Source organism: Dendrobates tinctorius, unplaced genomic scaffold (genome assembly GCF_039654945.1).
Source record: "Dendrobates tinctorius isolate UK_male_01 unplaced genomic scaffold, ASM3965494v1 ptg000196l, whole genome shotgun sequence".
Classification (NCBI taxonomy): domain Eukaryota; kingdom Metazoa; phylum Chordata; class Amphibia; order Anura; family Dendrobatidae; genus Dendrobates; species Dendrobates tinctorius.
The window spans coordinates 16,982,038-17,054,126 of NW_027361863.1; the positions used below are offsets into that span (position 1 = coordinate 16,982,038).

Genomic DNA, 72,089 nt, shown 5'->3' on the forward strand with positions numbered 1-72,089 from the left:
TGGGCACTGTATAGCGCTATTATGTAGACATCATATGACAGTATTATGTGGGCACTGTATAGCGCTATTATGTAGACATCATATGACAGTATTATGTGTGTACAGTATAGCGCTATTATGTAGACATCATATGACAGTATTATGTGGGCACTGTATAGCGCTATTATGTAGACATCATATGACAGTATTATGTGGGTACAGTATAGCGCTATTATATAGACATCATATGACAGTATTATGTGGGCTCTGTATAGCGCCATTATGTAGACATCATATGACAGTATTATGTGGGCTCTGCATAGCGCTATTATATAGACATCATATGACAGTATTATGTGGGAACTGTATAGCGCCTTTATGTAGACATCATATGACAGTATTATGTGGGTACAGTATGGCGCTATTATATAGACATCATATGACAGTATTATGTGGGCTCTGTATAATGCCATTATGTAGACATCATATGACAGTATTATGTGGGTGCAGTATAGCGCTATTATGTAGACATAATATGACAGTATTATGTGGGCTCTGTATAGCGCTATTATATAGACATCATATGACAGTATTATGTGGGCTCTGTATAGTGCTAATATGTAGAAATCATATGACAGTATTATGTGGGAACTGTATAGTGCTATTATGTAGACTTCATATGATAGTATAATGTGGGCACTGTATAGTGCTATTATATAGACATCATATGACAGTATTATGTGGGCTCTATATAGCGCTATTATGTAGACATCATATGACAGTATTATGTGGGCTCTGTATAGCGCCATTATGTAGACATCATATGACAGTATTACGTGGGTACAGTATAGCGCTATTATGTAGACATCATATGACAGTATTATGTGGGTACAGTATAGCGCTATTATGTAGGCATCATATGACAATATTTTTTGGGTACAGAATAGCGCTATTATGTAGACATAATATGACAGTATTATGTGGGGACTGAATAGTGCTATTATGTAGACTTCATATGAAAGTATAATGTGGGCACTGTATAGTGCTATTATGTGGACATCATATGACAGTATTATGTGGGGACTGAATAGTGCTATTATGTAGACTTCATATGAAAGTATAATGTGGGCACTGTATAGTGCTATTTTGTGGACATCATATGACAGTATTATGTGGGGACTGAATAGTGCTATTATGTAGACTTCATATGAAAGTATAATGTGGGCACTGTATAGTGCTATTATGTGGACATCATATGACAGTATTATGTGGGGACTGAATAGTGCTATTATGTAGACTTCATATGAAAGTATAATGTGGGCACTGTATAGTGCTATTATGTGGACATCATATGACAGTATTATGTGGGGACTGAATAGTGCTATTATGTAGACTTCATATGAAAGTATAATGTGGGCACTGTATAGTGCTATTTTGTGGACATCATATTACAGTATGTGGGCACCGTATAACACTATTAGGTGGACATCATATGACAGTAAAACAGTATGTGGGCACCGTATAGCACTATTATGTGGACATCATATGACAGCTTTTTGTGGGCATTGTATAGCATTACTATGTAAGCAGCATGCAGTGGCATGTCAACCATTGGTCAAAATTACTGCTATTGTAAACAGTTAAAAATTACAAAAAGGAAAATGAGCCGATGCAAAAGTTTGGGCACCCTTGGAGATTTCTATGATCAGATAGCTTTGATCAAGGTTTCAGACCTTAATTAGCCTGTTAGGGTTATAGCTTGTGCACTATCATCGTTAGGAAAGGCCAGGTGATGCAAATTTCCCAGCTTTATAAAAACCCAGCCTCCTCTAACCTTGTGCCAAAAAACAGCAGCCATGGGTTCTTCTAAGTAGCTGCCTAACACTCTGAAAATGAGAATGGTGGAGGCCCACAAAGCAGGAGCAGGCTACAAGAAGATAGCGAAGCGTTTTCAAGTTGCCCTTTCCTCTGTTCGAAACGTAATTAATAAATGGCAGTTATCAGGAATAGTGGAGGTCGAGATAAGGTCTGGAAGACCAAGCTAAATTTCAGTGAGAGCTGCTCATAGGATTGCTATAGAGGCAAATCAGAACCCCCTGTTGACTGCAAAAGACCTTCAGAAAAATTTAGCAGACTCTGGAATTGTGGTAAAGTGTTCTACTGTTCGGAACACCTGCACAAATATGGCCTTCATGGATGAATCATGAGAAGTAAGCCTCTCCTGTGTCCTCACTATAAAATTCAGCATCAGAAGCACTGTATGCAAAAGAACATCTAAATAAGCCTGATGGAGTTTGGAAACAAGTCATGTGGACCGATGAGGTAAAATAGACTCTGTAGCCACCACGATCAAAGGAATGTGTGGAGAAAAAAGGGCATGGAATTCCAGGAGAAGAACGTATCATCAACCATTAATCATGGGGTTGGATGAATCATGCTTTGGGGTTGTGTTGCAGTCAATGGCACAAGGAACATTTCACGGGTAGAGGGAAGAGTGGATTCCGTAAAATGTCAACACATCCTTGATGCAAACATAACACCATCTGTAAATGGATAATGATCCTAAACATACGTCACAATCCACAACAGACGACCTCAAAAGGAGCAAGCTGAAGGTTTTACAATGGCCATCACAGTCCCCTGATCTGAACATCATTGAAAATCTGTGGCTAGACCTGAAAATTGCAGAGGAAGCAAGACGACCCAGGAATCTCACAGAACTGGAGGAATTCTCCAAGGAGAAATGGCTGAAAATCCCTCAAACAAGAATCGAAAGAATCTTGTCTGGCTACAAAAAGCATTTACAAAACCACAGCAACAATGGCCGCCACACAGCACCAACACCAAATGAAAGGTGCCGTGTGGCGGCCAATGTTGATGCGATTTTGTGCTGGTGGGTTAGCGTGGTCTGAGGTCATGGGGACTCAGTCTTGCAGCATGGGCACTGTGAGGCACCAGGCTGCCCGCTCTGCTGGTGCATTGTCGATGCTGCGGTGGTTGGCGCACGACATCGCTCCTTTAAGGACCCACTGAGAAGTTCGCCGTGACGTGGCAGTGGGCTTCATGCAGTCTGATCAGAATGTTAAACTAAGAACCTCATATTCAGCTATATATATTTTTGCTTAGCGACATTAGATCAATGTATGATTTTTTGGAGGTTCGGGGCATGCTCTTTTTTCAGTGTTTTTATGTCTCTGTATAGCGTTTAATTTTAATTTTATTCACATGTAGACAGACAGCTCACGCTGACACTGATTCACCCTGAGTCTGCAGGACAGCTAGAATTTATTTGTAACTTGATTGGGGCTTATCCACCATCCGGACTATCCTGCGTTGCAACCTTTCATCAATTTTTCTCTGCCGTCCACATATAGGGAGATTATCTACAGTGCCATGGGTTGTAAACTTCTTGATTATGTTGTCCACTATGGAGAAAGGTACATCAAGATCTCTGGAGATGGACTTGTAACCTTGAGATTGTTGATATTTTTCAATTTTGTCTCTCAAGTCCTCAGACAGTTCTCTTCTGCTCTTTCTGTTCTCCGTGTTCAGTGTGGCACACACAGACAAACAAAGATTGAGGCAACTTCTCCTCTTTTTATTTTGTGGTGTGATTTTCATATTGCTCTCACCTGTTACTTGCCACAGGTGAGTTTGAAGTAGCATCATGTCCTTGAAACAAAGTTGTTTACCCAAAATTTTGGAAAGCTGACAACAATTTTGTCCGGCCCATTTTGGGGTTTTGTCGGAAATGATGTCCAATGTGCCTTTTTTCTGCTTTTTTTTTTTTTTGTATTGTTTCAATACAAACAAATGAAATAAACATGAGTAATTGTAATCTTTTTCTGGGGCATATCTAGCACTATTATGTAAGCCTCATATGACAGTATTAAGGGGGGCACTGTATAGCAGTAGTATGTAGAAATCATATGCCAGTATTATGTGGGCACATTATAGCACTATTACATATGCATCATATGACAGTATTGTGGGGGCACTGTATAGCAGTAGTATGTAGAAATAATATGCCAGTATTAGGTGGGCACATTATAGCACTATTACATATGCATCATATGACAGTATTATGGGGGCACTGTATAACAGTAGTATGTAGAAATCATATGCCAGTATTATGTGGGCACATTATAGCACTATCACATATGCATCATATGACAGTATTGTGGGGGCACTGTATAGCAGTAGTATGTAGAAATCATATGCCAGTATTATGTGGGCACATTATAGCACTATCACATATGCATCATATGACAGTATTATGGGGGCACTGTATAGCAGTAGTATGTAGAAATCATATGTCAGTATTATGTGGGCACATTATAGCACTATCACATATGCATCATATGACAGTATTATGGGGGCACTGTATAGCAGTAGTATGTAGAAATCATATGTCAGTATTATGTGGGCACATTATAGCACTATCACATATGCATCATATGACAGTATTATGGGGGCACTGTATAGCAGTAGTATGTAGAAATCATATGCCAGTATTACAGTATGTGGGCACATTGTAGCACTATCACATATGATCATATGACAGTATTATGTGGGCACTGTATGGTGTAATTCAGCACTCAAATGTACGGTAGTATTATTTATGCACAGAAGATAATCTGATTAGTATATAGCAGTATTTACAGTCCAATTTCGTCTATCCCAAAAATGTGAGCGCTATCCGCTCCCCACTCATGTATGTTTTACACAAAGACATTTACAGGGCTCGGTCCAGCCCTTATGATAGTATGAAGAGATAATATCAAGTATCTTATGTATTAATCTTCTATCTACAGAGCACTGGAACGAATTGCAGCCACATTGCAGATCAACAGAAAGCGTTTACAAAGTCATTTCATCTTTTTGCCATGAAGGAAAAGTTATATGGATTCTGCTTTACCGTCCTGTATCTCCAAACATGTCAGTAAGAAGTCGTCACGTTGTATATAACTCCCTGCCATTATATAGTTACATGGCCTCCTTTATACCCCATTCCAATCTTTCCGTGGACCCCTCAAGCTCCGTGGACTCAGTGGTGCCGGCTCAAAGATACCAAAAATATTAGAAAAATAAAATATTAACTGATTGCTGTTTTGTTTCAGGTCTCTCGTCAGCGCTCCGTGAAAAAATCCTAGCGGAAGTTGGAAATAAAGTTTCTCTCCCTTGTAGTAAACCAACCGGTGGGGATATCGAATGGTTCAAGGAGCAAAAAATCCTTGGATGTAGAAACAACAAAAGATTCTTCGGTCAGGGAGCAAAAGGTAAAACTAATATGGCAACCACAGTTCAGAAATAGTTATGCATGTCCAGGTTACAAACAATATTTACTTCTCCTTTCTTTTGCTTTTTTATCCTATATTCCAAGAGCCTTTTTTTTTTTGGGGGGGGGGGGGTGATATAGCCGTAAAAAGAAAAAAAACATTTGTTGCGGGATTTCATTTTTACAGTGAGAAATTAAATGTTTATTCCATTACACAGATAATTGCAGGTATTGCGATATTACATTTATTTAGTTCTTTTATGTGTTTTGTTTTTTTTTTAAAAGCAAACACTAAATAATTTATTTTAAAAGTTCAGACATCAAATGGAGGCGTCAATCCCAAATATTTGTATTTATTTATTTCATTTTATTCATAGAATGAAAAAAAAGGAAGAAATAGAATGGTTTTTTTTATTAAGCTGTTTAAAATTCTGTTAAACAATTTTTTCTCCACTAGGAACTTGAACCTGCGACCACTTGAATGCGCGTACAATACGCTGCAATACTATTGTATTGACATTTTAGTGATCTTTTATTAAGCCATCAGCCAATAAACAACCCGATGATTTCTTCATGGAGGGGATGATGGGGAGACAGAGAGATCATCCTTCTCTATGACCACTTAGATGCTGCAGTCGCTATTGACTCTTGTATGTAAGAGTTAAACTGTCTGAAACGTCACATGTCAGGGAAGGGCTTAATAGGATATATATTCATAGGTAAGATATAAGAGGTTTGTTTTGTTTTAAAATTCTTTTATCTATTCAATTTTTATTTTTCAAAACTTCCCACGGGTGGCCACATTACAGACTCTTCAGTCCTGGATTGTCTGTATAGACAGGGTAGCAGGGTGGGCACTTTGTGGCAGTTGCAATCATTGGGAGTGAAGGAACAGAAAATATCACAGTCTAATCAGTCTCTAGGAACTTATGAAGTAAATCTGTTTATATAGTGTTACTGTCCTGCTGCATCAGGTCCTCTAGCTGCACAGTTGTCATCATCTTGACTATGAAGCGACTCTGCACATTCTGTCCCAATCTATACAGCAAAGCTGACAAGTGAGCTGTTGAAAACAGGAAGCGTCCACCTATTCTATGTGAAAATGGGAATACTTAAATATTTTATTCTATGTGGGTAATGAAAAAAAAAAGTAAATATTTTATGGTGAATGATGTCAAGCCACCGTAGTTCCTGGACATCATTTACAAACTGTTGAATAGAACTTTTTCCAAACTTTTTCCAAACTTGCCCAACAGGACATGGACAATATTCACAGTGAAGTTATCTTGTCCATTTCAGATAAACAACGTTACAACATCCCATGCCATGAAGCCAATCACCTAGAGGTGACGGAGCTCAGGACCACGGATTCGGGAACTTACACTTGTAAATATCTAAACAACGTGATCAAAACCGTGGAACTCTTCATCTTTCAAGGTGCGTCATGAGTAGGTTTGGGTTTGGTTTAGGGTCTGAAATTTATTTATTTTAGGTCTAGGGTCTGATTTAATTTTCAAGCCTAAATTAACATGGACCAGAGCCAACAGAGCTCACTGATTGGCTGCCGTGCTGTCTAAGTGACGTCAGCGCCGCCACTAATAACACTTGTACTTAGGGCTTTGGGTCTAGGTTTATTTTTAGGGCCTGGGTTGGGTTAATTTTGTTTTTGGTCTGACGTCTGAATTAATTTTTGGACCTGGTTTAGGGTCTAAATTTACTGTGAGTCTGAATTATTTTTGGGGTGTGATCTGGGGTCTAAATCAATTTTTTGGGGGGGTCCGGTCTCTAATCTGAATTGAAGGTTGATTTATTTTACTGTCTGATATTTTAGGTGGGAATTAATTTTTGAGCCTCTGGTTTGAATTCATTATCGGGCCTGGGGTCAGAATTCTTTTTGAGGTCGGATCTAGGGTCTGGCATTATTTTGTTGGGGGGTACCAATGCCTCTTTACCCATATGGCAGATACTGTGTGTTGTCCCATTCCTGGCCCGGATCATCTGTCAGGTCACTTTGGGAGCGAGACCTTCACAAAGGTGTCTTTTTAAAGTGCTGACTTTGCTTGCTCTATGTTCCTTCTCATCCTATCTTATTTTTTGTTTTCGGCAGTCTCCGTATTCCCTTCTACCAATCTTCTCCTATCAGAAAACCTGGAGTTGGATCTGACACCATCATCAGTTCCAGGACTCAAAGTGTCGTGGGAGAAGAATGGAATAGTGATGTCTAATGATCCTAAACTGGAGGAGAACAACGTGCAATCGAACGCTGTTTACGTGTGCCGAATTACGATGGATGGTGGAAACGAACTCAGCATCACCACACGTATCACAGTTTTTGGTATTGGGACCACACTCTTCCATCTCTATCCATTCCATAGGCTGCGGCCGGGTGACCACAGTGTGCAGAGCCGGAGCAGCACAGCTCCATACACTGCATAGTGGCCGGGGGTGGTACTGCAGCTCAGCTCCTATTGAATAGAATGAGAGATGAGCTGCAGTACCGGGAACTACTACACAATATAAGGAGCTGTACAATTACAGCTCTATAGAATGTGTACATCCGACCTGCTAACAGCTGATTGGTGGGTGTGCTGGGTGTAGGACCCTCACCGATCCATTATTGATATCGGATTGGTTGAATGTTCATGTCTACTCTGGGCAAAAGGTGGATTTCAGAATCTACATTCCCAATCAACCCCCAAAGCTCACATACCCTCCTAACCCCAGTGTAGGCTATGCAGGTAAATGATAAAATTCTCTCTGACCGTATCCACCACTAGAGGGAGCTCTAAGCAGCTCTCATTAAACTCAGTATTAAATCAGTATAAACTCCAATAACCTCAACTGCCCAGTGAGGGTTTTGGGCACTAGAAACTCCCTTTCCCCAATTTTACCTATAATTTGGAGATTATTTTCAGAGTCTGTGTCACAAGACCCTTCTTAGATCTCCTTTGGATGATTTTTTGCAGGATTCCAGGACTTTCCATCCATAGTCTACGCCTCAGATAAAAGCCCGGTCACCCTTCCGTGGATCTTCACCTTTAACATTCGGAAAAATCCCATGTCCTCCGATGCCCACGTAGAAGAAGGCTCCATCAGTTACTTGTCCCAGATCCTCAGTCGGCTCAGTGTCACGGATGGTGCTGCAAGCTGGCCTAGAAAGAGTGATGAGAAGGAGGCGTCTGAGAAACCCAACGACCTGAGTGTTCATCTCGCAAAACCTAACAGTGGCAAATATCAGATGGAGATCCTTCTAAAGATCGGGGAAAGAAGGAAGAAGCTGAGCAGGGAGGTGTGTGTGGCCGGCCTCACGGGTAAGAAACTTCCAGATATTTCTCCAGGAGTGGACTTTTAGTATTTCAGATTTTGTGTTGGGGTCGTAATGTTCCTGAAAACAGAAAAATTCTGTTCAAGCTCTATTTTATTATCTCAGATCCTAGATTTAGTACTTTAAAGCTGGCTCTGACTTATTATCTCAGAGCCCTGGTACAGAAACATAGAGCCCTGACACTATCTTAGAGCCCTGATTTATATTCTCCAATCCCTGATTTGTAATCTAAGAGCCCTGGCTTATTATCTCGAAAGGGCTAGTTTAGTATCTAAGAGCCCTGGCTTATTATCACAGGACACTGACTTATTGCCTCAATGCCCTTGCTTATCTCAGAGCCCTGATTTAGTATCTTAAAGCCCTGACTTATAATCTAGGAGCCTGGATGCAGCATCACAGAGCTCTGACACTATTTCAAAGCTCTGATTTACTATCTCAAAGCCTTGACTTATTATCTTGAAGAGCTGGGTTAGTATCTCAGATTTTTGACCCATTATCATAGTGCACTGAGTTATTATCTCAGTGCACTCGCTTATTATCTCAGAACCCTGACTTATCTCAGGTCCCAGACTTATTAGCTCAGTGCCGTCGCTTATTATCCCAAAGTCCCGAGTTATTATCTAAGAGCCTTTATTTAGTATCTCGGAGCTCTGTTATATTACTTAAGAGCTTAGATTTATTATCCCAGACATTGATTTATTATCAAAGCTCTGATTTATTATATCAGGCTTCAGATTTGTCCCTAGACCTGGTTTAATAGAGAGTAGCCTATTATGTTAGATCTAAGTTGTTATCTAAAAGAAAGATCAGCTATAAGTACTAGGTGACTTACAGGATCATTATGGAGCCTCACATATCAATTAAATCCCTAATTTCTTAGGTCAAGCTCTGAATTTTCATAATACTCAGACTACAGACATTCCCTTTGAGATAGCATAATCAAGAGTGGTCTATTATGTCAGAGCTGGCTTATTATCTCAGGGAAAGACAAGCTAAGACAGACCTGACTCATTACATTTAAGCCAGACTTATCATACCACAATCTTACTTATTATCTCAGAGATCTGAACTGGGAGCTGACTAGAATTAGAGCTGGCTAACTTTTATCACAAAACATCTGCTATATTTCTTGTTTCCTGACTTACCATGGTAAAGCATCAATTATTATCACAGATCCCTCAATTAATCAGAGCCTCACTTATTGACTCAGACTTCACTTATTATCTCAGAGTCCTGACTTATTATTTCAGAGCCCTAACCTATTCTCTCAGAGCCCTGAGTTATTATCTCAGGAGACTTCATTTATTATCATAGATCCCTCATTTATTTTCTCACTGCCTTCACTTATTATGTCAGAGTCTGACTTATTACCTCAGAGTCTTTACTTAATATATCAGTCTTGACTTAATATCTCTGAGTCCTGACTTATTATCTCAGTCTTCACTTATCATTTCAAAGCTCTGTCTTGTTGTCTCATAGCTCTGACTTATTATCTCAGTCTTCCCTTAATACCTCAAAGTCCTGACATATTATCTCAGTCTTCACTTAATATCTGAGTCCTGACTTATTATCTCAGTCGTCACTTATTATTTCAAAGTTCCATCTTATTATCTCAAAGCCATGACTTATCTCAGAGTATTCACTTATTATCTCAGAGACCAACTTACATATCTAACAGCTACAGCATACTTGTGATCCCAGAGCCCTGATTTATTGTCTAAGAATACAGTAAATCCCTTGGAGCTGGTTTAATGGAGAGAAGCCTATGATCTCAGATGATCTGACTTATCATCTCACAGCCTTTCCTATTATCTTAAGAGACAGGTTCCATATATAAAAATGGAATTTGCATCAGAACGTGAGCTAACATTTAAGAAAAAGCCCTTCTGCCGTTCTCCTGTTGTGACTGCTATCGGACATCTGAATTCCTCTTCCTGCAAGGGCTGTCACTTGACAGCTGCAGCCAATCAGCAGCTGCTGGTGGGCTGCAACCTTGACATTTGGAATGCGCTAGAAGAAACAGTGTGATTGGCAGCAGCGGTCCCACTGGCATTACAATATTCATCATTATAAGATAGGAACTGCCCCTTTAAATTATAAATCCTGACTTACTATAATAAAGTCTATCTCATAATAAAAATATATATAAAAAAAAACAAATTATCTCAGAGCTTTTCGCCTTGTATCTTAAAAATGACTCATCTTCACGCCTTTTTTTATTGTGATTTTTTTTTTAATAGTCTAGGAAAAAAACATTTAAAAAGGGAATTTTCTTATTTTTTTATCTTTTTAAATGGCACGGCTGATTTTTTTTTTTTTTATGACTTTATCAAAAATGAAAACTATAATTCAAAATGTCATAATAACTTCAATTGGAAGTTCGTGAGAAACACAATTCTTACCAGCACAGCAAAAATAAATGTAAGAAGTACAGAAGAAGTTTCCATTAAATGATGGCCGCTCTTCTATCATTTCCATGGTTACGGCCGCTACGAGAAAGAAATAATTAATAACAGCAGATCTGATCTCTCACATGGCAAGATGAGGTTACCAAGGCTGCGGCCGACACAAATCCTAATTCTAGAATCAATTTTCTTACATGTAAAATAACTGGTGAGCATTGAGGAAAACGGAGAAGATGATGGTAAGAAAAATGTTCTCGTTATTGAAAACAAGAACCTCAGACACTTTGGGGTATGTTCACACCATGGACATTTTCAAATGGATTTTTTTGTAAATATTCTGCAGGAAAAAAAATTCTTGATGCCGCCACTAGATGGTGCTAAAGAGCTTGTATGCAGTGAGCTCCCCCTAGTGGTGGCTGCAGGTAGTCAGACTCCCCTCATTTAACTCCATGTCTTTGTAAAGGTGTTAGAGCTCTGTATCAGAAGAAGAGGAGCAGCGGCGACTTCCATGAAGATACATTAGGACATTAAATAGAATGGAATTTTATATGTATTTAGGTTAAAAAAAGAAAAAAATTGTGCAAGGGCAGAAAACCCCATTAAGTCAAACACAGTCTAGAATTTTTGCTTTCTTCTTTTCATCTTTCGCTCATCTTCTTGGCCCTTGTGTAAGATCTAATGTCTAAGTCACCATTCATTTTCATAGTATCCAAATCAGAAAGTGACGTCAGCATGGACGCCAAGGTCCTTCTCTGCTGCACTATAAACTGCATAGACCGCAACAAGAAGCTATGCTGGCATCAAGTGAAGACCGAACGTGAGACTTGTGGACAAGACGGGCAGAGTTCCCTGACCGAAGAGCTGACAGCTGGAGATGACACTAAGACCACCTGGACCTGCAGCGTCACTGACGGGAAAAACTGGCTAATCAGTGCCAACGTGACAGGCGGCTCGGACCTAAGTATGTCTTACTCTGCACTTTAAACATATAGTGGGGAGTATTATAGTAGTTATATTCTTGTACATAGGAGCAGTATTATAGTAGTTATATTCTTGTACATAGGAGCAGTATTATAGTAGTTATATTCTTGTACATAGGAGCAGTATTATAGTAGTTATATTCTTGTACATAGGGGCAGTATTATAGTAGTTATATTCTTGTACATAGGGAGCAGTATTCTAGTAGTTATATTCTTGTACATAGGAGCAGTATTATAGTAGTTATATTCTTGTACATAGGGAGCAGTATTATAGTAGTTATATTCTTGTACATAGGAGCAGTATTATAGTAGTTATATTCTTGTACATAGGGAGCAGTATTATAGTAGTTATATTCTTGTACATAGGAGCAGTATTATAGTAGTTATATTCTTGTACATAGGAGCAGTATTATAGTAGTTATATTCTTGTACATAGGGAGCAGTATTATAGTAGCTATATTCTTGTACATAGGGGGCAGTATTATAGTAGTTATATTCTTGTACATAGGGAGCAGTATTATAGTATTTATATTCTTGTACATAGGGAGCAGTATTATAGTAGTTATATTCCTGTACATAGGGGGGCAGTATTAAAGTAGTTATATTCTTGTACATAGGGGGCAGTATTATAGTAGTTATATTCTTGTACATAGGAGCAGTATTATAGTAGTTATATTCTTGTACATAGGGAGCAGTATTATAGTAGTTATATTCTTGTACACAGGGGTAGCATTATAGTAGTTATATTCCTGTACATAGGGAGCAGTATTATAGTAGTTATATTCTTGTACATAGTGGCAGTATTATAGTAGTTATATTCTTGTACATAGGAGCAGTATTATAGTAGTTATATTCTTGTACATAGGGGGCAGTATTATAGTAGTTATATTCTTGTACATAGGAGGCAGTATTATAGTAGTTATATTCTTGCACATAGGGGCAGTATTATATTAGTTATATTCTTGTACATATAGGGCAGTATTATAGTAATTATATTCTTGTACATAGGGGGCAGTATTATAGTAGTTATATTCTTGGACATAGGGAGCAGTATTATAGTAGTTATATTCTTGGACATAGGGGGCAGTATTATAGTAGTTATATTCTTGGACATAGGGGGCAGTATTATAGTAGTTATATTCTTGTACATAGGAGCAGTATTATAGTAGTTATATTCTTGTACATAGGGGGCAGTATTATAGTAGTTATATTCTTGTACATAGTGACAGTATTATAGTAGTTATATCCTTGTACATAGGGGCAGTATTATAGTAGTTATATTCTTGTACATAGTGGCAGTATTATAGTAGTTATATTCTTGTACATAGTGGCAGTATTATAGTAGTTATATTCTTGTACATAGGAGCAGTATTATAGTAGTTATATTCTTGTACATAGGGGCAGTATTATAGTAGTTATATTCTTGTACATAGGAGCAGTATTATAGTAGTTATATTCCTGTACATAGGGGCAGTATTATAGTAGTTATATTCTTGTACATAGGGAGCAGTATTATAGTAGTTATATTCTTGTACATAGGAGCAGTATTATAGTAGTTATATTCTTGTACATAGGGAGCAGTATTATAGTAGTAATATTCTTGTACATAGGAGCAGTATTATAGTAGTTATATTCTTGTACATAGGGAGCAGTATTATAGTAGTTATATTCTTGTACATAGGAGCAGTATTATAGTAGTTATATTCTTGTACATAGGAGCAGTATTATAGTAGTTATATTCTTGTACATAGCGAGCAGTATTATAGTAGCTATATTCTTGTACATAGGGGGCAGTATTATAGTAGTTATATTCTTGTACATAGGGAGCAGTATTATAGTATTTATATTCTTGTACATAGGGAGCAGTATTATAGTAGTTATATTCCTGTACATAGGGGGGCAGTATTATAGTAGTTATATTCTTGTACATAGGGGGCAGTATTATAGTAGTTATATTCTTGTACATAGGAGCAGTATTATAGTAGTTATATTCTTGTACATAGGGAGCAGTATTATAGTAGTTATATTCTTGTACACAGGGGTAGCATTATAGTAGCTATATTCCTGTACATAGGGAGCAGTATTATAGTAGTTATATTCTTGTACATAGTGGCAGTATTATAGTAGTTATATTCTTGTACATAGGAGCAGTATTATAGTAGTTATATTCTTGTACATAGGGGGCAGTATTATAGTAGTTATATTCTTGTACATAGTGGCAGTATTATAGTAGTTATATTCTTGTACATAGTGGCAGTATTATAGTAGTTATATTCTTGTACATAGGAGCAGTATTATAGTAGTTATATTCTTGTACATAGGGGCAGTATTATAGTAGTTATATTCTTGTACATAGGAGCAGTATTATAGTAGTTATATTCCTGTACATAGGGGCAGTATTATAGTAGTTATATTCTTGTACATAGGGAGCAGTATTATAGTAGTTATATTCTTGTACATAGGAGCAGTATTATAGTAGTTATATTCTTGTACAAAGGGAGCAGTATTATAGTAGTTATATTCTTGTACATAGGAGCAGTATTATAGTAGTTATATTCTTGTACATAGGGAGCAGTATTATAGTAGTTATATTCTTGTACATAGGAGCAGTATTATAGTAGTTATATTCTTGTACATAGGAGCAGTATTATAGTAGTTATATTCTTGTACATAGGGAGCAGTATTATAGTAGCTATATTCTTGTACATAGGGAGCAGTATTACAGTAGTTATATTCTTGTACATAGGGAGCAGTATTATAGTATTTATATTCTTGTACATAGGGAGCAGTATTATAGTAGTTATATTCCTGTACATAGGGGGGAAGTATTATAGTAGTTATATTCTTGTACATAGGGGGCAGTATTATAGTAGTTATATTCTTGTACATAGGAGCAGTATTATAGTAGTTATATTCTTGTACATAGGGAGCAGTATTATAGTAGTTATATTCTTGTACACAGGGGTAGCATTATAGTAGTTATATTCCTGTACATAGGGAGCAGTATTATAGTAGTTATATTCTTGTACATAGTGGCAGTATTATAGTAGTTATATTCTTGTACATAGGAGCAGTATTATAGTAGTTATATTCTTGTACATAGGGGGCAGTATTATAGTAGTTATATTCTTGTACATAGGAGGCAGTATTATAGTAGTTATATTCTTGCACATAGGGGGCAGTATTATATTAGTTATATTCTTGTACATATAGGGCAGTATTATAGTAATTATATTCTTGTACATAGGGGGCAGTATTATAGTAGTTATATTCTTGGACATAGGGAGCAGTATTATAGTAGTTATATTCTTGGACATAGGGGGCAGTATTATAGTAGTTATATTCTTGGACATAGGGGGCAGTATTATAGTAGTTATATTCTTGTACATAGGAGCAGTATTATAGTAGTTATATTCTTGTACATAGGGGGCAGTATTATAGTAGTTATATTCTTGTACATAGTGACAGTATTATAGTAGTTATATCCTTGTACATAGGGGCAGTATTATAGTAGTTATATTCTTGTACATAGTGGCAGTATTATAGTAGTTATATTCTTGTACATAGTGGCAGTATTATAGTAGTTATATTCTTGTACATAGGAGCAGTATTATAGTAGTTATATTCTTGTACATAGGGGCAGTATTATAGTAGTTATATTCTTGTACATAGGAGCAGTATTATAGTAGTTATATTCCTGTACATAGGGGCAGTATTATAGTAGTTATATTCTTGTACATAGGAGCAGTATTATAGTAGTTATATTCTTGTACATAGTGGCAGTATTATAGTAGTTATATTCTTGTACATAGGGGCAGTATTATAGTAGTTATATTCCTGTACATAGGGGCAGTATTATAGTAGATATATTCTTGTACATAGGAGCAGTATTATAGTAGTTATATTCCTGTACATAGGGGCAGTATTATAGTAGTTATATTCTTGTACATAGGAGCAGTATTATAGTAGTTATATTCTTGTACATAGGGGCAGTATTATAGTAGTTATATTCTTGGACATAGGGGGCAGTATTATAGTAGTTATATTCTTGGACATAGGGGGCAGTATTATAGTAGTTATATTCTTGTACATAGTGGCAGTATTATAGTAGTTATATTCTTGTACATAGGGGCAGTATTATAGTAGTTATATTCTTGTACATAGTGGCAGTATTATAGTAGTTATATTCTTGTACATAGGGGCAGTATTATAGTAGTAATATATTTTGGACATAGTGGCAGTATTATAGTAGTTATATTCTTGTACATAGGGGCAGTATTATAGTAGTTATATTGCTGTACATAGGGGTAGTATTATAGTAGTTATATTCTTGTACATAGGAGCAGTATTATAGTAGTTATATTCTTGTACATAGGGGCAGTATTATAGTAGTTATATTCTTGTACATAGGAGCAGTATTATAGTAGTTATATCCTTGTACATAGGGGCAGTATTATAGTAGTTATATTCCTGTACATAGGGGCAGTATTATAGTAGATATATTCTTGTACATAGGAGCAGTATTATAGTAGTTATATTCCTGTACATAGGGGAAGTATTATAGTAGATATATTCTTGTACATAGGGAGCAGTATTATAGTAGTTATATTCTTCTACATAGGAGCAGTATTATAGTAGTTATATTCTTGTACATAGGAGCAGTATTATAGTAGTTATATTCTTGTACATAGGGGGCAGTATTATAGTATTTATATTCTTGTACATAGGGAGCAGTATTATAGTAGTTATATTCCTGTACATAGGGGGGCAGTATTATAGTAGTTATATTCTTGTACATAGGGGGCAGTATTATAGTAGTTATATTCTTGTACATAGGAGCAGTATTATAGTAGTTATATTCTTGTACATAGGGAGCAGTATTATAGTAGTTATATTCTTGTACACAGGGGTAGCATTATAGTAGTTATATTCCTGTACATAGGGAGCAGTATTATAGTAGTTATATTCTTGTACATAGTGGCAGTATTATAGTAGTTATATTCTTGTACATAGGAACAGTATTATAGTAGTTATATTCTTGTACATAGGGGGCAGTATTATAGTAGTTATATTCTTGTACATAGGAGGCAGTATTATAGTAGTTATATTCTTGCACATAGGGGGCAGTATTATAGTAGTTATATTCTTGTACATAGGGGGCAGTATTATAGTAATTATATTCTTGTACATAGGGGGCAGTATTATAGTAGTTATATTCTTGGACATAGGGAGCAGTATTATAGTAGTTATATTCTTGGACATAGGGGGCAGTATTATAGTAGTTATATTCTTGGACATGGGGGGCAGTATTATAGTAGTTATATTCTTGTACATAGGAGCAGTATTATAGTAGTTATATTCTTGCACATAGGGGGCAGTATTATAGTAGTTATATTCTTGTACATAGTGACAGTATTATAGTAGTTATATCCTTGTACATAGGGGCAGTATTATAGTAGTTATATTCTTGTACATAGTGGCAGTATTATAGTAGTTATATTCTTGTACATAGTGGCAGTATTATAGTAGTTATATTCTTGTACATAGGAGCAGTATTATAGTAGTTATATTCTTGTACATAGGGGCAGTAATATAGTAGTTATATTCTTGTACATAGGAGCAGTATTATAGTAGTTATATTCCTGTACATAGGGGCAGTATTATAGTAGTTATATTCTTGTACATAGGAGCAGTATTATAGTAGTTATATTCTTGTACATAGGGGCAGTATTATAGTAGTTATATTCTTGTACATAGGGGCAGTATTATAGTAGTTATATTCCTGTACATAGGGGCAGTATTATAGTAGATATATTCTTGTACATAGGAGCAGTATTATAGTAGTTATATTCCTGTACATAGGGGCAGTATTATAGTAGTTATATTCTTGTACATAGGAGCAGTATTATAGTAGTTATATTCTTGTACATAGGGGCAGTATTATAGTAGTTATATTCTTGGACATAGGGGGCAGTATTATAGTAGTTATATTCTTGGACATAGGGGGCAGTATTATAGTAGTTATATTCTTGTACATAGGAGCAGTATTATAGTAGTTATATTCTTGTACATAGGGGGCAGTATTATAGTAGTTATATTCTTGTACATAGTGGCAGTATTATAGTAGTTATATTCTTGTACATAGGGGCAGTATTATAGTAGTAATATATTTTGGACATAGTGGCAGTATTATAGTAGTTATATTCTTGTACATAGGGGCAGTATTATAGTAGTTATATTGCTGTACATAGGGGTAGTATTATAGTAGTTATATTCTTGTACATAGGAGCAGTATTATAGTAGTTATATTCTTGTACATAGGGGCAGTATTATAGTAGTTATATTCTTGTACATAGGAGCAGTATTATAGTAGTTATATTCTTGTACATAGGGGCAGTATTATAGTAGTTATATTCTTGTACATAGGGGCAGTATTATAGTAGTTATATTCCTGTACATAGGGGCAGTATTATAGTAGATATATTCTTGTACATAGGAGCAGTATTATAGTAGTTATATTCCTGTACATAGGGGAAGTATTATAGTAGATATATTCTTGTACATAGGGAGCAGTATTATAGTAGTTATATTCTTCTACATAGGAGCAGTATTATAGTAGTTATATTCTTGTACATAGGAGCAGTATTATAGTAGTTATATTCTTGTACATAGGGGGCAGTATTATAGTAGTTATATTCCTGTACATAGGAGCAGTATTATAGTAGTTATATTCTTGTACATAGGGGCAGTATTATAGTAGATATATTCTTGTACATAGGGGCAGTATTATAGTAGTTATATTCCTGTACATAGGAGCAGTATTATAGTAGTTATATTCTTGTACATAGGGGCAGTATTTTAGTAGTTATATTCTTGTATATAGGAGCAGTATTATAGTAGTAATATTCCTGTACATAGGGGCAGTATTATAGTAGTTATATTCTTGTATATAGGAGCAGTATTATAGTAGTTATATTCCTGTACATAGGAGCAGTATTATAGTAGTTATATTCTTGTACATAGGGGCAGTATTATAGTAGTTATATTCTTGTACATAGGAGCAGTATTATAGTAGTTATATTCTTGTACATAGGGGCAGTATTATAGTAGTTATATTCTTGTACATAGGGGCAGTATTATAGTAGTTATATTCTTGTATATAGGAGCAGTATTATAGTAGTTATATTCTTGTACATAGGGGGCAGTATTATAGTAGTTATATTTTTATTATCACTAATATTATATTTAATAGCTGTTACAATTATTTTTCACCTGAAAAGATAAATAGATTTATATTTCTTTGTAGCGGTGCAGTCAGCTTTCTTGGATCTGTCTAACCCTCTGTTTTGGGTGACGGTTGGAGCGGGAGTCTTCATACTTATATGTATTGTGGTCATCATAACTCTTGTAATTGCTCGGAATCGCAGGATGGTAAGAAACAGTAAGAATAATTTCTGTTATGCATGAAAAAATAGAAGAATTGATTTTAACTGCCTCTTAACACATTTAGGCTATGTGCCCACATTGCAGAGATGCTGCAGAAATTTCCGCAGCATTTCCGTAACTCCCGCTGCGGGAAAAACGCATGGAATTCGCATGTGTTTTTCCCGCAAAAACAAGCGTTTTTCATGCGATTTTCGTGTGCAGAATTAAGCGCATTCCAGGTGATCTGAAGCATCGCTTGGAATGTGACTGACAGGTTGGTCACACTCGACAAACATAGTGTTTGACTAGAGTTGAGCGACTTTTGGTTTTTTAGGGTCGCGTTTCGTTTCGTGAAACCCGACTTTTCCAAAAGTCGGGTCGAGCAAGATCGTCCGATTATAGGGAAAAGTCGGGGTCGTCCCGAAACACGAAACCCAATGTAAGTCAATGGGGAATAAAAGTCGGCAGTGAGAGGAGGACAGGAAACACACCTACAGTGCCCATTTGAATGCCAAAAGCATCAATTCTTCTTACTTAAGCTTGTCAACCTTAATTAACTTCATAATATAAGTTACGCACTGAAAATGGGTGTTATTTGGCTAAAGTTGTGGGGGGGGAAGGGCTGGCTGCAGGTTTTCAGGTGCCCTGGGCGAAAGAGCGCCCCTTTAACACATACCACAACTCATCATGCTCCGATACGGCAGATAAATAGCGGTATAGTACAATGAAAAATACCTCACTTTTTACATCTCATGACGAGGCCCATCTATTTCTCCATACAGAATCATTGGTCCCATATAATGTTTGAAACAGTATATGATGAGCTCCACATAATGCTACAGTATATGTTGGTCCCCATGGATGAAGCTCCACTGTCTTATGGGCCCAAATAATGCTCCAAACATAATGGGCCCCATTTCTAATGCTCTAGTGTATAATGGGCCCTGTAAATGCTGCTCCAGTGTCTGATGTCCACCTTTGGAATGTTCCAGTGTATGGTGGGCCCCATCTATCATTCTCCAGAGTATAGTGCTCCCCAAAAATTGCTGTCCCAACATTGAAAACAATCAAATAAGTCTCCTCACTAGGGAATCCCTGTACTTGTCTGGACAGGTGCTGTAGCTTGCTTAACAGCTCGCCAGCCGTTCTCACGCCCAGTATGGATTGCACGTCATTGCACAAAGGTTAGAAAGGGTACCGTATCCCCGGATAACATGTATGGATAGCGTACACATTCAAAATATATGTCTATACAGCATGAGGCAGGCTCAGACGGTGTTAGGCCCAGTATGGATTGCACGTCATTGCACAAAGGTTAGAAAGGGTACCGTATCCCCGGATAACATGTATGGATAGCGTACACATTCAAAATATATGTCTATACAGCATGAGGCAGGCTCAGACGGTGTTAGGCCCAGTATGGATTGCACGTCATTGCACAAAGGTTAGAAAGGGTACCGTATCCCCGGATAACATGTATGGATAGCGTACACATTCAAAATATATGTCTATACAGCATGAGGCAGGCTCAGACGGTGTTAGGCCCAGTATGGATTGCACGTCATTGCACAAAGGTTAGAAAGGGTACCGTATCCCCGGATAACATGTATGGATAGCGTACACATTCAAAATATATGTCTATACAGCATGAGGCAGGCTCAGACGGTGTCAGGCCCAGTATGGATTGCACGTCATTGCACAAAGGTTAGAAAGGGTACCGTATCCCCGGATAACATGTATGGATAGCGTACACATTCAAAATATATGTCTCAGGAGGCAGGCTCAGACGGTGTTAGGCCCAGTATGGATTGCACGTGATTGCACAAAGGTTAGAAAGGGTACCGTATCCCCGGATAACATGTATGGATAGCGTACACATTCAAAATATATGTCTCAGGAGGCAGGCTCAGACGGTGTCAGGCACAGTATGGATTTGACGGCCCAGATTACACAGCGGAGGAGCAGGGAGAGGTAAAGATTGCAAATGCTGGGGCCCTGCCCAAGCAAGGGGGGCCCACTCGTGGGCGTCGGTACTGGCACTGGGCCCCTCATAGTACAGCGGTGTGTCTGACGGCGGGTGTGCACCACCGCCGTCAGAGACACTTGATTGCACTATGAGGGACCCTGTGCCAGTGCCCGCGCCCAAGAGTCGGCCTACCCACCTGTCCAGGGCAACGGCACTCGCACGGTGTCGTGCGGTAGGTGGTGACCCCGGCCATGGGGGGGGAGGCAGCACAGTTAGGGAGTTTTAGAAAGTGGCATATGTTGATGTTGGACATTCAGCTGATGCAAAAGGCGAAATAGGTGAAGTACCAGGAAGAGGTGGACCAAAGCAAGCCATTTTTCTGTCACCCTATGTGTCATCAGGGGAAGGTGGGACAAAATCCTTGGAAACCCATGCGTGGTTCATTTTAATGAAGGTTAGATCATCCACATTTTGGGTTGACAGACGGGTCCTTTTTTCTGTAAGGATTGATCCGGCTGCACTGAAGACTCTTTCCGATAGCACACTTGCAGCTGGGCAAGCGAGCTCCTGTAAGGCATATTGGGCCAATTCAGGCCAGGTGTCCAGTTTAGCGGCCCAATAGTCAAAGGGGAATGACCTGTGTGGGAGAACATCGATATGGGAGGAAAAGTAGTTTGTAACCATAGTTGACAACTGCTGTCTCCTGTCACTTTCCATCGATGCAGTATTACCAGTTGTGTGAGCGGTATTTGAAAAATCAGTCCACAACATTGTCATGAAACCCCTGTCTCCAACGCCACTTCTGCTGTGTGCACCACGAACACCTCTGCCAAGCTGCCCCCGGCCCGTACGGCTCGTGTGAGAACCATCACCGCTGCTGTGTGCTGGGAATGCCTCAAGCAACCGATTTACCAGAGTTGCTTGTTTATTAGCCAATATTAGGTCAAGGTTCTCCTGTGGCATGATGTTTTGTAATTTGCCTTTATAGCGTGGATCCAGGATGCTGGCCAACCAGTAGTCGTCATCGTTCATCATTTTGGCAATGCGGGGGTCCCTTTTTAGGATCCGCAAGGCATAATCTGACATGTGGGCCAATGTTCCCGGTGTCAATGATGCACTGCGAGTGCTGGGTGGAGGAGCACTTTCTGGCAAATCCACATCCCTCCAGTCACGCACAAACCCTGTACCAGACCTTGCCACGCCAACATTTTCACTTGCCCCACGAGATGCATCCTCCTCCCCTAAGTAATCATCCCCATCATCCTCCTCCTCCTCTTCTTCCTCCACTTCGTCCAGGAGAGGTCCCTGAGCAGACAATGGCTGAATGTCATCAAGGATTCCCTCCTCCTCTTCCTCCTCATCAACATTGGCTGCAGACGCCTGCTCCTTAAGGTGCGTCAAAGTTTGCATGAGCAGACGCATAAGTGGGATGCTCATGCTTAGGATGGCGTCGTCTGCGCTTACCAGCCGTGTGCATTCCTCAAAACACTGAAGGACTTTACAAAGGTCTTTCAGCTTCGACCACTGCACGCCTGTCAACTCCATGTCTGCTCTCAAAGTGCCTGGCCGTGTATCCTCCCACAAATGCATTATGGCCTGCCTCTGCTCGCACAGCCGCTCCACCATGTGCAGGGTGGAGTTCCACCTTGTTGCAATGTCGATAATGAGGCGGTGGTTGGGAAGGTGGAGCAATCGCTGCAGCTTCTGCATACGAACGGAGTGTACAGGCGACCGGCGGATGTGCGCGCACAGTCTTCGCACCTTCTGGAGCAGGGCTGTTAACTCCGGATAATTTTTGAGGAAGCACTGCACCACCAGGTTCAATGTGTGAGCCAAGCAAGGTATGTGGCTGAGTTTTGAAAGGGCTATGGCTCCCACAAAATTACGGCCGTTATCACTAACTACCTTGCCTGCCTCAAGATGTACACTGCCCAGCCATGACTCAGTTTGTCGCTTCAAGTACTCGGCCAGCACCTCGGCGGTGTGTCTGTCGCCCAAACACATCATCTGCAACACAGCCTGCTGACGCTTTCCACTAGCTGCTCGATAGGGGGACACATCGTGTGCAACAGTGGCAGCTGCAGATGGAGTGCTCGTACGACTGCGCTCTGTGGACGAGCTTTCGCTTCTGGAGGAGGAGGAGGAGGAGGAGGAGGGTCGAACGCCTACAGCCAACTGTTTCCTATACCGTGGGCTAGGCAGCACTGTCCCACCACCGCTGTCCCCTGTGGACCCTGCATCCACCACATTAACCCAGTGCGCAGTGATGGACACGTAACGGCCCTGGCCATGCCGACTGGACCATGCATCAGTTGTGAGGTGCACCTTTCCGCTCACTGACTGCTTGAGTGCATGGACAATGCGGTCTTTCACATGATGGTGGAGGGCTGGGATGGCTTTGCGAGAGAAGAAGTGGCGACTGGGTAGGTCATAGCGTGGTACTGCATAGGCCATGAGTTCGCGGAAAGCTGTGCTTTCCACCAACCGAAAGGGCATCATCTCAAACGAGATTAGTTTGGCAATGTGGGCGTTCAAACCCAGTGTACGCGGATGAGAGACTGAGTACTTTCTTGACCTACTCATAGTGTCTGGGAGGGTGAGCTGGACTTGAGAGCTGCATATGGTGGACAGGGCGGACTGAGAGAGGGTTGATGATGGTGATGGAGTTGGTGTTCTTTCTGATGGCCTAGAATCAGTCTTTCGTTGATATAACAGTGGGATTCCCTGACTGCTGTGGCCTTGCAACGACACCTCAACATTTGCTGCTGTGCTAACCGGTGGGCTTACAGTGGGGGAAACAATGTAGCGTTGCTGACTACCTTCGTTGTGATCAGTTGCACATGTGGCACTTGAGGTTTGGTGTTGTGTCCACGCTTGCAAGTGCATGCTGGTTAAATGTCTAAGCATGCAACTGGTATTCAAATTTTTCAGATTTTTCCCTCGGCTAAAGGTCTTTGCGCACTTCTTACAGATAACCTTGGCCTGATCATGAGGATTTTGTTCAAAAAAGTGCCACACTGCACTCTTCCTACTTTGGCAGACATTTTGCGGCCTAGCACGCTGTGATCTTTTGACCCTCTGGACAAGCTGTCCAGCAACTCTTTTGATGTTTGGAACCTGTCTTTGGAGTGCTCCGGGCCTGCCAGATAACAGCTGTTGCGATGTCGATGTCTGCTGTGGATGCTCCTCATCTGAGCTATTGGAAGCAGCACCCTCTTCCCCCAATGGATGCCAATCTGGGTCAACAACTGGGTCATCCATCACCTCCTCTTCTATGTCATGTGCACCTTTCTCTGTGTCACCGTGTATGGTGGTATAGTGTGCGGGAAGGGGCACCTGAGTCTCATCAGGGTCAAAATCTGGCTCTGTACACTGCGAGGACAATGTAGTGCTCTGAGTGAATTTACCAGCAGAATCATCCATCAGCGGCTGTGCATCAGTGCACTCCATGTCAGATTCATCTTGGCCTGGGTAATTCACCATTTGACTTGATAATCCAGGCATGGTATGTGAAAACAGCTCCATGGAGTAATCAGTAGTATGGCCTGCGTCATCCTTCAATCTTGGTTGGGGTGAAGGACACAAGGAAAGGTGTGGTTCATGAACATGAGCCTCCAATGACGACTCAGTGATTTTACTTTTTACAACTGAAGAAGAGGAGGCGATAGAGCTGGAGGCTGAGTCAGCAATGTAAGACAAAACTTTTTCCTGATGCTCTGCCTGTAAAAGCGGTTTGCCAACTCCTAGAAAACTAAGCGTTCGAGGCCTTATGTAGCCAGACGATGACGCAGGGTCAGCACCTCCTGCATTCGGTCCTATTTTGCTCTTGCCACTACCATCAGATCCACCACCAACACCATCATTACCAGCTGCCAACCCCCGCCCAATTCCACGGCCTCTTCCACCAGCCTTCCTCATTTTTGGTAGAAATGTAGACAAAATCCAACAAACTATATAGTAATGTAAAACAAGGTACAAGGTGTCTATAGGACAGGGGAGATTTAGAATTTCTGCACACACTTGTGGACAGTGGACACTTTTGGATTGTGTGAGGCCCACTGATATCTGAGCGCTATGTGACACGCTCGATGGCACAGCTGCCTGTGACCAAAGTGACGAGAGGATAATGGAGATTTTGAATCTCTGCACACACTTTTGGACACTGGACACTTGTGGATTGTGTGAGGCCCACTGATATCTGAGCGCTATGTGACACGCTCGATGGCACAGCTGCCTGTGACCAAAGTGACGAGAGGATAATGGAGATTTTTAATCTCTGCGTACACTTTTGGACACTGGACACTTGTAGATTGTGTGAGGCCCACTGATATCTGAGCGCTATGTGACACGCTCGATGGCACAGCTGCCTGTGACCAAAGTGACGAGAGGATAATGGAGATTTAGAATTTCTGCACACACTTTTGGACACTGGACACTTGTGGATTGTGTGAGGCCCACTGATATCTGAGCGCTATGTGACACGCTCGATGGCACAGCTGCCTGTGACCAAAGTGACGAGAGGATAATGGAGATTTTGAATCTCTGCGTACACTTTTGGACACTGGACACTTGTAGATTGTGTGAGGCCCACTGATATCTGAGCGCTATGTGACACGCTCGATGGCACAGCTGCCTGTGACCAAAGTGACGAGAGGATAATGGAGATTTTGAATCTCTGCGTACACTTTTGGACACTGGACACTTGTAGATTGTGTGAGGCCCACTGATATCTGAGCGCTATGTGACACGCTCGATGGCACAGCTGCCTGTGACCAAAGTGACGAGAGGATAATGGAGATTTTGAATCTCTGCGTACACTTTTGGACACTGGACACTTGTGGATTGTGTGAGGCCCACTGATATCTGAGCGCTATGTGACACGCTCGATGGCACAGCTGCCTGTGACCAAAGTGACGAGAGGATAATGGAGATTTTGAATCTCTGCGTACACTTTTGGACACTGGACACTTGTAGATTGTGTGAGGCCCACTGATATCTGAGCGCTATGTGACACGCTCGATGGCACAGCTGCCTGTGACCAAAGTGACGAGAGGATAATGGAGATTTTGAATCTCTGCGTACACTTTTGGACACTGGACACTTGTAGATTGTGTGAGGCCCACTGATATCTGAGCGCTATGTGACACGCTCGATGGCACAGCTGCCTGTGACCAAAGTGACGAGAGGATAATGGAGATTTTGAATCTCTGCGTACACTTTTGGACACTGGACACTTGTAGATTGTGTGAGGCCCACTGATATCTGAGCGCTATGTGACACGCTCGATGGCACAGCTGCCTGTGACCAAAGTGACGAGAGGATAATGGAGATTTTGAATCTCTGCGTACACTTTTGGACACTGGACACTTGTAGATTGTGTGAGGCCCACTGATATCTGAGCGCTATGTGACACGCTCGATGGCACAGCTGCCTGTGACCAAAGTGACGAGAGGATAATGGAGATTTTGAATCTCTGCGTACACTTTTGGACACTTGACACTTGTGGATTGTGTGAGGCCCACTGATATCTGAGCGCTATGTGACACGCTCGATGGCACAGCTGCCTGTGACCAAAGTGACGAGAGGATAATGGAGATTTTGAATCTCTGCGTACACTTTTGGACACTGGACACTTGTAGATTGTGTGAGGCCCACTGATATCTGAGCGCTATGTGACACGCTCGATGGCACAGCTGCCTGTGACCAAAGTGACGAGAGGATAATGGAGATTTTGAATCTCTGCGTACACTTTTGGACACTGGACACTTGTAGATTGTGTGAGGCCCACTGATATCTGAGCGCTATGTGACATGCTCGATGGCACAGCTGCCTGTGACCAAAGTGACGAGAGGATAATGGAGATTTTGAATCTCTGCATACACTTTTGGACACTGGACACTTGTAGATTGTGTGAATCATAGAATCATAGAATCATAGAATCGTAGGGTTGGAAGGGACCTCCTGGGCCATCTGGTCCAACCCCCTGCTCAAAGCAGGATTCGCTAAATCATCCCAGTCAGATGTCTGTCCAGCCTCTGTTTGAAGACTTCCATTGAAGGAGAACTCACCACTTCTCGTGGCAGCCTGTTCCACTCATTGATCACTCTAACTGTCAAAAAGTTTTTTCTAATATCTAATCTGTGTCTCCTCCCATTCAGTTTCATCCCATTGCTTCTAGTCTTTCCTTGTGCAAATGAGAATAAAGTTGAGCCTTCTACAATGTGACAGCCCTTTAGATATTTGTAGACAGCAATTAAGTCTCCTCTCAGTCTTCTCTTTTGCAAACTAAACATTCCCAAATCCTGCAACCTTTCCTCATAAGACAGGGTTTGCAGACCGGTCACCATTCTGGTTGCTCTTTTCTGAACTTGCTCCAGTTTGTTGATGTCTTTTTTAAAATGTGGCGCCCAAAACTGGACACAATATTCCAGATGAGGTCTGACCAAAGAGGAGTAGAGGGAAATAATGACTTCACGTGATCTAGACTGTATGCTTCTGTTAATACATCCTAGAACTGCATTTGCCTTTTTTGCTGCTGCATCACACTGTTGACTCATATTCAGTCTGTGATCTATTAGTATACCCAAGTCTTTTTCACATGTGCTGTCATTTAGCCCTATTCCTCCCATTCTATATATGCTTTTTTCATTTTTATTGCCCAGATGTAGTACTTTGCATTTCTCCCTGTTAAAAACCATTCTGTTAGTTACTGCCCACTTCTCCAGTTTATTTAAATCTTTTTGAATCCTATCTCTCTCTTCTCTAGTATTAGCTATCCCTCCTAGCTTTGTGTCATCAGCAAATTTAATCAGTTTACCCTCAATTCCTTCATCTAAATCGTTGATAAAGATGTTGAACAATACAGGGCCCAGGACAGAGCCCTGTGGTACCCCACTTGAGACATTCTTCCAACTGGATGTGCAGCCATTTACGACCACTCTTTGGGTCCGATCACTAAGCCAGCTATGAATCCACCTAACAGTTGCCTTGTCCATTCCATACTTAGTCATTTTTTCAATAAGGATTGTATGAGAGACTTTGTCAAATGCTTTGCTGAAGTCAAGATATACTATATCTACAGCATTTCCTTGATCCACCCAATCAGTGATACTGTCATAGAAGGAAATTAAGTTAGTCTGACATGACTTATTAGTTACAAACCCATGCTGACTCTGTTTGATCACTTCATTCTTATCCAGGTATTGACTTACATGTTGTTTAATAATTTGTTCAAAGATCTTTCCTGGTGTAGAAGTCAGACTCACCGGCCTATAGTTGCCTGGGTCCACCTTCTTCCCCTTTTTGAAGATAGGAACAACATTTGCTCTTCTCCAGTCTTCTGGCACTTCTCCTGTTCTCCAAGAATTTTCAAAGATTATGGAGAGTGGTTCAGAAATTTCTTCTGCTATCTCCTTCAGTACTCTGGGGTGTAATTCATCTGGACCTGGAGACTTGAATTCATTTAGGTTAGCTAAGTGTTTCCTCACTATCTTTCTGTTTATAGATATCCTGGATTCTTCTATTCCCTTAATAGGACAGTGAATAACAGTTGGTGTTACATTTCCTTTCTGAGAGAAAACAGATGCAAAATAGGAATTTAAAAGTTCAGCCTTCTCAACATCCTGTCTTACCATTTCATCATTTTCATCCTGTAAAAATCCTATAGCATCTTTGACTTTTCTTTTACTTTTGACATATCCCCAAAATCCTTTATTATTGCTTTTGACATCTCTTGCAAGCCTCAATTCATTTTCAGCTTTAGCTAATCTGATTTGTGCCCTGCAGATTCTGCAGACAGCATTATATTCTTCTTTAGATATGCCTCCCTCTTTCCATTTTATAAACATTTTTTTCTTCCTTTTTAGCATGTGCTTAAGTTCTGTGTTCACCCATCCTGGTTTCCTTAAATGCTTCCTATTCTTCCCTCTTTTCGGAATTGTTAACAACTGTGCTTTGAGAATTTCATTTTTCAAGATTTCCCATCCTTCCTGGACATTTTTGTCTTTAAGGATATCCAGCCATTGGATTCCTCCAATTATCTTTCTGAATCCCTTAAAATCTGCCTTTCTGAAATCTAACCTTGACGTCTGAGTCTTCACAGGTCTTCCGCCTCTAGTTATCCAAAATTCTAAAATAGCATGGTCGCTACCTCCTAGGGTTCCAGCCACTTTTACCTCCTCAACCATTTCCTCCCTGTTTATAAGGATTAGATCCAAGGTAGCAGTTCCCCTTGTTTTCTCCCCTACCTTTTGGAAGATAAAGTTGTCAGCAAGAGAGGATAAGAATTTCCTTGACCTGTTAGTTTTGCCTGAGAGAGATTCCCAACAAATGTCTGGATAGTTGAAATCTCCCATGACAACTATGTCATATTTTTTGGAGAACTTGGCCATTTGATGCATAAAGAGTTCATCCATATCTTCAGCTTGCACAGGCGGCCTGTAGTAAATGCCTACAATGGTGTCCTTTCCATTGTTCTGTCCTTGTATTCTTACCCAAACAGTTTCCACAGAACTCCCAGTCTCTGAAGCTTCAATCTCTGTGCAGATATATGCGTTTCTAACATACAATGCAACACCCCCTCCTCGTTTATCAAGTCTGTTTCTTGCAAATAAGTTGTATCCTTCTAGTCTTGTATTCCAATCATGTGTATCGTCCCACCAAGTTTCAGTGATTCCAATGACATCATATTTCTTTTCCTGTGTTAGTAGTTCCAATTCTCCTTGTTTGTTGCCCATGCTTTGTGCATTAGTATAGAAACATTTTAGTTTGTGATTGGTTTCTCTTTCTCCAATATTTTTATTAATTAGATTCTTTCGTCATTGTTCTTCCTTTCCACTTCTATTAGCAGAGTTCTCAATAGCATTTGTCAGGTGTATGGCTTTTTCTGGTCATTTGCTTCCCTTCCCATGTTGTTCTAGTTTAAAGCTCTCCTGATGAGTGTAGCAAGGCGACTTCCAAATACATGCTTTCCAGTCTTCGTAAGGTGCACCCCATCTCTAGCAAGTAGTCCATCGTATAAGTAGTTCACTCCGTGATCCAGAAATCCAAATCGTTGCTGACGGCACCATCGACGTAGCCAGTTGTTCACCTGCAGAATCTTATTCCACCTCCTTGTTCCATGGCCATCCACTGGGAGGATGGAAGAGAAGACCACCTGCGCTCCCAGTTCTTTCACTTTCTTGCCTAAGTCTTCAAAGTCTCTGCAGATGGTTTCCAGGTCGTTTCTTGCGGTGTCATTTGTCCCCACATGTAGTAGCAGGAATGGGTAGTCATCTGTAGGTCTGAAGAGTCCTGATATCCTGTCAGACACATCTTTAATTTTTGCACCTGGAAGACAGCACATTTCTCTTGAAGTTATATCCGGTCTGCAGATAGCGGCCTCTGTTCCTCTCAACAGGGAATCCCCCATGACCACCACTCTCCGTTTCTTCTTCACAACATTTTTCTTTCTCCATCCAGGAGGACTCTGAAGGCGTACAAGGTTGCTGTTTGTTGGCAAAGTCTTATCCTGATGTATTTCTTCATCATTTTCCTGCGTGAGAGCCTGGTACTGGTTCCTGAGCAGTATGGGTGCTGACTGCCTCCTGATCCTCCTGCTTCTCTGGGTCACATGTCTCCATTCCTCTGTTTCTTCAGGTGCACTTCGAATTTCTTCTCTTTCTGTAACATGAAGAGATAATTCTGCTCTGTCCAAGAACTCTTCACCTTCCTTAATGATCTTCAACGTAGCTAACCTCTCTTCGAGATTTTGCAACTTTTCCTCCAACAGGGACACAAGCTTGCATTTGTGGCATGTGAAGTTTGGCTTTTCCACTGGTAAGTCTGTGAACATGTAGCAAGAAATGCAGCTCACCAAATGGCTCCTGGCCTCTTCCATCTTGAGATTTCTTAAAAACGATGAAATATGAGCCAAAATTCCGATTTCCGATTTCCTCTTTTCAGCTGCAACGGCCAAAACCCAGTGATCGTTGAGCTCGCGGAGACTCTTCACTTATCCCAGAAGGCACTGGGAATATGCAAATTATCTCCTCAAGACTCTTCCCCTGGTTTTCCGATTTCCTCTTTTCAGCTGCAACGGCCAAAACCCAGTGATCGTTGAGCTCGCGGAGACTCTTCACTTATCCCAGAAGGCACTGGGAATATGCAAATGATCTCCTCAAGACTCTTCCCCTGGTTTTCCGATTTCCTCTTTTCAGCTGCAACGGCCAAAACCCAGTGATCGTTGAGCTCGCGGAGACTCTTCACTTATCCCAGAAGGCACTGGGAATATGCAAATGATCTCCTCAAGACTCTTCCCCTGGTTTTCCGATTTCCTCTTTTCAGCTGCAACGGCCAAAACCCAGTGATCGTTGAGCTCGCGGAGACTCTTCACTTATCCCAGAAGGCACTGGGAATATGCAAATGATCTCCTCAAGACTCTTCCCCTGGTTTCCCGATTTCCTCTTTTCAGCTGCAACGGCCAAAACCCAGTGATCGTTGAGCTCGCGGAGACTCTTCACTTATCCCAGAAGGCACTGGGAATATGCAAATGATCTCCTCAAGACTCTTCCCCTGGTTTTCCGATTTCCTCTTTTCAGCTGCAACGGCCAAAACCCAGTGATCGTTGAGCTCGCGGAGACTCTTCACTTATCCCAGAAGGCACTGGGAATATGCAAATGATCTCCTCAAGACTCTTCCCCTGGTTTTCTGATTTCCGCTTTTCAGCTGCAACGGCAAAAACCCAGTGATCGTTGAGCTCGCGGAGACTCTTCACTTATCCCAGAAGGCACTGGGAATATGCAAATGATCTCCTCAAGACTCTTCCCCTGGTTTTCCGATTTCCTCTTTTCAGCTGCAACGGCCAAAACCCAGTGATCGTTGAGCTCGCGGAGACTCTTCACTTATCCCAGAAGGCACTGGGAATATGCAAATGATCTCCTCAAGACTCTTCCCCTGGTTTGAGGCCCACTGATATCTGAGCGCTATGTGACACGCTATGTGGCACTGGGAATATGCAAATGATCTCCTCAAGACTCTTCCCCTGGTTTGAGGCCCACTGATATCTGAGCGCTATGTGACACGCTCGATGGCACAGCTGCCTGTGACCAAAGTGACGAGAGGATAATGGAGATTTTGAATCTCTGCGTACACTTTTGGACACTGGACACTTGTGGATTGTGTGAGGCCCACTGATATCTGAGCGCTATGTGACACGCTCGATGGCACAGCTGCCTGTGACCAAAGTGACGAGAGGATAATGGAGATTTTGAATCTCTGCGTACACTTTTGGACACTGGACACTTGTAGATTGTGTGAGGCCCACTGATATCTGAGCGCTATGTGACACGCTCGATGGCACAGCTGCCTGTGACCAAAGTGACGAGAGGATAATGGAGATTTTGAATCTCTGCGTACACTTTTGGACACTGGACAATTGTAGATTGTGTGAGGCCCACTGATATCTGAGCGCTATGTGACACGCTCGATGGCACAGCTGCCTGTGACCAAAGTGACGAGAGGATAATGGAGATTTTGAATCTCTGCGTACACTTTTGGACACTGGACACTTGTGGATTGTGTGAGGCCCACTGATATCTGAGCGCTATGTGACACGCTCGATGGCACAGCTGTGACAAAAGTGACTAGAGGATAAGGGAGATTGGATTGCTTTTAAAAAAGCAGTTTGCGGAGCAGTGGGTAAACAGCAATGCCAGCGTGTCAGGAAGCCTTAGAAGGCAGCCCAACAACCAACACCACTGATACACCACAATATAGCCTCCCCTTGCACTGCACACACAGTGACTTGTGTGTTGTGCAGGCCAAATCGCTAGCAGCAGAAGCAGTTCTTTTGTCTTCTTCCCTGCCTAACGCTCTCCCTACAGAATCAGCAGCAACCTCTCCCTATACTAAGATCGGCAGAAGTAAGATGGCGGTCGGCGTGCACGCCCTTTTATACCCCCTGTGACGCCCACCAAAGCAAGCCAATCACTTGCATGCCCTTCTGAAAGATGGTGGTGACCCGTGCCTAGGTCATCACGTTGCCCACAGTGTCCGTGGATCCTGATTGGCTGAAAAAGAGCGCAAAACAAACTTTTGAAACGCGACTTTGGCGCGTAAGTCGCCGACCTCGTGGCCGACCTCATCCTAGGGTCGGGTTTCGTTTCATGAAACCCGACTTTGCCAAAAGTCGGCGACTTTTGAATTTTTTCGACCCGTTTCGCTCAACTCTATGTTTGACAAGTGTGACCAACTTTTTACTAGCGAGACCGCTACGTCATCACAGGTCCTTGCCGCAAGGCATTAGTGGGAACGGGAGTTGGGGGGAGCATCGGTAAGGCTGCGCGGGACGCAGTGAGCATAACCCGATTTTTTCATTTTTATTCTTTTTTTTTCAGGGATATGGTACCCAGGGCCTGGAGGACAGTCTCCTCTCCTCCACACCCTGGGCATAGCCACATGCGGAAAGTAAGCGGAACAATGTATTCCTATGTGTGCGGAATCGCGGCGATTCTGCAAAAATAATGAGCATGCTGCGATTTTTTCCGCTATATGACGATTCCGTCGCGGAAAAAAACGCAGCATTAGCACAGCATTGCGGAATCCCATTGGAATGCATGGGGTGCGTTTTGTATGCATTTTCACAGGGTTTTCGCCGCGTTTTCGCACACAATCTGGGAACACAGCTTACAATCTTTGCACCATTCTCACAGTGGCATCACAATTATATTCCCTCTTTTCGCGCCCATCTTGGCTCTGATACATGAGCAGTGCTGTCACTTTGCGAAACCCTTTGCCCTGCTCCAGATTGCCCCCTTTAAATGCTCCAAAATGAAATTGTCCGTACTCCATTCTCTGTTTGGGGGAATTGCTAAAGAACATACCGTAAATTGATTTTTTTAATACTTTTGTGGTGATTGTAGGTAGTCATTGACCTTGTGGAAGAATACCCTACTAATCTAGAAGTGCTGCAGATCTCTCCTATGCATCGAGCTCTTGGTACATTCCAGTAGAAAAGGCAATCAGAATTTTCTAAAAATCATTGGAAAACCACTGCAAACTATAAGGATTGCTTTCTTGGACCTCTTGCTACATTTCCTCATGGTGCAGGGTTATCAGTGCTGTCCCATCCCCCATCTCACCCATCACCTGTGCTTGGGATAGCCCCCATGTGGGAATGAACGCCTGCTATGGGGCAGGGTAGACATAAAGCCCACCTATTATTCTCAGGGATAGAACTGATCTAGGTGGGACAAATTTGAGACAATCCATGCGAACTCAGGACTGTTGGCAGTTATGATGAGGGATGACAGTCAGATATTTCTGGGTCCAGCGTTTTACATAACAGTCCTGCCTAAATTGGGCCTGACACTTGCTGCTTGTCTTTACAGAGGCGGGCACGGCACCGGGCATGGCTGCTGGAGAACCTACACCAGAAAAGAAGATGTGAGTGTAAAGGGTAAGTGGTGTGTTAGACTGGGCAGCACTGTGGCTTTGCAGCGCTTGGGTCCTGGATTCAAAACCCACCGAAAACAACATCTCCGAGGAGTTTATTTGCATTTGTTTCAGTTTCCTCCCACATTCCAAAGACATACTGCTATGAAATGTAGATTGTGAGCCCCGATGGGGACAGCGATGCCAATAGTAATAATTCTATTTCTATAGCTCCAAATATTCTGCAGCACTTTACAATTAAGAGAGGACATAAAGACATTAATAAGTAGCACACAGTTCACCAGTTACGGGAGGGGTCCTAATTACAGGAGTGAGGGTCCTAATTACAGGAGTGAGGGTCCTGCTTACAAGCTACAATCTATAAGGAAAGAGGGCAGACACGAGAGGTAAAAACTGCCTTTAGGCTGTGTGCCCACGATGCGATTTTTAAGCGTTTTTGTTGCGATTTTCGGCGCAAAAACGCTTAAAAATCGTGTACAGAACGCCCCCATGCATTCCTATGGCATTCCGCACATGCTGTGCTAATGCTGCGCTTTTTTCCGTGGCGGAATCGCATCGCGGAAAAAATCGCAGCATGCTCATTCTTTTGTGCGGAATCGCAAAGAATTGCCGCGATTCCGCACCCATAGGAATGCATGAGAATCGCTTACTTCCCGCATGTGGCTATGCCCACCATGCGGGAAGTTAAGCGTCTCATGTGCGGTTGGTACCCACGGTGTGGAGGAGAGGAGACTGTCCTCCAGGCCCTGGGTACCATACCCCTGTAAAAAAAAGAATAAAAAATAAAAAAATCGGGGTACATTTACCTTCCGACGTCCCGCGCTACATTCCCGGCCTCAGCGTTCCCAGTAATGCCTTGCGGCAAGGTCCTGTGATGACGTAGTCTCGTGAGATCGCTATAGTAATGCGAGACCAACGTCATCACAGGTCTCGCAAGGCATCGCTGGGAACGCTGAGGCCGGGAATGCAGTGCGGGACATCAGAAGGTAAATATACCCCATTTTTTAAATTTTTTTATCATTTTTAACATTCTGTCTTTTACTATTGATGCTGCATAGGCGGCCTCAATAGTAAAAAGCTGCTCACACTTGTCAAACACTATGTTTGACGAGTGTGACCAACCTGTCAATCACTTTCCAAGCGATGCTTCAAATCGCTTGGAAAGTGCTTGAGAAAATTGCCGCAAAATCGCAAACAGAATCGCGGTGAAATCGCTCGGAAAAAAAACCGCGCGATTTCTGGGAAGGAGTCCGGTTTTCACTGTGCGTTTTAAAACGCTACGTGGGCACATAGCCTTAATGTTCGTCCGGCCATCAGTATAATAAATAACAATAACTAAAATAAAGCTGCATGATCCGGTCACCAGCCAGTATGTCTATACAGTGATTGAAATAAGTATTTGATCCCTTGCTGATTTTGTAAGTTTGCCCACTGTCAAAGACATGAACAGTCTATAATTTAAAGGTAATTTTAACATTGAGAGATAGAATATCAAAAATAAAATCCAGAAAATCACATTGTATAAATTATATAAATTTATTTGCATTTTGCAGTGAGAAATAAGTATTTGATCCCCTACCAACCATTAAGCGTTCGGGTTCCTCGATCATGAGGAAGGTGACAGATCAGCCTAAAGCTACATGGGGAAACTTGTTAATGATCTCAAGGCAGCTGGGACCACAGACACCAAGAAAACCATTGGTAAGACATTACGCCGTAAAGGTTTAAAATCCTGCAGTGCCGCAAGGTCCCCCTGCTCAAGAAGGCACATGTGCAGGTCCGTCTGAAGTTTGCCAATGAACACCTGGATGATTCTGTGAGTGATTGGGAGAAGGTGCTGTGGTCAGATGAGACAAAAATTGAGGTCTTTGGCGTTAACTCAACTCGCTGTGTTTGGAGGAAGATAAATGCTGCCTATGACCCAAAGAACACCATCCCCACTGTCATGCATGGAGGTGGAAGCATAATGTTTTGGGGGTGTTTCTCTGCTAAGGGCACAGGACTACTTTATGGGAGAATGGATGGAGCCATGTACTGTAAAATCCTGAGTGACCACCTCCTTCCCTCCGCCAGGACATTAAAACATTAAAAATGGGTCGTGGCTGTTTCGTCCAGCAAGACAATGACCTAAAACATGCAGCCAAGGCAACAAAGGAGTGGCTCAAAATGAAGCACATTAAGGTCATGGAGGGTTGTAGCCAGGCTCCAGACCTTAATCCCATAGAAAACTTATGGAAGGAGTTGAAGTTGAAGCTCTGAGTTGCCAAGTGACAGCCTCAAAATATTAATGATTTAAAGGGGATCTGTCACCTCATTTCTCCCCTATGAGATGCGGCCACCACCATCAGGGGCTTATCTACAGCATTCTGTAATGCTGTACATAAGCTGTTAGAATCTGTTTAGTTTGTGACTATCCGCCATTTTCTTGTAGTGTTCTGGCTGCCGGTCTTTTTCGTCTGGTGCTGGGTTTGTCTTGGGTCAGGTGATTGTATCACTCTTTATTAACCTGCACCTGCCTCTCAGTCCTTTCTGGACAACAGTGTTAATCCGCTTGAGTTCTGGCTTGGTGCTTTGCTTTGCCTTCTTTGTGCTTTAACTTGTACAGTGCTGGGACCTCTGGTTCTGCTAGTCTTTGTTTCTGTATCCTGTTGGTTTCTGCAGCCTTCTCTGTGTTTTCTATTAGGAGGTGACCTCTTTTTGTACCCAGTCCTTAGATCTTTCAGGGACCCCCCTCCCACTATCTATAGGTCTTCGTTTGAAATTAACCCAGGATCATCGGTGGGTCTATTCGCAAGGAATGGGTCACCAACTCCATCGTAGGGTATCAGCCTAGTCATAGTGCAGGGTCAGTTTTCCCCCTTCTACCCTAGTCATGTGTTGCAGAACCATAACATAAGCCCCCGATTTAACCTGAAAGATAAGAAAAACGAGTTAATTATACTCACCCGGGGTCCGGCCCGATAAGTGTCGCGGTCTGGTCCGGCGCCTCCCATCTTCTAGCGATGACGTCCTCCTTACTTCTGCCACGGCTCCTGCGCAGGCGTACTGTATATGCTCTGTTGAGGGCAGAGCAGAGTACTGCAGTGCGCAGGCACCAGGAAAGGTCAGAGAGGTCTGGTGCCTGCGCACGCACTGTAGTACTTTACTTTGCCCTCAACAGGGCAGATAAAGTACGCCTGCGCAGGAGCCATGGCAGAAGTAAGGTGGAGGATGTCATCTCTAGAAGATGGGTGTTGCGGTCCGGTCCGGCGCCTCCCATCGGACCGGACCGGACCCCTGAGTGAGTATAATCTAACTCGTCTTTCTTATCTTTCAGGTTACTTCGAGGGCTTATCTACACCGTTACAGAATGCTGTAGATAAGCCCCTGATGGCGGTGGCCGCATCTCATAGGGCAAAAATGAGGTGATAGATTCCCTTTAAAGATGATCTGCAAAGAGGAGTGGACCAAAATTCCACTTGACATGTCTGCAAGCCTCATCATCAACTACAAGGGTTTTGCCTCCAAGTATTAAGTCTTGTTTGCCAGAGGGATCAAATACTTATTTCTCACTGCAAAATGCAAATTTATAGAATTTATACCATGTGATTTTCTGGATGTTATTTTGGATATTCTATCTCTCAATGTTAAAATCAACCTACCCTTAAAATTATAGACTGTTCATGTCTTTGTCAGTGGGCAAACTTACAAAATCAGCAAGGGATCAAATAATAGTTACCAAGGGCTGATGAGTGCACGGAGGATGTGGGAACAGATGACTAGGAGGCATCCGATTCTGAGGAAAATTTAGAAAGTGGGAACAGGGAAAAGTTAGAGCAGTGAGGCAAAACTAAAGAGAAGTGTTTTTAGAGCATGCTTAAAACCGTGGGGGCTAGATATCAGTTGAATCATCCGAGGTAGGGCATTCCAGAAAACTGGTGCAGCATGAGATAAGTCTTGGAGATGAAAGTGGGGCATTCGGATTATGGAGGGTGTTAGCCTTAGATCAGTTGCAGAATGGAGAGGACGTGAAGGGCGATAGACAGAGACAAGGGAGGAGATGTAGGGTGGTGCAGAACTGTGAAGCGCTTTATGGGTGAGAGATTATATTGTATTCTGTAGAGGATGGGTAACTAGTGCAATGACAGGCACAGGGTGGTGGCATCATTGTAATGGCCGGACAGAAATATGGTCCTGTCTGCAGCATTCAGTACAGATTTGAGAGAGAGTTTAGTAAGAGGGAGACCGATTAGTAGAGAGTTGAAATAGTCCAGACGAGAATGAAAAAGAGGAACAGTAAGAGATTTTGTGTCATGATCCAGTGTGGGATCTGGCGGTATTAATTGCACTGGGTGAACTTTTTTTACTTTGGAAAGTTCCCAGGTGTCTTGACTGTCCCCGGTGGTGGTTAGCAGTATTGCACTTTAGGTTTTTGTGCACTTAATTAGGGATCAGGTGTGACACCCTATAAAGGTGTGCTAGGGGGTGCAATCACGGCCTGTGATATTGTGAGAGTGTGTTCACTCTGTTTTTGGAGAGCCTGGATGAAGGATGGAGCTGGTGAGGAGTCCTGCGCAGCTTAGCCAGGGGGGATGTGTTTCAGCTATGGTGTCTGGACGAAGGGCTGGCATGGCGTGGTGGAGTCGCAGTGATGGTGTCAGCGGGAAGTGTCTGCATGGGCTGGTGGAGTGGCGACTATGGAGAGTGGCACTCACCATGTGGGACTTGGCCGCTGAGCTGGACTCAAGCATGCTCGACTTCGTGTCAGCAGCTGAACTCATCCTTGGGACTCTGGTTCTAAGCAGCTGCAACTGGTGTTGGACTCTGCTCCGAGGCTGCACTAAGGTGAAGGATCCTGTTATGGTGATGGATCCGGGTGGAGGAGAAGATGCACTCAGGTGGAGGGCTCTGTTGCTGGGAGCGCACGCAACAGAGCAAAGCTAAGTGGTGTTTCCCCTGTATTGTCTCTTTCCTCATGTGTGTTTAGTGCAGTGGTGGGATTAGTCTCCGCACCGACCCATTCCCTAGTGAGGGTTTAGGGTCAGGGTGAGCAAGGGCGTTAAGGTACGCGTACGGCGACAGGTGCGGAGCCTGTTTAGGGAATGTGAGGAGTGCAGGGACACTTGCTCAGGGGAGTTTAGGAGGTCTCCACGTCCCCCATTCCCTATCGCAGGGCCCACCATTGTTAAAGTTTCCCAGGTTTCCCCTTTATTTAAATTCGCCGTACTGGAGGCGGGGTTTCCAGATTTTATGTATATAACGTGTAATACCCAAATTCGCAAGGGTGGAGGCGGTGTATCCACCTGCACGTTTTATTATTTAAATGCGCCCCACTGGAGGCGGTGTATCCAGGGTCACGTGTGTCACATGGGTTCGCCTTGCGGAAACATCTGCGTCCTGACACACGTGATCATGACATTATCACAGGCCCTACAGGTTTTTTTTTTCTGGTGAGCCTTGGCCATGTGGAGACCTGTTAGTAATTGCTGCCGAGCCTCACTGAGGTGAGTGGGGAGCGGCATGGTTTTAGATCCGCTGCAGCAGCAGTTATCACGGTCTGGGGCCTCTGCTCAGGTAACCAGGAAATAAAAATGGCGGCTGTGATCTGGCAAAAGCCCCTGGAGTCGCTGCTGGGGAGCGGGACTTGCTCATGCACGTGGGCGTACCCAGGCAGGTGGGAGGAATGGTGCCCCACGGAGCTGCTTGGTGTTCCCCGAGGTGAAGGGGTGCGTTCCAGTGATGAGCAGACTGGTGTAAAGTCCACGGGGTTTACGCCAAATCTTCTATACCATCGAAGAAGCCGCCCCTCCTGGTCGTATGGAGGCGACCAGCGAGAGTATATTTCCTCCATATTCCTGTCCCCTTCTCCTCCTGGTGTGTGCAGCAGGTGTGGTGCGGGGGAGTAGGGACAAATCTCTACCCTCGCCATTAACCAACCCTGGGAGGCGCAGTCCTCATGGGGAAAGGGTTGGAGGGTGGTATCCCTTGGTGAATAGTGGGGGTGTGAGTGTGGTGACACAGGGGGACGCCTCTGTTGTAAAGTCCTGAATGAGTTCACCAATTTTTTGACAAACTAATGTGTGTAATAAACGTTCAGGTCCGGACCTGTGTGTGAATGAGCATGTATGGGTGCCACTAAATAACATCTTGTGGAAGTGTGTTGTGAAGCCTGATCAGCTCATAACAAACAAACATACACATACATAAACTCGTTCCCCAGGTCGGCGCTCTGGAGATGAGTGGTGCCTCCAAAATGAACTTTATTGCCAATACCAGCGGTGCGTTTGTCATAAACCTGAAGTGTCAGGGAATGGTGGGGTGAACTCAGGGTCTGGGCATCCCCGCTGTAGGTGTTTTCCTAATGAGGGGTGGTCTTGAGGGTCCAGAGGCCCCTCATTAAGGAGGGGGTACTGTCATGATCCAGTGTGGGATCTGGCGGTATTAATTGCACTGGGTGAACTTTTTTTTACTTTGGAAAGTTCCCAGGTGTCTTGACTGTCCCCGGTGGTGGTTAGCAGTATTGCACTTTAGGTTTTTGTGCACTTAATTAGGGATCAGGTGTGACACCCTATAAAGGTGTGCTAGGGGGTGCAATCACGGCCTGTGATATTGTGAGAGTGTGTTCACTCTGTTTTTGGAGAGCCTGGATGAAGGATGGAGCTGGTGAGGAGTCCTGCGCAGCTTAGCCAGGGGGGATGTGTTTCAGCTATGGTGTCTGGACGAAGGGCTGGCATGGCGTGGTGGAGTCGCAGTGATGGCGTCAGCGGGAAGTGTCTGCATGGGCTGGTGGAGTGGCGACTATGGAGAGTGGCACTCACCATGTGGGACTTGGCCGCTGAGCTGGACTCAAGCATGCTCGACTTCGTGTCAGCAGCTGAACTCATCCTTGGGACTCTAAGCAGCTGCAACTGGTGGTGGACTCTGCTCCGAGGCTGCACTAAGGTGAAGGATCCTGTTATGGTGATGGATCCGGGTGGAGGAGAAGATGCACTCAGGTGGAGGGCTCTGTTGCTGGGAGCGCACGCAACAGAGCAAAGCTAAGTGGTGTTTCCCCTGTATTGTCTCTTTCCTCATGTGTGTTTAGTGCAGTGGTGGGATTAGTCTCCGCACCGACCCATTCCCTAGTGAGGGTTTAGGGTCAGGGTGAGCAAGGGCGTTAAGGTACGCGTGCGGCGACAGGTGCGGAGCCTGTTTAGGGAATGTGAGGAGTGCAGGGACACTTGCTCAGGGGAGTTTAGGAGGTCTCCACGTCCCCCATTCCCTATCGCAGGGCCCACCATTGTTAAAGTTTCCCAGGTTTCCCCTTTATTATTTAAATTCGCCGTACTGGAGGCGGGGTTTCCAGATTTTATGTATATAACGTGTAATACCCAAATTCGCCAGGTGGAGGCGGCGTATCCACCTGCACGTTTTATTATTTAAATGCGCCCCACTGGAGGCGGTGTATCCAGGGTCACGTGTGTCACATGGGTTCGCCTTGCGGAAACATCTGCGTCCTGACACACGTGACCATGACATTTTGCAGTTTCATTGTAAGAAGTGTCGGATTCTGGAGATGGTTTTTAAGATGCAGGTAACATGAGTGAGTGATCGGGTATATAGGAAGTGATGGAAAGATCTGTGTGAAATCTCACCCCAAGACCACGAGCCTGCTGCGAGCGAGTTATGGTTGAACCACCCAAGGTAATTGCAATATGGGGTATAGGTAGGTAAGTAGAGGGAGGGAACACGAGGAGGTTAGTTTTGGAGAGGTTCAGTTTCAGAGGGAGGACATGATGGTAGAGACAGCGGACAGACAATCCCTGGTATGTCACTCTCCACAAGGAGAAACCTTACCTTTTAGACCCCAGACAATCCCTGGTACTTTTATTAAGGTGGGAGGGATGTCAGGAGACTGCAAAGTGGTGCAGAATATGTATATGCTATATAAGTAAGTCTAATAATAATAATACATAGTTGCCATTTCTTTTCCTATCTCTCAGATTCTGATTTCCAATTTTTCTTCCTGCAGATTTGCACCCCAGCGGCTCCGAGACAACATCTGATTACATCTAAGGACATTTAGACCAAATTGTACAGATCTCGACTGTCATTCACTTGCAGAGCATTTTGCCTTTCCTCAGCGGAGTCCTGCAGAGGATTCGCTCACGAGCAATGTCTCCAGGATGTGCTGCCGTACTCACCCTAATAATCAGGGGCATTAGGTGTGAGCCACGTGGCTGCAATGTGACGTCAAACTGCTCGGTGCAACTCCAGGCAAAAGTTAGCAATGGAAAACAATACAGACGCAAACTGGTGATATTGCCGTTTTTTTCTCCTGCGCTAGTAAAGTTCCAATCATGCAGATTATCATCGGATTTCATCTTGATTTCGGTGCGGAATCCACACCGAAGATTGAATCCGATCCATTGTGTGTACAGACACTTGCGGCTTCTTATTATCACATCAAGCTTCTTGCACTATATAAACCTCATGTAAAATATTTCACATTCTTCCTTTTGTGATTATAACATCTGACATGGATTTTTAGTGATTAAATGCGTTTATCGTCTTGTCTGTTTTTTTATGATCTCTATTAATATAGTAAAATAATGGATGAAATTGTCAGAAACAAAAAATATTTCTACAACAAAACCGCTTGATAAGTAGCAAAAAAAAAAATTGCAAAAGTGTAGCAAATTTTGATGTTTATGCCCCAACTTTTTTAAAAGAGGGCAAAGATCGGCCAGGAGCGGTGGCACAATTAGAGTCCGATGGGCACCACTGTAAAATTTGGACCTGGGCCCCAACGCCCTGCCACCCGGCCCCCCTGCCACTCTGCCAACCCGTCCCTGATAAATGGTTCTTTGCAGTGTTCTAAATCTTATAAAATTGCTCTCAGTAGGAAAAACAAGATAATAATCTTGTAGTTAAGTTTTCCCACCTACAAAGAATGGAGAGGTCTGTAATTTTTATCGTACGTACACTTCACCTGTGAGAGACAGAATCTAAAAATAAAAACACAGAAAATCACATTGTAGGATTTTTACATAATTAAATAGAATTTTATTGCATGAAATAAGTATTTGATCTCCGACCAACCAACAAGAATTCTGTCTCTCTCAGACCTGTTAGTTTTTCTGTAAGAAGCCTCCATCTCTGCACTCATTACCTGTATTAATTGCTCCTGTTTGAACTTGTTACCTGTATAAAAGATACCTGTCCATCACACTGCAACCTATTCACCATGGCCAAGACCAAAGAGCTGTCTAAAGACACCAGAGACAAAATTGTAAATCATCACAAGGCTGGGATGGGCTACAGGACAATAGGCAAGCAGCTTGGTGAGAAGACAACAACTGTTGGCACAATTATTAGAAATTGGAAGAAACACAAGATGACTGTCAATCTTCCTCGGTCTTGGGCTCCATGCAAGATCTCACGTTGTGGGGTAAGGATGATTGGGAAAAAGGTCAGGAATCTGCCCAGAACTACACCTGGTCAATGACCTGAAGAGAGCTGGGACCACAGTCTCACATATTACCTTTATTACCACACTACACCATCATGAATTAAAATCTGATTGATTTCTGTAATTGCAAACAAAGGTTTCTGTACCAAATATTAAGTTCTGTTTTCTATTGTATAAAGTACTTATTTCATGCAATAAAATGCAAATTAATTATGTAAAAATCATACAATGTGATCTTCTGGAATTTTTTTAGATTCTGTCTCTCACAGGTGAAGTGTACCTATGATAAAAATTACAGCCCTCTCCATTCTTTGTAGGTGGGAAAACTTGCAAAATCGGCAGTGTATCAAATACTTATTTTCCCCACTGTATGTCCCTCATCCTGGTCCCATCAAGATACAGTTGTGGCCAAAAGTATTGACACCCCTGCAATTCTGTGAGATAATACTCAGCTTCTTCCTGAAAATGATGGCAAACACAAATTCTTCTGTATTATTATCTTCATTTAATTTGTCTTAAATGAAAAAACACAAAAGAGAATGAAGCAAAACATTGATCATTTCACACAAAACTCCAAAAATGGGCCAGACAAAAGTATTAGCGCCCTCAGCCTAATACTTGGTTGCACAACCTTTAGCCAAAATAACTGCGACCAACCGCTTCCGGTAACCATCAATGAGTTTCTTACAATGCTCTGCTGGAATTTAAGACCATTCTTCTTTGGCAAACTGCTCCAGGTCCCTGATATTTGAAGGGTGCCTTCTCCAAACTGCCATTTTTAGATCTCTCCACAGGTGTTCTATGGGATTCAGGTCTGGACTCATTGCTGGCCACCTTAGAAGTCTTCAGTGCTTTCTCTCAAACCATTTTCTAGTGCTTTTTGAAGTGTGTTTTGGGTCATTGTCCTGCTGGAAGACCCATGACCTCTGAAGGAGACCCAGCTTTCTCACACTGGGCCCTACATTATGCTGCAAAATTTGTTGGTAGTCTTCAGACTTCATAATGCCATGCACACGGTCAAGCAGTCCAGTGCCAGAGGCAGCAAAGCAACCCTAAAACATCAGGGAACTTCCGCCATGTTTGACTGTAGGGACCATGTTCTTTTCTTTGAATGCCTCTTTTTTCTCCTGTAAATTCTATGTTGATGCCTTTGCCCAAAAAGCTCTACTTTTGTCTCATCTGACCAGAGAACATTCTTCCAAAACGTTTTAGGCTTTTTCAGGTAAGTTTTGGCAAACGCCAGCCTGGCTTTTTTATGACTCGGGGTAAGAAGTGGGGTCTTCCTGGGTCTCCTACCATACAGTCCCATTTCATTCAGATGCCGACGGATAGTATGGGTTGACACTGTTGTACCCTCGGACTGTAGGACAGCTTGAACTTGTTTGGATGTTAGTCGAGGTTCTTTATCCAACATCCGCACAATCTTGCGTTGAAATCTCTTGTCAATTTTTCTTTTCCGTCCACATCTAGGGAGGTTAGCCACAGTGCCATGGGCTTTAAACTTCTTGATGACACTGCGCACGGTAGACACAGGAACATTCAGGTCTTTGGAGATTGACTTGTAGCCTTCAGATTGCTCATGCTTCCTCACAATTTGGTTTCTCAAGTCCTCAGACAGTTCTTTGGTCTTCTTTCTTTTCTCCATGCTCAATGTGGTACACACAAGGACACAGTACAGAGGTTGAGTCAACTTTAATCCATGTCAACTGGCTGCAAGTGTGATTTAGTTATTGCCAACACCTGTTAGGTGCCACAGGTAAGTTACAGGTGCTGTTAATTACACAAATTAGAGAAGCATCACATGATTTTTCGAACAGTGCCAATACTTTTGTCCACCCTCTTTTTTATGTTTGGTGTGGAATTATATCCATTTTGGCTTTAGGACAATTCTTTTTGTGTTTTTTCATTTAAGACAAATTAAATGAAGATAATAATACCAAAGAACTTGTGTTTGCCATCATTTTCAGGAAGAAACTGAGTATTATCTGACAGAATTGCAGGGGTGTCAATACTTTTTGCCACAACTGTATATATGTTCACAATCCTGGTATATATGATCCCCATCCTGGTGTATATGTCCTACATTCTCGGCACATCCTGGTATATCTGTTCCCCATCCTGGAATATACAGTATGTTCACAATCCTGGTATACTTGACATCAATCCTGATATATATGTTCACTATCCTGGTTTAAGGGGCAGTGCACTCGCAGCACTTCAGTGTCTCCTGGTTTTCAGCCTGGACGGTTGCATCATGTTGAAAATCAAATGTCGGGCGAAGGATTACAGTGTGGGACAGTATGGATTATCTTTGGATGTGGTATATCTTGATTTTTCCAAAGCGTTTTATACCGTGCCACACAAGAGGTTGGTACACAAAATGAGAATGCTGGGTCTGGGGGAAAATGTGTGTAAATGGGTAAGCAACTGGCTTAGTGATAGAAAGCAGAGGGAGGTTATAAATGGTATATTCTCTAACTGGGTCGCTGTGACCAGTGGGGACTGCAGGGGTCGGTGTTGGGACCTATTCAACATATTTATTAACGATCTGGTAGAAGATTTGCACAGTAAAATATCGATATTTGAAGATGATACAAAACTATGTAAAGCAGTCAATACAAGAGAAGGTAGTATTCTGCTACAGATGGATCTGGATAAGTTGGGAACTTGGGCCGAAAGGTGGCAGATGCAGTTTAACAATGATAAATGTAAGCTTATACACATGGGAAGAAGGAATCAATATCACCATTACACACTGAACGGGAAACCACTGGGTAAATCTGACATTGGGAAAGACTTGGGGATCTGTTGTGAGTTCATTTTCCCCTTCACTACTGAGGCCCAAGGAACTCCCTCTTCTGGTAAAGAAAGGTAGTGAGCCTGATTATCAAACACCTGAGACTGATGATGATGACTGGCTGAGTGGAGTTACTGACTGGATATAAGGCTGCCTACGTCCTTCTGCCCTGCGGGTGATTTCTCTGTGGGATCCTTGGAGAACAGTCTGAATTCCTGTTCTTCTAAAGCTAAGTTTTCTGCTCGGCTTTTTGCATTTGTGCTTTGACTTTGTTTTGCTTTGTTTTTCTGGATTTCTGCCATTCCCTGCTGGGGTGTGCTGAATTCCTTTAGCTCTGTCTTCTGAAAATACCTGAGTGCTACTGCTAGTTGTGTTGATAGGTTCAGGGGTCTGCAATCTGATAGTTGCCAACTTCTCTGGTTTTCTGGACGTAGCTTCTATTTTTGTGTCTGCCTCCTACGGTGACTCAATCATAACAGAATCACCCGCCATACCGCAGATCCTAGGGTACTCAATAGCAGGAAGGAATTGTAAAAAAAAAAAAAGTGTGTATATTTTTTCCTCTATAGCTCTGAGGCCGTAGGGGGAATTTTTTTTTCTCTCAATGGAGATAAAGCAATTGTCTGATCGTGTGGAGCAGCTCGCTGCGGAAGTGCAGGGAATTTCCGCCTACCTTGCTCATTCACATGCTGCTGAACCAAAGATTCCTACACCTGATGTATTTTTTGGGGATCGGTCTAAATTTTTGAATTTCAAAAATAATTGTAAATTATTTTTTGCCTTGAAGCCTAACTCGTCAGGGAGCTCCGCGCAGCAGGTTAAAATTGTCATCTCTTTGCTGCATGGCGATCCCCAGGATTGGGCGTTTTCTTTGAAACCAGATGATCCTATTCTGACTAATGTGAACGCATTTTTTCAGGCCTTGGGGTTGTTGTATGACAAACCTAATGCCATTGATCAGGCTGAAAAGACCCTGTTGGCATTGAACCAGGGTCGAGATTCTGCAGAATTGTACTGTCAAGAATTCCGAAAGTGGGCAGTACTTACTACCTGGAATGATAATGCCTTGGCTGCTCTCTTTCGGAAGGGGTTGTCAGAAGCCGTAAAACATACTATGGTGGGATTTCCTGTTCCCTCTGGTCTTGACGATTCTATGTCATTAGCCATTCAGGTTGATCGGCGTTTGCGCGAACGCAAAGCTGCACGAGAGGTGTTGCCACCTGTTGAACAAATGTCTGAACCTATGCAATGTGATAGAGTTTTTTCCAGAGAGCAGCGTCAGGAGTTCAGAAGGCGTAATAAGTTGTGTTTTTTCTGTGGAGATGCCTCGCATATTATTTCTGTCTGTCCTAAACGAGAGAAACGCTTTGCACACACGTTTTCTGTTGGTGGTGTTCAACCTAAGTTTCTTCTGGCTATTACTCTGATCTGCTCCCTGTCCACAATTTCCGCCGAGGCTTTTGTGGATTCGGGAGCAGCCCTAAACCTAATGGACTTGGATTTTGCTAAACGTTGTGGACTTCCGATGACACATCTGCAGACGCCTATCCCTTTGAGGGGGACTGATGCTACTCCTTTGGCTAAAAATAAACCTCAGTTTTGGACCCAGGTGGTAATGCGGGTCGCCCCAGACCATCAAGAAAATTGCAGATTTTTGGTGTTGCATAATCTGCATGATACTATTGTTCTGGGGTTTCCCTGGTTACAAATTCATAATCCAGTTTTGGATTGGAAATCTGTGTCTGTGGTGAGTTGGGGTTGTCGGTGTGCCTTTAGTGAGGCTCCGGTGTTTTCCACCTCTCCTCAGTCGCATGATGTTCCTGATTATTTGGCGGACTTTTATGATGTATTTAGTGAGAATGAGTCTGCGTCTCTGCCTCCTCATAGGAGTTATGACTGTGCAATTGAACTGAGCCCGGGGTGTAAATTTCCCAAGGGTCGGCTCTTCAATTTATCTGTACCCGAGGACGAGGCTATGCGATCCTATATTAAGGAGGCGTTGGAGAAGGGTCATATTAGACCATCCTCGTCACCCTTAGGTGCCGGTTTTTTTTTTGTAGCCAAAAAGGATGGATCATTAAGACCTTGTATTGATTATCGTGCCCTCAACAAAATTACTGTTAAATATCAGTATCCGTTACCCCTGATTTCTGATCTATTCTCCAGAGTTAAAGGTGCTTGCTGGTTTACCAAGCTTGACCTCAGGGGGCGTATAATCTTATTCGCATTAAGCATGGGGATGAATGGAAGACGGTGTTTAATACTCCGGAGGGACATTTTGAGTACCTGGTGATGCCTTTTGGGCTCACTAATGCCCCTTCTGTCTTCCAGTGCTTCATGACTGATATTTTCCGAGATTTTGTCGATAAATTTTTGATTATCTATCTGGATGATATTTTGATCTTCTCCAAGGATTGGGATTCTCATGTGGAACATATTCGGACTGTGTTCCGGATCTTGAGGGAGAATTCCCTGTATGTCAAAGGATCTAAATGCCTTTTTGGAGTACAGAGGATTTCTTTTTTGGGATTTATTTTGTCCCCGTCAACTATTGAAATGAACCCGGCCAAGGTACAGGCCATTTACGATTGGGTTCAGCCCACTTCTTTGAAGGCCCTCCAGAAGTTTTTGGGTTTTGCTAATTTTTATCGGAAATTTATAGCAAAATTTTCTAGTATTGCCAAGCCATTGACTGATTTGACTAAGAAGGGTGCTGATGTGTTAAATTGGTCTCCGGAGGCTGTTTCTTCCTTTCAGGAGCTGAAGCGAAGATTCACCTCCGCCCCGGTTTTGCGGCAACCTGATGTCTCACTTCCGTTCCAGGTAGAGGTGGATGCTTCTGAGATTGGTGCAGGAGCTGTTTTGTCCCAAAAGGATCCTGTAACATCTAAAATGAATCCCTGTGCTTTCTTTTCCCGAAAGTTCTCTCCATCTGAACGTAACTATGATGTGGGGAATCGGGAACTGTTGGCCATGAAATGGGCATTTGAGGAGTAGAGACATTGGTTGGAGGGAGCTAAGCATCAAGTCGTGGTCCTCACTGACCACAAGAATTTGATTTACCTAGAGTCGGCTAAGCGCTTGAACCCTAGACAGGCTAGGTGGGCCTTGTTTTTTACACGTTTTGATTTTGTGGTTTCTTTTCTTCCTGGAACTAAGAATGTCAAGACAGACGCCCTCTCTAGGAGCTTCTTTGCTGATTCTCCTGTGGTGACCAAGCCTGCTTCCATCTTAGGCGAAGGGGTAGTTCTTTCTGCCATCTCGCCCGATTTGAGACGTCCTCTGGAAGAGTTCCAGGAGGACAAACCTGAGCGTTGTCCCAGTGGAAAGTTGTATGTTCCTGACCAGTGGAAGAAGAGAGTGATGTCTGAAGTTCATTGCTCTGCTTTGGCTGGTCATCCAGGTATTTTTGGTACTAGAGATCTGGTGAGTCGGTCTTTTTGGTGGCCCTCCTTGTATCGTGATGTCAGGAATTTTGTGCAGTCCTGTGTGACGTGCTCCCGGTCTAAATCGTGTTCTCGCTCTAGTGGGTTGTTGATGCCTTTGCCTGTCCCCAAGAGGCCATGGACCCATATTTCAATGGATTTCATCTCTGATATGCCTGTCTCTCAAAGGATGACTGTTATTTGGGTGATTTGTGATAGGTTCTCTAAGATGGTTCATCTTGTACCACTCCCTAAGTTGCCGTCTTCCTCTGAGTTGGTGCCTCTGTTTTTACAACAGGTGGTTCGCTTGCACGGGATTCCTGAGAACATTGTATCTGACAGAGGAGTCCAGTTTTTGTCTAGATTTTGGAGAACTTTCTGTTCCAAGCTGGGAATTCAGTTGTCCTTCTCTGCTTTTCACCCTCAGACCAATGGGCAGACGGAGAGAACAAACCAGACTTTGGAGTCGTATTTGAGATGTTTTATTTCCGCTGATCAGGATGATTGGGTTTCATTTTTGCCCTTGGCCGAATTTGCTTTAAATAATAGAGCTAGTTCTGCCACTTTGATGTCACCTTTTTTTTGTAACTTTGGGTTTCATCCTCGATCTTCTTCAGGGCAGGTGGAGCCTTCTGCCTGTCCAGGTGTTGACACTGTGGTGGAGAGAATGCACCAGATCTGGGACCAAGTGGTAGATAAGTTATCTCTCTCCCAGGAAAAAGCCCAGCGGTTTTCCAACCGACATAGGACCATTGGCCCCCAGTTTAAAGTTGGTGATATGGTTTGGTTATCATCAAAAAATATCGCTATGAAGGTGGCTTCTCCTAAGTTTAAGCCTAGATTTATTGGACCTTACAAGATTTTGGAGATTATTAATCCGGTCTCTTTTCGTTTGGCTCTTCCTGTCACATTTAAAATTCATAATGTGTTTCATAAGTCCTTGTTGAAGAGGTTTGTTGAACCAGTTGTTCCTGGGGTGGCACCTCTGGACCCTGTATTGGTTGAAGGTAACATGGAATATGAGGTAGAGAAAGTACTGGATTCCCATCTGGCTAGACGGAGACTCCAGTATTTGGTTAAGTGGAAGGGTTATGGTCAGGAGGATAATTCCTGGGTCTCTGCCTCTGATATTCATGCCAAAAGATTGGTGCGTGCCTTTCATCGGGCTCACCCTGATCGCCCTGGTGGCGTGGTTGAGGGTTCGGTGACCCCTCCTCAAGGGGGAGGTACTGTTGTGAGTTCATTTTCCCCTTCACTACTGAGGCCCGAGGAAATCCCTCTTCTGGTAAAGAAAGGTAGTGAGCCTGATTATCAAACACCTGAGACTGATGATGATGACTGGCTGAGTGGAGTTACTGACTGGATATAAGGCTGCCTACGCCCTTCTGCCCTGCGGGTGATTTCTCTGTGGGATGCTTGGAGACCAGTCTGAATTCCTGCTCTTCTAAAGCTAAGTTTTCTGCTCGGCTTTTTGCATTTGTGCTTTGACTTTGTTTTGCTTTGTTTTTCTGGATTTCTGCCATTCCCTGCTGGGGTGTGCTGAATTCCTTTAGCTCTGTTTTCTGAAAATACCTGAGTGCTGATTTAGTGTTTGAAGCCTAGCTGCTTCAGGGTCTTTTTCCATATCAGCTTGTTGGCTTATGTCTTTGATAGGGTTTTGGCAGATTGCAGACAGCAACCTTCCTTTCCTGTTCTGTTTAGTTAGCTTGGGCCCCATCGTTTGCTCAGCCTATCTTTCTATCTGTGTGAGTGTTTTTTCATCTTGCTTCACCGTCATTATATGTTGGGGGCTGCCTTTTACTTTGGGGTCTGCTCTGGGGCAGATTAGATTTCCTTTTCTGTCTTTAGGCTATTTAGCTCTCCGGCTGTGATCGAGGGGTCTAGGGCATCATAGGAACCCCCCACGGCTACTGCTAGTTGTGTTGATAGGTTCAGGGGTCTGCAATCTGATAGTTGCCAACTTCTCTGGTTTTCTGAACGTAGCTTCTATTTTTGTGTCTGCCTCCTACGGTGACTCAATCATAACAGGGATCCTAGTTAATGACAAACTTACCTGGAGCAGCCAGTGCCAGGCAGCGGCTGCCAAGGCAAACAGGATCATGGGGTGCATTAAAAGAGGCCTGGATATACATGATGAGAGCATTATACTGCCTCTGTACAATCCCTGTTTAGACCGCACACGGAGTACTGTGTACAGTTTTGGGCACCGTTGCGCAGGAAGGATATAATGGAACTAGAGCGAGTACAAAGGAGGGCAACAAAATTAATAAAGGGGATGGGGGAACTACAATACCCAGAGAGATTAGCAAAATTAAGATTATTTAGTACAGAAAAAAGACAACTGAGGGGTGATCTAATAACCATGTATAAGTATATAAGGGGACAACACAAATATCTCTCCGAGGATCTGTTTATACCAAGGAAGGTGACGGTCACAAGGGGGCATTCTCTGCATCTGGAGGAGAGAAGATTTTTCCACCAACATAGAAGTGGATTCTTTACTGTTAGGGCAGTGAGAATCTGGAATTCCTTGCCTGAGGAGGTGGTGATGGTGAACTCAGTCGAGGGGTTCAAGAGAGGCCGGGATGTCTTCCTGGAGTGCAACAATATTGTATATTACAATTAGGTACTTTAGAAGGACGTAGATCTGGGGATTTATTCTGACAGAATATAGGCTGAACTGGATGGACAAATGTCTTTTTTTCGGCCTTGCTAACTATGTTACTATGTTATCTTCAATTCAGCCAGGTGAAGGATATGGTTGTTTATTATTTATGTTTTTTTACAGGTGACATGGGCATTGGTGGATTAGGTGTATGGTGAGAATAATGGTTGTTTATTAGTTTCTGTTTTTTTTACAGGTGACAAGGGCTTCAATGGAATAGGCTTAAGGTGAGTAGAACTTTGTTTTGTTTTATTAAAATAAATGTGTAAAACAGGGTGTTTTGTTTTATTTCAAATAAAGGATTTTATTCTTGCTGTGTGTTAATTTCTATACTTACTACTGGGTTATTAATGTGTGCATCTTATAGACGCCTCTCCATTACTAACCCCTGGGCTTGATGTCACCTGACAATACAAAGCTGACATCAACCCCACAAATATTACCCCACTTGCCACCACCACAGGGCAAGTGGGAAGAGCAAGGTTAAGTGCCAGATTTGGCGCATCTTATGGATGCGCCATTTCTGGGGCAGCTGAGGACTGATGTTGGTAATTTTGGAGGGGAGGGCAACATCTCTGACCACTTCCCAGGCTATTAATATCAACCCACAGCTGTCAGTTTATCCTTTGGTGGTTTGAATTTGTAGGGGGACCCTAGGTGATTTTTTTTTTTCTGGTGTCCCCCGTAAATTCTCCAGTAAAGGCTAAGCAAACACCTGTGAGCTGTTATTATTAGCCTGGGAACCTTGTGGTGTATTAACCCTTTTCCCAGATTATTAACATCTGCTCCCAGCCGTGGGCTGTCCCTCTGCTGATTATGAAAATTGCTCAGGAGCCAACACAGCTTTTTTATATTTAATTCTTTTTTTTACACAGGAGTTACATAGCTGCTGCTGAATACAATTTCCTTTATTGTCTCCTGGTTGTGCGGATAAATATAAAAGACTTTAGGGCACACAGCTTGGCAGTTACACATCAAAGTAGAGGTTCAGACCTCAATGGTTACACATCTGAGTAAAGGCAATATGGCATTATCAACAAAAATAGTCTTCTTGTATAATGCACAGAAGGTGGTAGCTACCAACAATGGTTCCTGTCTATAACGCAGCACTCTGCAATCCACTTGGCAGGTACAGTAAAGCATGTTTAGTACACACAACAGTATTACTCACTAGTCACTGCAGGTGGTTGCAGTTCAGGTTGTCGAGCTCAAAACCTGCAATTTACTTCTCCATTGAGTTCTGTCTTGTACCAGGCAAAGATGCTAATCACAGAACTTGGTCTTCTACCACTCACAGTATCCCGGGTAGCTTCTCCTCCAGAGCATTCACGCTAGTAGGTCCAATATACATTGAAGTCCAAAGCTGTACATAGAGGGCCGCCACCATTCCATTGGGTTACTGAGTCACTACTCCTCTTGACATGGCCATGGCAAACCACAGAACCTTTTACTGCACAAGTGATGGTGTGCAATGGTTGTGTTACACTCCGCAACATATCCACTCACTGATTGCTATGGAAGCTTCTTCCTTATATGCTGTCTCCACCTGGGGAACAGGCTACACTGTATATTCCACACATCACCTCAGACAACACACGTTCCCACTGTTAACAAAGCACTTCCAACTTTCAGGTGATATTCTGTAAGGTGCCTGGGAGAGGTAGTCGTGGGCAAGCTGCTGTTTCACCTCTCTCTGGTACAGACAAAAAGTGTCCCCATCCCGGTGTGCTGCTGTGTGTAGGTTGCCTCACACTGACATGTGGCCCATAGGCCTCCACTTGCTTCGTGCTTTAATCTTCCAGAATCTTCTCAGTGCATACTCCAGGGGACACTGAATTCGTTAAAACAGTCAAACTTTTACTGGGTATTTTACGGTTATTACAATCAGGCATATAGGATAGGGCACAACAGGTTACAGTCTTTCCCACAGGTACCGGATATAACTTCAGCTCTAGTTCTCAGTATGGGTAGAGCATCCCTCTTGCTAACTCTATGCACTATGAATTATTTTACACTACAAGCAGTTCACCCGGATTCCATCACCTCCTGCTTCTGAGAGTTTTCTATCATTTCCTACAGGTCCGCAGGCTTAGTGTGCCCAAGCGCCCCAATGTCTATCTTGAGGTTCTCAGGCAACAGACAGATCCATATGGAAGGGTTCTATGGTAATCAACTGCCCCGAGTAACAGGCTCTCGCTGTCCATAGCAGCCTATTGCCTATGACCACTGCTGTCACGTCATCACACTTTCTCCAACTGAACTTGACACTTCCTAAACTTGGCACTAACTCTCAGTTCCCCCTCCCTAATCTGGCCCGGTCGTTACAATTAACCCTGTCTAGGCTAAACTGCAGTCCCAGAAGGATTTACTTTCAGATAACATAACATTACTATAAAATACATTTAACCACTTGAGGTGTCAAAGAGTAAAAGATCACCTCCACCATTCCTACAATTCCATGAACTGAACAAAAAAATCTGGAGTAATGTAAATCACTGTTTTAATCATATCAATGAAATTAAGTTTTCACCCCTCTTAGTCTCTTTTCTCACTCTGCAGTTTTGGTCTCTTCGCCCCTTGTAGTTGGGCATTAGATTGTGACCAAAAAAGAATCTCATTCTTTCTTTTCTCATGTCCTCCTCCCCTATCCTGCAGGCGGAGAAAATCTATCTTATGTCTCTATTATCTATCTATCTATCTATCTATCTATCTATCTATCTATTATCTATCTATCATTGATCTATCATACATCTATCTATCTATCGGAGGGATGTAAACATTGCTATACTATCATCACTAATGTAACAGTATGTATTAAACCTCCCACCCTCACATTTACCGAAACCACCAACAACACATCATGTCTCACCTCATAGTGTTCAGTGATGAGCAAAAACAGAATTTCAGTTTTACGTAAGGGAGGAATACACTCTGCAGGGGTTCCTCCACATGACTGCAGCCAATGTGTAAAGCGCAAGGAGATTCCTCAAGGCATCAGCTTCACAAGCTCAACAGAAACTTTATACTGTATAAATATTGGTGGGTACACTGTTCCTTGTACGCCTCTTCAGGTCTCCGTCTAACCAGTAGATGACCAGATGTTGGGCAAAGCTGAAAATTAGACTCATCAGAGAAGATTACCTTACTCCAGTCCTTTATCATTCAATCCTTATGGTCTTTGGCAAAATTCAGCCTGGCTCTCCTTTGCTTTTCATTGATGAAAGGGTTTTTTCTAGCTTTACATGACTTGAGCCCTGCCTCTAGGAACCTGTTTTGAAATGTTCTTGCCGTGCACTTCACCCCAGCTGCTATTTGCCATTCCTTTTGTAGGTCACTTGATGTCATCCTGCGGTTGCTGAGTGACATTCGAATAAGATGACGGTCATCCCGGTCAGTGGCATGTCGTTTTTGCCCTTTGCCGGTCTGTAGCTTTGTTGTCCCCAATGTCTGCTGCTTGACCTCGTTGTAATGGACTGCCATCTTAGAAATTTTAAGGATGGAGGCAACATGACGCTGACTGTATCCCTCTGCTAGTAAAGCCAGAATTGAGCCCTTCTTTTCCTTATTCAAGACTTTTCTTTTCAGCTCCTTTGGCATGGTTAAAAGTTATTTTTTCATTCCTATTACTTTTGGGATATTACTAGCACTTGTTTTGCCATCCAGCTTGTCCTATTGCAAGAGGATTGTGAACACCACAGCAGGGTTTTTTTTATACTTTCCTTCGTTAAATAAGATTTGGTTCAGGTGATCACCTAATCAGAAGCGCATTAAGTAGAATGAGGTGTACTCTGGTTGGAATGCAACTGACACTGGAATGGAATGGGTGTCAGACATGGAGAGCAAAATTATATTTACTAGCACAAGCATAACATTGACAATTACATTTTATTCTGAACAGTAATACAAAAGCCCTTAAATTTTATCAGCGCAGGCGCTCACACTGTTTTCCATCACAATTTGCACAGCTTTGACGTCTGCCTCTTACGCTTCGAGAATCATTTATGCACAAGTCTCTTTGGGTATTAATTTCTTGAAATGCATCTCTTATGTCATTTTTCAAATCACTGACACTTTTTGGTTTTCGACTATAAACTTTGTCCTTGAGTACTCCTCAAAAGAAAAAATCCGTTGGGGTCAAGTCTGGTGAACGTGCCGGCCAATCAAGTGGGCCTCTCCGGCCAATCCATTTATTAGGAAATGTTTCATCAAGATCGTCGTGGACGACTCTTGAATAATGTGGAGGGGCCCCATCTTGTTGGAAATAAAGGTCATGTGGATTAGGCTGTTGCTGAAATTGGGGAACAACTTGATCCATTAGAATTTTGAGATACTTATCTCTTGTGACTGTTCCATCAAAAAAAATGGTCCAAAAACACCAAAACTTGAAATATCACCCCAAACATTGACACCGGGCTCATTTAGTTGTTGCTCTAATGTTAAATGCATGTTCTCATTCTACCAGTAAATACAATTCTGTCTGTTAATATGGCAGATAATGTGACAGAAGCTTCATCCCTCCACAGAATGTGATCTGAAATGACTGGCTTTTCTTCACTTTCGTTAAGCCTAATCTCACTACATTGCAGCCGCCTGTCTGGATCATCCTCCAATAAACCATGAATCAGACGTGGACGATAAGCTTTCCACCCAATAGAGTTCAGGATTCGCATGATGGAAGCTGGTGACATTCCCAATTCTAAAGAGACTCTTCTGTGGACTTTTTTGGACTTTGAATAAATGTTTCAGCCACAAGTTGTTTCTTGTTTTCTGTCCAGGCTGTTTTGGGTCGACCAGTTTTTGGAGCATTAAGGATTGAGCCGGTGGCATTGAATTTGTCACGCATGCGGTAAATGGTTTGTCTCTTTGGGGCCTGAGTACCAAATGTTTCAACCCAATTTGCTCTAACTGTTTCAGCATTTTGAGATTTCCAATACTCATTTAAAATCCATTTTCTTTGATCTGTATTTAAATTATTTGCCATTATGGGTTATCTGAATTATCTAAAAAGAAAACAGATTTGGGGGAGATTTATCTGTGAATCTGGATCTGTGAAACTGACTCAGTTGCCCTTAGCAACCAATCAGATTCCACCTTTCATTTTCCAAAGAGTCTGTGAAGAATTTAAAGTGGAATCTGATTGGTTGCTAAGGGCAACTGAGTCAATTTCACCTTTCACCATGTTTGATAAATCTCCTCCTTCATAACCCTATTACACATACTGTCCACCTACTTTTGGACCACCCTGTATATATATATATATATATACTACTCAAAAAAATAAAGGGAACACATCCTAGTATAAATATACTAGTGAAATTTGGCCCCAGCAGTGACGACATGCTAGGTGTGGAAACCATGGACCCTTATCAATATGAGAGCTGTAAAAAATGATTCTACATAAACAAGTGGAATCACTGTGTACAAACATTACATTACTGATCCTGAGTTACATCCTGTATTATACTCCAGAGCTGCACTCACTATTCTGCTGGTGCAGTCACTGTGTACATTACATTACATTACTGATCCTGAGTTACATCCTGTATTATACTCCAGAGCTGCACTCACTATTCTGCTGGTGCAGTCACTGTGTACATTACATTATATTACTGATGTTGAGTTACATCCTGTATTATACCCCAGAGCTGCACTCACTATTCTGCTGGTGCAGTCATTGTGTACATTACATTACTGATCCTGAGTTACATCCTGCATTATACTCCAGAGCTGCACTCACTATTCTGCTGGTGCAGTCACTGTGTACATACATTACATTACTGATCCTGAGTTACATCCTGTATTATACTCCAGAGCTGCACTCACTATTCTGCTGGTGCAGTCACTGTGTACATTACATTACTGATCCTGAGTTACATCCTGCATTATACTCCAGAGCTGCACTCACTATTCTGCTGGTGCAGTCACTGTGTACATACATTACATTACTGATCCTGAGTTACATCCTATATTATACTCCAGAGCTGCACACACTATTCTGCTGGTGCAGTCACTGTGTACATAGAATCATAGAATCATAGAATCGTAGAGTTGGAAGGGACCTCCTGGGCCATCTGGTCCAACCCCCTGCTCAAAGCAGGATTCGCTAAATCATCCCAGTCAGATGTCTGTCCAGCCTCTGTTTGAAGACTTCCATTGAAGGAGAACTCACCACTTCTCGTGGCAGCCTGTTCCACTCATTGATCACTCTAACTGTCAAAAAGTTTTTTCTAATATCTAATCTGTGTCTCCTCCCATTCAGTTTCATCCCATTGCTTCTAGTCTTTCCTTGTGCAAATGAGAATAAAGTTGATCCTTCTACAATGTGACAGCCCTTTAGATATTTGTAGACAGCAATTAAGTCTCTTCTCAGTCTTCTCTTTTGCAAACTAAACATTCCCAAATCCTGCAACCTTTCCTCATAAGACAGGGTTTGCAGACCGGTCACCATTCTGGTCGCTCTTTTCTGAACTTGCTCCAGTTTGTTGATGTCTTTTTTAAAATGTGGTGCCCAAAACTGGACACAATATTCCAGATGAGGTCTGACCAAAGAGGAGTAGAGGGAAATAATGACTTCACGTGATCTAGACTGTATGCTTCTGTTAATACATCCTAGAACTGCATTTGCCTTTTTTGCTGCTGCATCACACTGTTGACTCATATTCAGTCTGTGATCTATTAGTATACCCAAGTCTTTTTCACATGTGCTGTCACTTAGCCCTATTCCTCCCATTCTATATATGCTTTTTTCATTTTTATTGCCCAGATGTAGTACTTTGCATTTCTCCCTGTTAAAAACCATTCTGTTAGTTACTGCCCACTTCTCCAGTTTATTTAAATCTTTTTGAATCCTCTCTCTCTCTTCTCTAGTATTAGCTATCCCTCCTAGCTTTGTGTCATCAGCAAATTTAATCAGTTTACCCTCAATTCCTTCATCTAAATCGTTGATAAAGATGTTGAACAATACAGGGCCCAGGACAGAGCCCTGTGGTACCCCACTTGAGACATTCTTCCAACTGGATGTGCAGCCATTTACGACCACTCTTTGGGTCCGATCACTAAGCCAGTTATGAATCCACCTAACAGTTGCCTTGTCCATTCCATACTTAGTCATTTTTTCAATAAGGATTGTATGAGAGACTTTGTCAAATGCTTTGCTGAAGTCAAGATATACTATATCTACAGCATTTCCTTGATCCACCCAATCAGTGATACCGTCATAGAAGGAAATTAAGTTAGTCTGACATGACTTATTAGTTACAAACCCATGCTGACTCTGTTTGATCACTTCATTCTTATCCAGGTATTGACTTACATGTTGTTTAATAATTTGTTCAAAGATCTTTCCTGGTATAGAAGTCAGACTCACCGGCCTATAGTTGCCTGGGTCCACCTTCTTCCCCTTTTTGAAGATAGGAACAACATTTGCTCTTCTCCAGTCTTCTGGCACTTCTCCTGTTCTCCAAGAATTTTCAAAGATTATGGAGAGTGGTTCAGAAATTTCTTCTGCTATCTCCTTCAGTACTCTGGGGTGTAATTCATCTGGACCTGGAGACTTGAATTCATTTAGGTTAGCTAAGTGTTTCCTCACTATCTTTCTGTTTATAGATATCCTGGATTCTTCTATTCCCTTAATAGGACAGTGAATAACAGTTGGTGTTACATTTCCTTTCTGAGAGAAAACAGATGCAAAATAGGAATTTAAAAGTTCAGCCTTCTCAACATCCTGTCTTACCATTTCATCATTTTCATCCTGTAAAAATCCTATAGCATCTTTGACTTTTCTTTTACTTTTGACATATCCCCAAAATCCTTTATTATTGCTTTTGACATTTCTTGCAAGCCTCAATTCATTTTCAGCTTTAGATAATCTGATTTGTGCCCTGCAGATTCTGCAGACAGCATTATATTCTTCTTTAGATATGCCTCCCTCTTTCCATTTTATAAACATTTTTTTCTTCCTTTTTAGCATGTGCTTAAGTTCTGTGTTCACCCATCCTGGTTTCCTTAAATGCTTCCTATTCTTCCCTCTTTTCGGAATTGTTAACAACTGTGCTTTGAGAATTTCATTTTTCAAGATTTCCCATCCTTCCTGGACATTTTTGTCTTTAAGGATATCCAGCCATTGGATCCCTCCAATTATCTTTCTGAATCCCTTAAAATCTGCCTTTCTGAAATCTAACCTTGACGTCTGAGTCTTCACAGGTCTTCCGCCTCTAGTTATCCAAAATTCTAAAATAGCATGGTCGCTACCTCCTAGGGTTCCAGCCACTTTTACCTCCTCAACCATTTCCTCCCTGTTTATAAGGATTAGATCCAAGGTAGCAGTTCCCCTTGTTTTCTCCCCTACCTTTTGGAAGATAAAGTTGTCAGCAAGAGAGGATAAGAATTTCCTTGACCTGTTAGTTTTGCCTGAGAGAGATACATTACATTACTGACCCTGAGTTACATCCTGTATTATACTCCAGAGCTGCACTCACTATTCTGCTGGTGCAGTCACTGTGTACATACATTACATTACTGATCCTGAGTTACATCCTGCATTATACTCCAGAGCTGCACTCACTATTCTACAGGTGCAGTCACTGTGTACATACATTACATTACTGATCCTGAGTTACATCCTGTATTATACTCCAGAGCTGCACTCACTATTCTGCTGGTGCAGTCACTGTGTACATACATTACATTACTGATCCTGAGTTACATCCTGCATTATACTCCAGAGCTGCACTCACTATTCTGCTGGGGCAGTCACTGTGTACATACATTACATTACTGATCCTGAGTTACATCCTGTATTATAATCTAGAGCTGCACTCACTATTCTGCTGGTGCAGTCACTGTGTAAATCATACCTCCCAACTTTTGAAGGAGAGAAAGAGGGACAAAAGTTGCGGGGCAGCAAATTTTAGGCCACGCCCGACCACACCATTTCACAACTAGTCACACCCATATCCACACCCCGACCACACCCATTTAGCACTGCTGATCACACTGACTGGTACTGAGGTCATGGTGGCTGGCATTATGGGCACAGTGGCTGGTACTATGGGCACACTGACTGGTACTGAGGAAAAGAAAGAAAGGAAAGAAAGAGCAGAGAGAGAAAAAAGAAAGAATAGAGAGAGAAAAAAGGAACAGAGAGATATAGAAAGAACAGAGAGAGAAAGAAAGAACAGAGAGAGAAGGAAAGAAAGAGAGGAAAGAAAGAACAGAAATTGAAAGAAAGAACAGAGAGAGAGAAAGGAAGAACAGAGAGAGAGAAAGAAAGAGGGGAAAGAAAGAAAGAACAGAGAGAAAGAAAGAACAGTGAGAGAAAGAAAGAACAGAGAGAGAGAAAGAAAAAGAGAAAGATTAGAGAGAGAAACAAAGAACAGAGAGAGAAACAAAGAAAGATTAGAGAGAGAAAGAAACAGAGAGAAAGAAAGAAACAGAGAGAGAAAGAAAGATTCTTTAAAGATGCTATAGCAGCCCGGCTCCCATTGTAATGCCCACCTAAGCCTCCCGATGCAGGACATATAATGATCCGCTCACATAGCCAGCATCCCCTATTCCAAGGTGATCCCGCTGTCCGTGCTGTTGGAGGAGGCCATGGTGATGGATCTGAAGCATTCCCTGAAGTGCCTCCATGGTTCCGTCACAATCTCCTCCTGAAATTACCTCATTTCCATCAGCTTCTAGCACATCACTTTCGGTGGAATGTCACGTGCAAATTTTAAAGTGCTCCTCGCGGCTCCGCTGTGTACTCCTGTGTCCATGGGAAAAAGTAAGCTCCCGGCCGGGACAGTGGGGCAGACTCTCAAAATCGTGACTGTCCCGCTGGATCCAGGACGGTTGGGAAGTATGAATGAATGCTCCCCACCATACACCTTGTACACGCACAGCTCCGCACACCTCATACACACGCGACTTCGACTCTGTACACCTCATACACACGGCTCTGCTCCGTGCACCTTGTACACACACGACTCTGCTCCATACACCTCGTACACACACGGCTCTGCTCTGTACACCTCATACACGGCTCCGCTCCGTACATCTCTTACACACACAGCTCTGCTACATCCACACTGTAAAACCCTCCTGACTCCACACATAAACTTCGCCCATCCAGCACCATGACAACCAGCACTGTAGAGTCCTGCATACACCAAGGCCCCTGATCCTGTGACCCCTGACTCCTTCCCTCCTGTGACCTCATCACAGGTCCTGTGCACAGAGCTGCCTAGAGACCTCATTGCTGGGAATATGGGAATATTAGAAGTGAGGGTCTGCAGTGGGTCTCTCTGGGATGGCGAGGATGGCAACCAGCAGAATCAATGGAATTCTCGCAGATTCTGCAAGCAATGTACAGTACCATGTTAGCCAATGGGATTTCAAAACCGCAGTGCTCATGGTATGGATTTTTCCACGCGGATTTGCTGCAGTTTTAAATCCGCAGCATGTCAATTCTTTCTGCCGATTCCACAGCGGTTTGACACCTGTTCCATCGTCCAGGTGTCAAACCGCAGGGGAAAACCGCTGGCAAATCCACAGGAAAACCTGCAAATCCGCGTGGAAAAATCTGCAGTTGAATCCGCACTGTGTACCCTCACCCTAAGTCATCTGAAATTTGTAGCCAGGCAAAAGAAAAGGTAGCTAACGGGAAGATTGGTGCATAACTTCTAGCTTTGTCCCAATGCCAAACTTCTTCTTCTTGAAGCTGGAAGCACTGAACTGCTGCTTGAACCTGAAATCTGTATCATTTTGTAAATTTTGAACAGTCTCTTGTAGGACGAAAATAATTGAAAACAAACATTTTACTGGAAGGAGTAAAAGTAAATCCTTTGATTTTGTTTAGATCTTTTAAGATTCCTGTAAGTTGAAGGTCAAACAGGCTTTCAAGCTTAAGTTGCAAAGAACAAAACTTGAGTTTTGAAGGTACATCTCCAGCCCACTGTTATATCCATAGAGCTCTACAGACAGGATTGTTAGGAGTCAAGGACCTAGATAAGAATGTCCAACATGGGCCATCTAGCAAAAACTCTTTAGCCGATCATATAAGTGGAATTTTATTCAGAATTTCTTCTCTGGGATATCATTTTGTAGATCTTTGAATATTTCACTCAACCAAATACACAGCGTTCTTGCTACCCCTAAATTTAGCCATAGATGCCTTCAGACCGCAGCAGGAGCCGTACATTTTAATTAAAAGTCAGTCTTTTGTGGGTCTTTTAACAATGGGGAATCTTAAGAAGGGAAGATAAATTTCTTTTTCCAGCTTGGCCAGAACCAAATCCACTCTTGGACGTGTGTTACGGTGTGGCGGGAAAAGTAAAGGTGTACCTGGAAGTGGACCCTCTGGGTCACGGCTCCAGAGCCCCCAGAGGCGAGTGCCCAGGTGAGGACCACCCCCTATACAGGGAGTATTAGGGACAGACCTCCCGGGGATAGAGCCGCGACAGCTGGAACCAAAGGGACGACTGAGGTAAGAGAGCAAGAGGCAGCGTACAGGGTGAGGCAGTAACGCAGTGGGTGCGGAACCGGGGGCCCTGGGGCGCACAGGAACGGAGGCTGTAGATGTAAAGAAGCAAACAAATGAATACAGGCTGTACGGCAAATAACTGAGACGTGGAGAGGGAAGTAGGAAGCAGGACAGAGGAGGGAAAGCACCAGGGAGACAGGGAGGGCAGAGCACAGGAAAGGCAGACCGAGGTTAGGCAGGAAGAACCACGGTACTAAACGCAGCAAAGACAGAGAACAAGAGGGGCCTGAGGACACAGAGGGCGAAGCTGCGGACAGCGTCACCGCATGAGATAATCAGGTGTCTTACCAGAGCTGACGCCGGCCATATGTAGCGGTGGGCGCTGCCATATTGGGGGCGGGGCCTAGCGCGTCAGCTTACCCAGGAGGCTGAGCGCCGTGGGCAGGAGCCCGGCGCCGAGGGAGCCGGAGGCTGGGCGCGGGGACGCGCTGAGAGGCAGGAGCGCGCCGGACAGCGCGCGCAGGAAGACGCGTAAGACCCTGCGCTGTGACAGTACCCCCCTCTTTACGCCTCCTCCTCTTAATGTTGGAGAGGAACCTTCTCATGATGTGGGGAGCATCAATATTCTCCGAGGGTTCCCATGATCTCTCCTCGGGACCAAAACTTTTCCAATCAACTAGAAACAGAGTTCTCCCTCTAACAGTCTTCCTAGCCAAAATATCTTTCACCTCAAAGGTGTTATCCGAGCTACATGGTTGGGAGGTTAGAGAGGGTGCAGGATGAAAGTGGCTGAACACGGCTGGTTTAAGGAGAGACACATGGAAGGTGTTGGGAATCTTAAGTGAGGCGGGTAACCTCAACTTGTAGGCCACGTTGTTGATCCGACTTAAGACCTCAAAGGGACCAATGTAACGTGGACCTAACTTGTAGGAGGGGATTTTCAACCTGATATACCGAGAAGCTAACCAAACCTTATCCCCAGGGTGATACGGGGGAACGTCTAGCCGCCTCTTGGCATAACGTTTCATTCTGAGGCTGGCATTCTCAAGGGCCCCTTTGGTCTCCCTCCAAATCTGAGAGAAGTCCACGGGCAAGGAATCTGCCGCCGGCACACCCGAGGTGGGGGACACGGGAAGAGGAATGCCTGGGTGTTGACCAAAAACCACAAAAAAGGGAGATTTGGAGGAGGCTTCACTAGGATGGTTGTTGTAGGCGAACTCCGCCCAAGGAAGGAGAGAGGCCCAGTCGTCTTGGTGAGCATTGGAAAAATGTCGGAGATAGGATGTTAAGGCTTGGTTGACTCGCTCGACTTGACCATTCGACTGGGGGTGATAGGCCGAGGAGAAATCTAACGATATCTTCAGTAATCCGCAGAGAGCTCGCCAAAAACGGGACGTAAACTGAACTCCTCGATCCGAGACAATATGTTGAGGAAACCCATGAAGGCGAAAAATGTGAAGCACGAAGATCTTTGCCAACTCGGAAGCGGTAGGTAGGCCAGGTAGGGCGATGAAGTGGGCCATCTTGGAGAACCGATCCACGACCACCAATATCACCGTACATCTGGACGAAGGAGGCAAGTCAGTGACGAAGTCCATGGCAATGTGAGTCCATGGGTTTGCAGGTATTGGCAACGGCTGCAGGAATCCCGCAGGACCATGCCGGGGAACCTTGTTCCGGGCGCAAGAAGGACAGGAGGCGATGAAATCTTGAACATCCCTACGAAGCGAAGGCCACCACCACCAGTAATGGCGGGAGACCAGCGAGAGAGTCTTGCTAATTCCGGCATGTCCGGAGAATTTTGAAGAGTGACTCCAACGTAGAACCTTTAATCTATCTCCACTCCGAACAAAGGTCTTACCAGAAGGTGGGGAGACCAGCCTTACTGGGGCCACGGTAAGGACCTTGGCAGGGTCAATGATATGGTTTGGACCCTCCTCCTTGTCTACCGACTGAAAGGACCGTGAAAGAGCGTCCGCCTTGATGTTTTTCTCCCCGGGTCGGAAGTGGAGTTCAAAGTCAAATCTTTCAAAAAATAATGACCATCTGGCTTGTCGAGGGTTGAGCCTTTGGGTGGACTGAAGATAGGCCAAATTTTTGTGGTCCGTAAAAATGATGAACGGATGGAGGGCACCCTCGAGAAGATGGCGCCATTCCTCAAGAGCCATCTTAATGGCCAAGAGTTCTCTATCGCCAACGGCATAGTTACGTTCGGGAGCGGAGAAAGCCTTAGAGAAAAATCCGCAGGTAAGAGTGCGGCCCGAGGAAGACTTCTGCAGAAGAACTGCTCCAGCTCCCACCGAGGATGCGTCCACCTCGAGGATAAATGGCCTGCTGGCATCCGGGCGATGAAGTACCGGAGACTTGGCGAATTCTAACTTCAGGGCCGCAAAGGCCGCCTCTGCTTCAGAGGGCCAGTGGTTGGGATCGGCCCCTTTGCGGACAAGAGCCGAGATGGGCTTGGCCAAAGACGAGAAATGAGGGATAAATTGCCTATAATAATTGGCGAAACCCAAAAACCGCTGAATTGCCTTGACTCCGGAAGGACGTGGCCAATTGAGAACTGCCGAGACTTTCTCAGGATCCATCTCCAGACCCGAGTCTGAAACGATAAAACCAAGAAAAGGCAAGGACTTTTGCTCAAAGAGACATTTCTCTAACTTGGCAAAGAGATGATTCTCTCTGAGACGTAGAAGGACTTGACGGACGTCTCGGCAATGTGTGGCCAGATCAGAAGAGAAGACCAAGATGTCGTCTAGATAGACTACTGTCAGAGACACCGCACTGAACTTGCTCACTGAGCCAGTGCGCGTGTCCTGAGTAAAGCGAACTGTGCTCAAAGCTACCTGTGGAGCGGGCAGCAACCGAATAGAGGCGTACTTCAGAGCTGCAGGTCCTGAAGCACGTGACTGCTAGAGGCGTGGCCTAAACTCCACAGAGCTAGGAGCTGCAAGAGAACTCCTAGCAGGGTAACTGCGAGACAAAGTTACCAAGGGGCATAGACAGTGAGAATAGTCAGGACGTAGCCAATGAGTTACACACAGAGATAGCTGTAGGGTACCAAAGGGGGCGAGCAGAGAGTAGTCAGGTCACATGCAATGAGTCATACACCGATAGTTGCAAGGTACAAGAGGGGCGAGCAGAGAGTAGTCAGGTCACATGCAATGAGTCATACACAGATAATAACGCAGTACAAAATCAACAGGCAAACTCACAACGGGAAACAGAATCGGGTCAGAACCATATAAACAAGCTATAGCAACAAACAGGCACACGGGGGTCAGCACACTAGGCCAATGGCAAAAGTATAACTGGCAGGGATTGAAGCTACCCAGGGGTTTATGAAGCTATCCCAGAACCAGAAAGAGGCCACAATCATTAACCCCAAGTGTGCAGGTCAAAACCTGCACAGAGCTCCAGACATTAACCCCTGGTGTGCAGCTCAAAAACCCGCACTGGGATCATGACAGTACCCCCCTCTCAACGGGGGGCCTCCGGACCCCCAGGCTTCCCCGGGTACTTGGCATAGAACGCCTGAACCAGGCGATCTGCATGTACCAAGCGAGCAGGGACCCATGAGCGCTCTTCTGGTCCATATCCCTTCCAGTGGACCAGGTACTGCAAAGAGCGGCGCACCTGCCGAGAGTCCACAATATGTCCGACCTCATACTCCAATTGACCCTCCACCAGCACTGGAGGAACAACAGTCTCAGAGTTCTCTTTGACAGATCCTGCTGGTTTCAACAGAGACTTATGGAACACATTAGATATTTTTTAAGGAGGCGGGGAGACGCAACCTATATGCCACAAGGTTGACTATCTCCATAATCTCGTACGGACCAATGAACTTTGGTCCCAACTTAACTGATGGTACCTTTAAGTTGATGTTACGCGTGGAGAGCCAAACCTTCTCTCCCACCTGAAACATGTCTCCCGAGGCTCTCTTTTTGTCCGCAAAATATTTGTATCTCCCCTGGGCTCGAGAGATATTACGCTGGACCTCAGCCCAGAGGTCTTTTAACCGTTGAACGGACCCCTCTGCTCCTGGACAACCGGAATCCACCCGAGAAAACTCCCCAAAATGCGGATTAAAGCCATAGTTAATCAGGAATGGGGACATGTTGGTGGACTGACTCACCCGGTTGTTAAAAGCGAATTCAGCCAACGGTAAAGCATCACACCAATCCTCCTGTCTGCCGGAGGTCAGACACCTGAGAATTTGCTCCAGGGATTGATTGGTGCGTTCTGTCTGTCCATTACTCTCCGGGTGATATGCCGACGAGAAGGAGAGTGAGATGCCCAATTTCATACAGAACGCCCTCCAAAATTTGGCCACAAACTTCACACCTCTGTCAGACACAACATTCAGGGGTACCCCATGCAATCGGACCACATGCTGCACAAACAATCTTGTCAACGTTTCTGCTGAAGGTAATGCGGCCAAGGGAATGAAATGGGCCTGTTTAGAAAACCTATCCACCACCACCCAGATCACGGTATTGCCCCTGGAAGGTGGAAGGTCGGTAATAAAATCCATGGAAAGATGAGTCCATGGCCTATCAGGAACCGGTAAAGGTATGAGTTCCCCAGCCGGTCGGTTATGCAAGCTTTTGGAATGGGCACATATGCCACAAGCAGAAACAAATTCCTTGACATCGGACCTTAACGAAGGCCACTAAAAACCCCTGGCTACTGCCTCTCTAGTGGCCGTGATACCTGGATGAGCACTCAGCCTAGAATCATGAAACTCCTGCAGAAGTCTAGGCCGCAATGAATCTGGAACAAACAGTTTATCGCTTGGCCTGGTTGCCTGAGCCCTTAGGATTTCTTGTTCCAACTCAGTTGAGACCCCCGCCACTACCACCCCTGGGGGAAGAATGGAGGACGGCGGCTCAGGGGGAGACACTGGATCAAAACTTCTGGACAGGGCATCCGCTTTAACATTTTTGGACCCCGGTCGAAAAGTAATTGAGAACTGAAATCGTGAAAAAAAAAGTGACCAACGGGCCTGTCTAGGAGTAAGCCTCTTAGCAGATTCATGGTATGCCAAATTTTTGTGATCCGTGACAACCGTGATAGGGTGAGCCGCCCCTTCCAAAAAGTGCCTCCATTCCTCAAACGCCAGCTTGACCGCAAGAAGTTCTCTATTGCCTACATCATAGTTTTTCTCAGCTGAAGAGAACTTCTTGTAGAAGAAGGCACAGGGTTTGAGATTGGTAAGGGTGGCCGGACCCTGGGACAACACAGCCCCCACCCCCACTTCAGAAGCATCCACCTCCACAATGAATGGTTTGGACGGGTCAGGTTGCACCAACACCGGGGCAGACATAAAACATTTCTTAATCGCTGAGAAGGATTCCTTAGCGAGTACAGACCAATTTTTTACATCAGCTCCCTTCTGGGTAAGATCCGTGAGTGGTTTCACCACTTGTGAGAAACCTTTAATGAATCTCCGGTAATAGTTCGCAAATCCTAAGAAGCGCTGGAGCCCCTTGAGATCTCGAGGCTGAACCCAGTCAGCGATCGCCAGCACCTTCTTAGGATCCATACGAAACCCCTCACAGGACACAATCAACCCCAAAAAAGACAGCTCCTGTACAAAAAATGAACATTTTTCCAATTTGGCGAACAATTGGTTCTCCCTGAGTCTCTGGAGAACTGTCTTTAGATGTTGCAAGTGAGATTGACTGTCCGGGGAATACACCAAAATATCATCCAAATAAATAATAACAAAACGGCCTATCAGATCAGAAAACACAACATTGATGAAATTTTGGAAAATAGCGGGTGCATTAGTTAACCCAAATGGCATTTCCAGGTTCTCAAAGAGTCCTTCTGATGTGAGGAATGCCGTTTTCCACTCGTCCCCTTCCCGAACCCTTATCAGATTGTAGGCCCCCCGCAGATCTAACTTGGAGAACCATTGGGCCCCAGCTAACTGGTTACATAAATCTGGGATGAGGGGAAGCGGGAAAGAGTTCCTAACCGTTATCTTGTTCAGTTCCCGAAAGTCGAGGCACGGCCGCAAACCACCATCTTTTTTCTTCACAAAGAAGAACCCTGCTGCCACAGGTGACACAGAAGGCCTGATATGCCCTTTGCGGAGACTCTCAGCTATGTACTCCTTCATGGCTTGGCGCTCAGGCCCAGACAAATTGAACAATCGAGCCTTAGGTAACTTGGCTCCGGGTACTAAATCAATGGCACAATCATAGGGTCTATGTGGTGGCAGCGCCTCAGCCTCACTTTCGGAAAAAACGTCTTCGAAATCTTTCAGGTACTCCGGAATACCTTCCAGATCGACAGACGACACAGACACGGATTTAACAGCGTTAACAAGATGTCCCCGGTTACCACATTTATTATTGCATCCCCATTGAGTGATTTCCCCTGTAACCCAATCAATGGTAGGATTATGGCGTTGAAGCCAAGGCATCCCCAGTACCAGTCCTGCAGGCAAGTTATCTACCACCAGACAACTTAGTTTCTCCACATGAGTGGAACCCAATTTTAGAGAAAAAAGTTCAGACCTGCAACAGATACCGTCTTGGGTAAGAGGAGATGAGTCAATTGCCACAAGTTTAACAGGATCATGAAGCCTGACTGTCCCTATCTTATTAAGAGTCATAACCTTGGTATCAATCAGGTTCACAGCCGAACCGCAGTCAATAAAAGCAGTAGTCTGAACAGGACCATAACCAAGTTCCAGTTCCACCTGCAGCACCATTTTTGCACATGAGGAAAATTGTACCTGAAGGTCTGGGTAGCCTCCTCGATTACTACCCAGACCTAGTCGTTTCCCGCCATCTTGGAGGATGACGGACATGAGGGGCAGTCCTTCTTCCAATGTCCAGATTTCCCACAATAGAAGCACAACTGCTTTTCCCGGCGGCGTCTTCTTTCCTTTCCCTCACAGGTGACAGCGTTCACCTCTATAGTCATAGGAAGAGACTGGGTCTCATCTCCACTGAAGAATAAGGGCGATTCCCGTTGCATAATGCCTCTAGCCCGCAGCCTGCGATCCATGCGAACCGCTTGGACCATGGCATCCTCCAGGGAGTCAGGCGGAGGATGGAGTGCCAAAGCATCCTTCAGACGTTCACACAGGCCTCTGTGGAACAGCCCCCGAAGGGCGGCATCACTCCAGGAAATCTCCGCTGCCCAACGTCTGAATTCAGTACAGAACCATTCGGCCGAGTGCTCCCCCTGACAGACACTCATGACTTTGTCCTCAGCCAACCGCATTCTATCAGGCTCATCATAAATAAGCCCTAAGGCTTCAAAAAACGCATCCACAGACATTCTCTCAGGGGCAGAAGAGGAAAGCGAGAATGCCAAGGCTTGTGGGGACCCCCTAAGCAGGGACATCACCACCCCCACCCTCTGTTTCTCATCCCCAGAGGAGCGGGGTCTCAAAGAAAAAAAAAGCTTACAGCCCTCCTTAAATGCCCTGAAGACATCCTTGTTACCAGAAAATATATCTGGCAATTTAACCGGGGATTCAGGTGGGACTAAAATG

The 72,089-nt window shown here is 43.4% G+C and overlaps 1 protein-coding gene across 1 annotated transcript; it reads left to right on the forward strand.

Annotated features, from left to right (window-relative positions):
• The first annotated feature begins 4,793 nt into the window (after nucleotides 1–4,793).
• Nucleotides 4,794–43,302, forward strand: CD4 (CD4 molecule). Its single transcript, XM_073552960.1, has 9 exons — nucleotides 4,794–4,917; nucleotides 5,100–5,258; nucleotides 6,557–6,694; nucleotides 7,365–7,592; nucleotides 8,224–8,568; nucleotides 11,694–11,948; nucleotides 19,274–19,398; nucleotides 34,726–34,793; nucleotides 42,780–43,302. Exons 1-9 carry the CDS (start codon nucleotides 4,866–4,868, stop codon nucleotides 42,811–42,813), a joined length of 1,404 nt encoding a protein of 467 aa, XP_073409061.1. The 5' UTR covers nucleotides 4,794–4,865; the 3' UTR covers nucleotides 42,814–43,302.
• Nucleotides 43,303–72,089: the final 28,787 nt, after the last annotated feature.

What these genes read in the sequence shown, in the direction of transcription:
- CD4 (XM_073552960.1), top strand. Translation starts at nt 4,866, where the DNA reads ATGAAGGAAAAGTTATATGGATTCTGCTTTACCGTCCTGTATCTCCAA. An exon ending in CGTCCTGTATCTCCAAACAT is followed by an intron (nt 4,918 to 5,099) that starts GTCAGTAAGAAG and finishes GTTTTGTTTCAG; the next exon opens with GTCTCTCGTCAGCGCTCCGT. An exon ending in GTGTGTGGCCGGCCTCACGG is followed by an intron (nt 8,569 to 11,693) that starts GTAAGAAACTTC and finishes TCATTTTCATAG; the next exon opens with TATCCAAATCAGAAAGTGAC.